The sequence below is a fragment of the Oncorhynchus mykiss genome, chromosome 3 (assembly GCF_057628025.1).
Source record: "Oncorhynchus mykiss isolate SJ-2025 chromosome 3, ASM5762802v1, whole genome shotgun sequence".
Classification (NCBI taxonomy): Eukaryota; Metazoa; Chordata; class Actinopteri; order Salmoniformes; family Salmonidae; genus Oncorhynchus; species Oncorhynchus mykiss.
The window spans coordinates 84801545-84862492 of record NC_143024.1 but is presented as its reverse complement, the minus strand read 5'-3'; the positions used below and the strand labels follow the sequence as shown (position 1 = coordinate 84862492).

Genomic DNA, 60948 nt, shown 5'->3' with positions numbered 1-60948 from the left:
ATTATTCTGCCCCTTTACTTTCAGTGCAACAAACTCTCTCCAGAAGTTCAGTGAGGATCTCTGAATGATCCAATGTTGACCTAAATGACTAATGATGATAAATACAATCCACCTGTGTGTAATCAAGTCTCTGTATAAATGCACCTGCACTGTGATAGTCTCAGAGGTCCGTCAAAAGCGCAGAGAGCATCATGAAGAACAAGGAACACACCAGGCAGGTCCGAGATACTGTTGTGAAGAAGTTTGGATACAAAAAGATTTCCCAAGCTTTAAACATCCCAAGGAGCACTGTGCAAGCGATAATATTGAAATGGAAGGAGTATCAGACCACTGCAAATCTACCAAGACCTGGCCGTCCCTCTAAACTTTCAGCTCATACAAGGAGAAGACTGATCAGAGATGCAGCCAAGAGGCCCATGATCACTCTGGATGAACTGCAGAGATCTACAGCTGAGGTGGGAGACTCTGTCCATAGGACAACAATCAGTCGTATATTGCACAAATCTGGCCTTTATGGAAGAGTGGCAAGAAGAAAGCCATTTCTTAAAGATATCCATAAAAAAGTGTCGTTTAAAGTTTGCCACAAGCCACCTGGGAGACACACCAAACATGTGGAAGAAGGTGCTCTGGTCAGATGAAACCAAAATTGAACTTTTTGGCAATAATGCAAAACGTTATGTTTGGCGTAAAAGCAACACAGCTGAACACACCATCCCCACTGTCAAACATGGTGGTGGCAGCATCATGGTTTGGGCCTGCTTTTCTTCAGCATGGACAGGGAAGATGGTTAAAATTGATGGGAAGATGGATGGAGCCAAATACAGGACCATTCTGGAAGAAAACCTGATGGAGTCTGCAAAAGACCTGAGACTGGGACGGAGATTTGTCTTCCAACAAGACAATGATCCAAAACATAAAGCAAAATCTACAATGGAATGGTTCAAAAATTAACATATCCAGGTGTTAGAATGGCCAAGTCAAAGTCCAGACCTGAATCCAATCGAGAATCTGTGGAAAGAACTGAAAACTGCTGTTCACAAATGCTCTCCATCCAACCTCACTGAGCTCGAGCTGTTTTGCAAGGAGGAATGGGAAAAAATGTCAGTCTCTCGATGTGCAGAACTGATAGAGACATATCCCAAGCGACTTACAGCTGTAATCGCAGCAAAAGGTGGCGCTACAAAGTATTAACTTAAGGGGGCTGAATAATTTTGCACGCCCAATTTTTCAGTTTTTGATTTGTTAAAAAAGTTTGAAATATCCAATAAATGTCGTTCCACTTCATGATTGTGTCCCACTTGTTGTTGATTCTTCACAAAAAAATACAGTTTTATATCTTTATGTTTGAAGCCTGAAATGTGGCAAAAGGTCGCAAAGTTCAAGGGGGCCGAATACTTTCGCAAGGCACTGTATCATTGGGCTATTTCTATGTTCTTCAATTTCCATGTCCTATTGCATATTTTCTAGAGGTAATGAGGCATAATTACAAAACCTTGTACTACAATAGTTTCATAGAGCGACAACTAAAGAAAATAATTGGTTGATTTATCAAACTAATACTGATGTAGCTGTATAGCCGCGGGAAGTAAGGGTGCAGAGGTTGCTACAGCACCCCCTGAAAAATCAAACAAATCTAAATTTATATTTTTTTCACAAAAGTAGTGCACTGGCCCTTTAATAGTCCTGTATTTGTAGACAGATACAACTGTCTGCAGTGCAGGCAAAACTATTTTTCCAGTCGTCCTCCCCCCCAGACTAAAATAATCGCAGCACCTCCACCTCCAAACTACTACCCTGTGTAGTTGGTGTGTGTGTTGGTGTGTGTGCTTACATGATGACTAGACCGGGCACGCCATAGCACACCTGTTGATTCTGTCCATCCACCCCAGACACGATCAGGACACGCAGGTTGAAATGTCCAAACAAGCTCTGAACCAGCTATGTTCATTTTGGGAAAGGTCGAAACACATGAAACATTCATGAACATAAATTAATATTGATGTAATTGGTGTGTGTGTGTGAGTCATAAAGGTGCTCTCACCCCCCTCAGCCCTCTATCTTGAGGAACCTGTCAGGGATCAACCAATTAATCATAGCTAAATAACTAATTTGGCCCATGTCAACACCTGCTTTCCCATGACTGTATTCTAGTAGGATGTCTTCCATTTCAGACCAACGATCCATCACTGTCAGCAGCTTTTCCAAATCACCTCACTGACTTCTGGGAGTCCAGTGGTTAACTACAGCTAGACATATTGCTTTGGCAGGCTGGGCACCTGTTTTGGCACCAAGGCACCCATATGTCTTTGGGTGGTGACACCCTGTTCCGATGGGAATGACTGACTGAATATGATAGGATTTACTGGACTGGAGGAGGATCCTTCTCCAGTTCCCAGTAATGACAAACGACACATGGCAGAATATTTGAGGTAAAACATTTGAGCAATGGACTGACAAAGGCCACAAAGTGTCCAGTAAGAAGTTAAAATACAGAAAAAAAAGTTAGATTTCAGTTAATTATAACATCCTGTCATAAAGAGCACATGTTCAACTTCATAAAAAAAACAAGTTTCCCAATCTCAATGGGTTATAATTAAATAGAAAATTAAAGGGGCACTGGGATATATATTTTTAGACCAGAGGAAAGAGTGCCTCCTACTGGCCCTCCAACATCCCTTCCAGCAGCATCTGGTCTCCCATCCAGAACCAATCCTGGTAAGCTTCTGAGGCAAGCCAGCAGTGGGATGCAGGGTGGTAGGCTGGGTGGTATGCTGGGTTGTATGCTGGGTGGTATGCTGGGTGGTTTGCAGGGTGGTATGCTGGGTGGTATGCAGGGTGGTATGCTGGGTGGTATGAAGGGTCGTATGCAGGGTGGTATGCAGGGTGGTATGCTGGGTGGTATGCAGGGTGGTATGCTGGGTGGTATGCAGGGTGGTATGCTGCTGCCTACAACAAAACTAGAGTTTTACAATGATGGTGAGAACTTGGTTTAAGTGGGTTAAAAAGTTCCTAAAAGTCACAGAGGGTGTAAGGAGGGACATGTATTTTAGCAAGTCTTTATTCATATTTAACATGTATTTAATTCTCCATGTGGTACTAATTGACACTTCCATTTAATATAACAGGCTTTTATAATGCAGTATTTATTGGTGTACAATTTCTACTTAACGTTAACTGCAGTGGGGTGAATCGGGATCTCACAGAGTGTTTCTTGGGAGTCTTAAACAAATGTACTTTGAAACAAAAGTATACACCTCACACACATGGTTATGGTTAACAAAAAAGAAGAGACCTGTACCATGTCAGATATAGAGAAGACATGTATTACATTGAGTTTGCATCCCAATATTACACTTTATTTACATCACAGAAAACTGAAATATAACAAAACTGTTTGACATAGAAACACCAAATTTGGGGTATTTATTTGTAAAAAAATAATCTAATAATGAAATAATTAATTCTGAATAACGTTACACCCATGAGGCCACTAGAGGGCGATTTGGTCATTTGACTGCAGGAAAGGACTACAATATCGAAGTGATGCAAAAGGCAGGCATTTCCTGGAACAACCCTTCTCACAATTACTTGGTACTGCAGTTCTCTGAATCATTTGTTTTGGGAAGGACTGGGTGGAATTAAATTTAGCTCAAGATTTAATTTGGTAATTGAATAGTGTTCCAACTAAAGAATGTCTTGTGGCAGGTCACCAAGTGAATGCTCCTGGATAAGGTATCATACCACATCAACTCAGGAAACAAAACCATAGGACTGATATCTGATAGGTACTTCCAATTGATGAAAGGGGGTACTTCCAATCCCTCAACAACAAAAACATTACTGGGCGAAGTTTAGACTAGTAACATACTGTACTTGATTGCTCTGATTCAGAGATTTAGAGTTGACTCGTGATCAATGCAACGTCTCGGGACTGTCCGGATATGTGATAGTGTGCACTAAATTGGAGCGTGCCACTATTAGGAGCAGATAAAGTTTATGTAATTCAAATGGAACTGAAAAACTGCACTTAAACAGAGTTTGCCTACATACAGTCAACAGTTTGGAACTATAAGAGTGTTTCATTCTGTCATGAGATAGGTGAGGATCATTAGTGTGGCCCTATGTGACAGCCTGGACTTTGACTACAATATCCACTATGAGCTACACATCAAAACAGACCAGAATATTCTGTAACTCCATACCTACCCTCAGACCTGTCATCACTCCACTTATATGTACAGCGAGATGGAGAATGGGGATTAATATGAAGGAGAATAAAATGGTGTGAAATACCTCTTTGAGTAAAACATCAACCACTCTCCCCCCTATCTCAGACTCCTCTTCTATATCTTACAATACCACCATTGCAAGGGATTTCTGAGGTCAATGTGTCTACCCTGGTCCTATTCCTGTTCTGAGGTCTATGGGTCTACCCTGGTCCTATTCCTGTTCTGAGGTCTATGGGTCTACACTGGTCCTATTCCTGTTCTGAGGTCTATGGGTCTACCCCAGTCCTAGTCCTGTTCTGAGGTCTATGGGTCTACCCCAGTCTTATTCATTTTCTTGGGTCTATGGGTCTACCCCGGTCTTATTCCTGTTCTGAGGACTACGGGTCTAACCCAGTCTTATTCCTGTTCTGAGGACTATGGGTCTACCCCAGTCTTATTCCTGTTCTGAGGACTACGGGTCTACCCCAGTCGTATTCCTGTTCTTAGGACTATGGGCCTACCCCAGTCTTATTCCTGTTCTTAGGACTATGGGTCTATCCCTGTCTTATTCCTATTCTTAGGACTATGGTTCTACCCCAGTCTTATTCTTGTTCTGACATCTATGGTTCTACCCCAGTCCTATTCCTGCTCTGGGGAACTCTTAATAAGATCGTCTTAGAAAGGTACTCCAATATGAAACCACAACCCTCCAAATCCCATCCATCAGCACCCCACTAACCCCATTCTGTAACCCACATCTCCAGGGATGGCCTCAAATGATCACCTCCTGTCTCCATCCCCTCTGTGGGTTATCAGGAGGGGATCCCATGGCTGTCCTTGTGCAGATGGAAAATACCGGTTCATTTTGAGCTCTAACGTCAGTGAGCTCCTCTGGTTGCAGAGGCTCTACGCCAATATAGTGTGGCTGTGTACACATATGAAGCAACCAATAGGATGATGTGAATGTCCGTTTCAGTACGTCATTGTAAATAAGAATGTGTTCTTAATTGACTCGCCTTGATAAATAAAATGTAAATAAAAGTATGTAGGAATTTGGAATCTAGAGTGCACTGTAAAAGGCTCTGTTGAAAGTCTAGTTGCTCACACAAAACACTCATTCATGGAGATCTTTATGTAAAATTGGTCCCCGAGAATGGATAATATTGCATATCTGACTACACCAAGTCCAATATTATCAACTACAGTAATTGAACAATTTCTGCAAAGAACATTAAATCGAGAAGGGACTGACTGGAGTCAATCAATGGAAAAGAAGGGAAGTTGATATACTTCACTGGCTGTGCATGTGTCTGTTTTGATTCTGGCCCACTTACATAATGTTAAGGTGGTTGTCTTTTCTATGTCCAAACCGTATCTGTCCATCACACATGACGATATGCCTAGTTAAACAAAATAAAAAAAGTAATGTTATTGCGAGAACAGGTCAAATAAGCCAAGAGGAACGACAGTACATCATTACTTTAACACATGAAGGTCAGTCAAGAACTTTGAAAGTTTCTTCAAGTGCAGTCGCAAACTTCAAGCACTATATTTTGATTTGTTTAACATTTTTATGGTTACTACATGATTCCATATGTGTTATTTCATAGTTTTGATGTCTATCCTATTATTCTATGATGTAGAAAATAGTAAAAAGAAAGAAAAACCCTTGAATGAGTAGGTGTGTCCAAAAGTTTGACTGCTACTGTATATGAGAAGCACATGAGACCTGTAATATAATTATCAAGACCAGGCCTTTCTTGAAGACTCTGAAAAGCATGAAATCAAAGTGAGTGGAACTCAGTAGGAAAGTTACTTAGTTAGGAAAAGCATTGTCAGTCAACTGTATAACTATAAGACAGCTGTTGTTATGTTCCTGGGGGCTGATTCTGACTTTCTTGGAAATCATTCATCAACATCTATGGGAGACTTAAGAAAATTGGAGTCAGAATACTGCCCCTAGTCAGTGAGTGAGTGCTTCCCATCAAAACAAGTAAACAAACAACTAGATCACCGAACAAAGAGACCATCAAATAGACAATCATCTAAATAGGCCACCAATAGGGCATTGAACAAAGTAGGCATCACGCAAACAAAGACACATGACTTCAGAACATAAATTGTCACACGCTTGTGGCCACCTTTTCTTCAAAAGTGATAAGGCATTGGTAAAATGTGACCGTGTTTTAGCTCCAAGAAAACAAGACTAATTAGCTGATGAGAGTTAGGTGGTAGGGTTATTTTTCAGCAAACCTGTCTAGACCTTGAATTAGTTTGGGCCCCTGAAGGAACTGGATTCAGATGCACTTGCTCAGTAAATGTGGCGTTCTGAGGAGGGGAACAATAGTAACATCCTACTGGGCACAGACGTCAGGTCATCGTCTAGTTTTGATTTACATTTGGTTTGAGTTTTCAACTATTGTGAATTCAACAAAGAATGTCCCCATGTCACAGGATTTAGGTTGAAAGTTAGGTGAAAAAAAGGTGATATCACAGATTGTTTTGGGTTGAAATGACCCATTTGTGGTCAAGGGGATAGTCAGCAGGTTCAGTCTGAAATGTCTTCCCCTGAACGTGCTCAAATCTATTTTCATGGAACAAAAAAAGTTCTAGAAGCCAAGGATTGACCATACCATAAGGTCCACAACTACTGTCATGAACACTATGTATTGGAACCCCTGCTACAACTATTCAATCATGTTGGACCAGTAACAACCAGGAGGGGAGCAAGAAAAATGACTTCTGAATGTACTGAAACATGGCTGAAGACTGTCGATGGTCCATACATGAATACACCACAACAGACCCTACACTGAATCAATCAGTCATGCACCAAGACGTGAAGTCCACACAATGTTCTGAAGCGTGGTGTCTGTTTGGTGAGAGGGGGATGGGGATAGGGTATGGACTTGAGGAAAAGGGAAATGCTATGCTACTGTATGTGACTTTTCCATTTGAGCTCTCCCCCACGACTGACCAATAATTAGGGTGGTGATCCTAATCAATGGTGACCTTCATGGTGGTGTTTTTACCTCCAATGCAGAGGAAGACTTAATGTGATCAGCAGCAGACCTCCCCGACCACAGTATCTCATCTGTCATTGATTTTCTGTTGGGTAAGACTCTCAAGCAACAACAATACAGTGTTTCAGTCTCCAATGACGTGCTGTTATCACACCACAAGAACACAAAGAAACATTATAATAATGAGGGGTGGTCTGAGGCCAAAACTGTCCCCCCAGACTATCTTCCACACCCTCCACTAAAATAGCAGGGGAGTTGAGAGGGGTAGTCGTTCGATGACAGGCACAAGAAATGGCACCCCTCACCCCCTGTCCAGTTCCCTGCCCCTCTCTCTCATCCACCCCTCCTCCTCCTTCTCTAATCAGTGCCATAGCTTTGGGGGATCCATATCCTCCGCGTTGGACCCCGTTCCCCACGTGTCACCGCACCAGCTGTCCTCGCCCTCCAGCAGACAGAATTAGTTAGATAAACGCAGGCCTAAGCGAAGGGGCCTGGTTACCCTCTGGACCAGACAGATAGGTCAGATGGGACGGCAGTGCTGTAGTCCTGCTGGCCCAGACAGAGGGACTGGGGCAGGGGTGAGAGAGAGAAGGACTGGGGGAGAGAGAGAAGGACTGGGGGAGAGAGAGAAGAACTGGGGGAGAGAGAGAAGAACTGGGGGAGAGAGAGAAGGACTGGGTGAGAGAGAGGAGGACTGGGGGAGAGAGAGGAGGACTGGGGGAGAGAGAGAAGGACTGGGGGAGAGAGAGGAGGACTGGGGGAGAGAGAGGATGACTGGGGGAGAGAGAGGAGGACTGGGGGAAAGAGAGGAGGACTGGGGCAGGGGTGAGAGAGAGGAGGACTGGGGGAGAGAGAGGAGGACTGGGGGAGAGAGAGGAGGACTGGGGGAGAGAGAGAAGGACTGGGGCAGGGGAAAGGGGAGAGAGAGGAGGACTGGGGGAGAGAGAGAAGGACTGGGGGAGAGAGAGAAGGACTGGGGCAGGGGAAAGGGGAGAGAGAGGAGGACTGGGGGAGAGAGAGAAGGACTGGGGGAGAGAGAGAAGGACTGGGGGAGAGAGAGAAGGACTGGGGGAGAGAGAGAAGGACTGGGGGAGAGAGAGGAGGACTGGGGGAGAGAGAGAAGGACTGGGGGAGAGAGAGGAGGACTGGGGGAGAGAGAGGAGGACTGGGGGAGAGAGAGGAGGACTGGGGGAGAGAGAGAAGGACTGGGCGAGAGAGAGGAGGACTGGGGCAGGGGAAAGGGGAGAGAGAGAAGGACTGGGAGAGAGAGAGAAGGACTGGGGCAGGGGAAAGGGGAGAGAGAGAAGGACTGTGGGAGAGAGAGGAGGACTGGGGGAGAGAGAGAAGGACTGGGGGAGAGAGAGGAGGACTGGGGCAAGGGTGAGAGAGAAGGACTGGGGGAGAGAGAGAAGGACTGGGGCAGGGGAAAGGGGAGAGAGGAGGACTGGTGGAGAGAGAGGAGGACTGGGGGAGAGAGAGGAGGACTGGGGGAGAGAGGGAAGGACTGGGGGAGAGAGAATGACTGGTGGAGAGAGAGGAGGACTGGGGGAGAGAGAGAAGGACTGGGGGAGAGAGAGGACTGGGGGAGAGAGAGGAGGACTGGGGGAGAGAGAGGAGGACTGGGGGAGAGAGAGAAGGACTGGGGGAGAGAGAGGAGGACTGGGGGAGAGAGAGGAGGACTGGGGCAAGGGTGAGAGAGAAGGACTGGGGGAGAGAGAGAAGGACTGGGGCAAGGGTGAGAGAGAGAAGGACTGGGGGAGAGAGAGAAGGACTGGGGCAGGGGAAAGGGGAGAGAGAGGAGGACTGGGGCAGGGGAAAGAGGAGAGAGAGAAGGACTGGGGCAGGGGAAAGAGGAGAGAGAGGAGGACTGGGGCAGGGGAAAGAGGAGAGAGAGAAGTACTGGGGCAGGGGAAAGAGGAGAGAGAGGAGGACTGGGGCAGGGGAAAGGGGACAGAGAGGAGGACTGGATGAGAGAGAGAAGGACTGGGGCAGAGGAAAGTGGAGAGAGAGGAGGACTGGATGAGAGAGAGAAGGACTGGGGCAGAGGAAAGGGGACAGAGAGGAGGACTGGGGGAGAGAGAGGAGGACTGGGGCAGGGGAAAGAGGAGAGAGAGGAGGACTGGGGCAGGGGAAAGAGGAGAGAGAGGAGGACTGGGGAGAGAGAGAAGGACTGGGGCAGGGGAAAGGGGAGAGAGAGGAGGACTGGGGCAGGGGAAAGGGGAGAGAGAGGAGGACTGGGGCAGGGGAAAGAGGAGAGAGAGGAGGACTGGGGCAGGGGAAAGAGGAGAGAGAGGAGGACTGGGGAGAGAGAGAAGGACTGGGGCAGGGGAAAGGGGAGAGAGAGGAGGACTGGGGCAGGGGAAAGGGGAGAGAGAGAAGGACTGGGGCAGGGGAAAGGGGAGAGAGAGGAGGACTGGGGCAGGGGAAAGGGGAGAGAGAGGAGGACTGGATGAGAGAGAGAAGGACTGGGGGAAAGGGGAGAGAGAGGAGGACTGGGGCAGGGGAAAGAGGAGAGAGAGGAGGACTGGGGCAGGGGAAAGAGGAGAGAGAGGAGGACTGGGGGAAAGGGGAGAGAGAGGAGGACTGGGGCAGGGAAAAGGGGAGAGAGAGACGGACTGGGAAAGGGGAGAGGGAGAAGGACTGGGAAAGGGGAGAGAGAGGAGGACTGGATGAGAGAGGAAATGAAGGGAGAAAGGGAAGAGGAGAAATGAGAGGAGAGTCGATACAGGGAGATAGACAGAGGAGAGAGAGATGTCCACCTAACGGAGGAACTCAACTTAACCTTGCGCAATACCCTAGATGCAGTTGCACCCCTAAAAACTAAAAACATTTCTCATAAGAAACTAGCTCCCTGGTACACAGAAAATACCCGAGCTCTGAAGCAAGCTTCCAGAAAATTGGAACGGAAATGGCGCCACACCAAACTGGAAGTCTTCCGACTAGCTTGGAAAGACAGTACTGTGCAGTACCGAAGAGCCCTTACTGCTGCTCGATCATCCTATTTTTCTAACTTAATTGAGGAAAATAAGAACAATCCGAAATTCCTTTTTGATACTGTCGCAAAGCTAACTAAAAAGCAGCATTCCCCAAGAGAGGATGACTTTCACTTTAGCAGTGATAAATTCATGAACTTCTTTGAGGAAAAGATTATGATTATTAGAAAGCAAATTACGGACTCTTCCTTAAATCTGCGTATTCCTTCAAAGCTCAGTTGTCCTGAGTCTGCACAACTCTGCCAGGACCTAGGATCAAGAGAGACACTCAAGTGTTTTAGTACTATATCTCTTGACACAATGATGAAAATAATCATGGCCTCTAAACCTTCAAGCTGCATACTGGACCCTATTCCAACTAAACTACTGAAAGAGCTGCTTCCTGTGCTTGGCCCTCCTATGTTGAACATAATAAACGGCTCTCTATCCACCGGATGTGTACCAAACTCACTAAAAGTGGCAGTAATAAAGCCTCTCTTGAAAAAGCCAAACCTTGACCCAGAAAATATAAAAAACTATCGGCCTATATCGAATCTTCCATTCCTCTCAAAAATTTTAGAAAAGGCTGTTGCGCAACAACTCACTGCCTTCCTGAAGACAAACAATGTATACGAAATGCTTCAGTCTGGTTTTAGACCCCATCATAGCACTGAGACGGCACTTGTGAAGGTGGTAAATTACATTTTAATGGCATCGGACCGAGGCTCTGCATCTGTCCTCGTGCTCCTAGACCTTAGTGCTGCTTTTGATACCATCGATCACCACATTCTTTTGGAGAGATTGGAAACCCAAATTGGTCTACACGGACAAGTTCTGGCCTGGTTTAGATCTTATCTGTCAGAAAGATATCAGTTTGTCTCTGTGAATGGTCTGTCCTCTGACAAATCAACTGTAAATTTCGGTGTTCCTCAAGGTTCCGTTTTAGGACCACTATTGTTTTCACTATATATTTTACCTCTTGGGGATGTTATTCGAAAACATAATGTTAACTTTCACTGCTATGCGGATGACACACAGCTGTACATTTCAATTAAACATGGTGAAGCCCCAAAATTGCCCTTGCTAGAAGAATGTGTTTCAGACATAAGGAAGTGGATGGCTGCAAACTTTCTACTTTTAAACTCGGACAAAACAGAGATGCTTGTTCTAGGTCCCAAGAAACAAAGAGATCTTCTGTTGAATCTGACAATTAATCTTAATGGTTGTACAGTCGTCTCAAATAAAACTGTGAAGGACCTCGGCGTTACTCTGGACCCTGATCTCTCTTTTGAAGAACATATCAAGACCATTTCAAGGACAGCTTTTTTCCATCTACGTAACATTGCAAAAATCAGGAACTTTCTGTCCAAAAATGATGCAGAAAAATTAATCCATGCTTTTGTCACTTCCAGGTTAGACTACTGCAATGCTCTACTTTCCGGCTACCCGGATAAAGCACTAAATTAACTTCAGTTAGTGCTAAATACGGCTGCTAGAATCCTGACTAGAACCAAAAAATTTGATCATATTACTCCAGTGCTAGCCTCTCTACACTGGCTTCCTGTCAAAGCAAGGGCTGATTTCAAGGTTTTACTGCTAACCTACAAAGCATTACATGGGCTTGCTCCTATCTATCTCTCTGATTTGGTCCTGCCGTACATACCTACACGTACGCTACGGTCACAAGACGCAGGCCTCCTAATTGTCCCTAGAATTTTTAAGCAAACAGCTGGAGGCAGGGCTTTCTCCTATAGAGCTCCATTTTTATGGAACGGTCTGCCTACCCATGTCAGAGACGCAAACTCGGTCTCAACCTTTAAGTCTCTACTGAAGACTCATCTCTTCAGTGGGTCATATGATTGAGTGTAGTCTGGCCCAGGAGTGGGAGGGTGAACGGAAAGGCTCTGGAGCAACGAACCACCCTTGCTGTCTCTGCCTGGCCGGTTCCCCTCTTTCCACTGGGATTCTCTGCCTCTAACCCTATTACAGGGGTTGAGTCACTGGCTTTACTGGGGCTCTCTCATGCCGTCCCTGGAGGGGGTGCGTCACCTGAGTGGGTTGAGTCACTGATGTGGTCATCCTGTTTGGGTTGGCGCCCCCCCCCCCCCTTAAGTTGTGCCGTGGCGGAGGTCTTTGTGGGCTATACTCAGCCTTGTCTCAGGATGGTAAGTTGGTGGTTGAAGATATCCCTCTAGTGGTGTGGGGGCTGTGCTTTGGCAAAGTGGGTGGGGTTATATCCTTCCTGTTTGGCCCTGTCCGGGGGTGTCCTCGGAGTGGGCCACAGTGTCTCCTGACCCCTCCTGTCTCAGCCTCCAGTATTTATGCTGCAGTAGTTTATGTGTCGGGGGGCTAGGGTCAGTTTGTTATATCTGGAGTACTTCTCCTGTCCTATTCGGTGTCCTGTGTGAATCTAAGTGTGCGTTCTCTAATTCTCTCCTTCTCTCTTTCTCTCTCTCGGAGGACCTGAGCCCTAGGACCATTCCCCAGGACTACCTGACATGATGACTCCTTGCTGTCCCCAGTCCACCTGGCTGTGCTGCTGCTCCAGTTTCAACTGTTCTGCCTTATTATTATTCAACCATGCTGATCATTTATGAACATTTGAACATCTTGGCCATGTTCTGTTATAATCTCCACCCGGCACAGCCAGAAGAGGACTGGCCATCCCACATATGCTCTCTCTGATTCTCTCTTTCTTTCTCTCTCTCGGAGGACCTGAGCCCTAGGACCATGCCCCAGGAATACCTGACATGATGACTCCTTGCTGTCCCCAGTCCACCTGACTGTGCTGCTGCTCCAGTTTCAACTATTCTGCCTTATTATTATTCGACCATGCTGGTCATTTATGAACATTTGAACATCTTGACCATGTTTTGTTATAATCTCCACCCGGCACAGCCAGAAGAGGACTGGCCACCCCACATAGCCTGGTTCCTCTCTAGGTTTCTTCCTAGGTTTTGGCCTTTCTAGGGAGTTTTTCCTAGCCACCGTGCTTCTTCACCTGCATTGCTTGCTGTTTGGGGTTTTAGGCTGGGTTTCTGTACAGCACTTTGAGATATCAGCTGATGTACGAAGGGCTATATAAAATAAATTTGATTTATTGATTGATTGATGTCCTAATACACGTGGACCTCTTTCTTGAGTCTGACAAAGGGAACAAACCTACAGTGATTAGCAGCCCTGTGGTTTCCAAATAAAGCACCCAAACCAACGATAGAAGGCTGGGGGAACCATTCCACCAACCTGTCCAGGGATTTAAGGCAGAAAACAACACTGGGTTAAATGACCAGGGCTTTGCTGCCTCATAGACCTACATCACGTTACTGCATCGTCACAACAACAGGTTGACCAGAAAAGAGATATGGAGATGTGTGTATATGATATATGAGTATCCTCTTGGGTATACCCATTTCAACCTTGAGAGCAGTTTATTTACAGCATACATACATTCAATGATGAGGATATCATTCAAATCTAGTGTTAGAGAATGTCTAGGGACATTTAGAGGAAGTTCCATAATACATTCATTCATTGTCACATTAGTTTGTGTTGTATTTGTAAGATGATTAGGAGTTCTACTTGGAAACAAGGTGATTCAATTGTTTATATATGGCACACATTCTTACAGATAAAAGTAAATCAAGTTACATTCAATGAAGGCAGTCATATGAGGTGCCCATATTGACTGCTTCCAGCGTGACAAGAAACATAAACTCAACATTCAACCATTTCAATGATTTTACAGAGTTACAGTTCATATAAGGAAATCAGTCAATTGAAATAGATTCATTAGGCCCTCATCTTTAGATCTCACATGACTGGGAATACAGATAATGCATCTGTTAGTCACAGATTCCTTAAAAAAAAAGATAGGGGCGTGGATCAGAAAACCAGTCTGTATCTGGTGTGACGACCATTTGCCTCATTCAGGGCGATCTCTCCTTCAGCGCGATCTCTCCTTAGAGTTGATCAGGCTGTTGATTGTGGCCTGTGGAATGTTGTCCCACTCCTCTTCAATGGATGTGTGAAGTTTCTGGATATTTGGTGGGAACACACTGTCATACACGTCATTCCAGAGCATCCCAAACATGCTTATTAATGGGTGACATGTCTGGTGAGTATGCAGGCCATGGAAGAACTGGGAGACATGGGGCAGTGATTTATCATGTTGAAACATGGGGTGATGGCGGTGGATGAATGGCACAACAGTCAGCATGCCAATTGCACACTCCCTCAAAACTTAAGACATCTGTGACATTGTGTTGTGTTAAAAAACTGCACATTTTACAGTGTAATGATCATGCTATTCAAACAACTTATTGATATGCCACACCTGTCAGGTGGATGGATAACCTTGGCAAAGGAGACATGCTCACTAACAGGGATGTAAACACATTTTTTAACAAATTTGGAGAGAAATAAGCTTTTTGTGCACATGGAAAACTTCTGGGATCTTTTATTTTAGCTCTCGAAACATGGTACAAACACTTTATATGTTGCGTTTATATTTTTGTTCAGTATAATATCAAATCTAATATAACTAGCCTGATGTAGATTTAATTTAATCCAAGTGTTTTTAAGAGACACATTTGTACAGAGAGAACAACAGCTATGGCATGAAGTGAGAGGTGGATAACATGCTCAGTATGCATTAACACCAGAGGAGGCTGGTGGGAGGAGATGTGTGTATATGATATACGAGTGTCCTCTTGGGTATACCCATTTCAGTATGGATGTCCTCTCTGTTGTGGTCAACCCTGGAGAGGAGATGTGTGTATATGATATACGAGAAGTCCTCTTGGGTATACCCATTTCAGTATGGATGTCCTCTCTGTTGTGGTCAACCCTGGAGAGGAGATGTGTGTATATGATATACAAGTGTCCTCTTGGGTAAACCCATTTCAGTATGGATGTCCTCTCTGTTGTGGTCAACCCTGGAGAGGAGATGTGTGTATATGATATACGAGTGTCCTCTTGGGTATACCCATTTCAGTATGGATGTCCTCTCTGTTGTGGTCAACCCTGGAGAGGAGATGTGTGTATATGATATACGAGTGTCCTCTTGGGTATACCCATTTCAGTATGGATGTCCTCTCTGTTGTGGTCAACCCTGGAGAGGAGATGTGTGTATATGATATATGAGAAGTCCTCTTGGGTATACCCATTTCAGTATGGATGTCCTCTCTGTTGTGGTCAACCCTGGAGAGGAGATGTGTGTATATGATATATGAGAAGTCCTCTTGGGTATACCCATTTCAGTATGGATGTCCTCTCTGTTGTGGTCAACCCTGGAGAGGAGATGTGTGTATATGATATATGAGAAGTCCTCTTGGGTATACCCATTTCAGTATGGATGTCCTCTCTGTTGTGGTCAACCCTGGAGAGGAGATGTGGAACATGTAGAAAACAGTAGAAATAAAGAAAAACCCTTGAATGAGTCGGTGTGTCCAACGCTTTGACTGCTACTGTACGTATGTTAATGCTTGGCTAGAACAAAAGCCTGCATCCATAACAGCTCACTCAATGTTCTCCAAAATTACCTCTGATTGCTCATTTGTGTCCCTCCTCCTTGTGACCTTGTGTCACGGCCGGTCCATCAAAGCAATTTCTATCAGGGGATCCATGTCAGTGTGCTGGAGCTCTGGCCGGTTCAAAGGTTGAAAAGGTTCCCCTTGCAGGGGATCAGCTGGGCTCTGGTGTAACCCAGGGATGGGCCTGTTTGGGGGGGAAATGATTAACGGTGGTCTGGTGATGACGGAGGCTGGGCGCCCTGACCTTTCCGTCCTGGCTGTATTTGCGGCATCGGTAAGCACCAGGCTTTAACAGCACCATGGATCCTGGTAGTGCCCAGACAGCTGCAGCGTTACCCCCCCGGCTGGGCTTATCGACTGGGCTGGTAGCCCAGGGATGAGGATACATGGGGGTCAGCGATGGGATGGGGGGGTTGAGGGGGTGTAGAGTAGCATGGGGGAAAGGGGATGGTGTGGGGAGGGGAGGGAATTAAGGGCTGGAACGAGGACGCATTGAGCTGGGCGAAGAGATGGGGTGGGGACGGGGAATTGAGGGGTTGGGAAGAGGGTCAAGGGCTGGGGCCAGGAATGGGGCTGGAGCCAAGCGCTGGGGCTAGGATTGATATGAATTGTGTCAATATAATGTCAACATAAGCATCCTGGCATTGGCAGTGAATGAAATGAATGAAACATGACAGAACATCAATTAGTGAGTGTGGTAGTCGGGTTGACTTTAATTCCACACAGTGATTATCAGCATTACAGTCTAATTCACAGCTGAATCTCAGCACACACACACACACACCACGTAACCTCTCCGATACGCTCCCACAGCACACACACACCACGTTACCTCTCCGATACGCTCCATCACACACACCACGTAACCTCTCCGATACGCTCCATCACACACACACACCACGTTACCTCACCGATACGCTCCATCACACACACCACTTTACTTCTCCGATACGCTCCATCACACACCACGTTACTTCTCCGATACGCTCCATCACACACACCACGTTACCTCTCCGATACGCTCCATCACACACACCACGTTACCTCACCGATACGCTCCATCACGCACCACGTTACCTCACCGATACGCTCCATCACACACACCACGTTACCTCACCGATACGCTCCATCACACACACCACGTTACTTCTCCGATACGCTCCATCACACACCACGTTACTTCTCCGATACGCTCCATCACACACACCACGTTACCTCTCCGATACGCTCCATCACACACACCACGTTACCTCACCGATACGCTCCATCACGCACCACGTTACCTCACCGATACGCTCCATCACACACACCACGTTACCTCACCGATACGCTCCATCACACACACCACGTTACCTCTCTGATACGCTCCATCACACACCACGTAACCTCTCCGATACGCTCCATCACACACACCACGTTACCTCACCGATACGCTCCATCACACACACCACGTTACCTCACCGATACGCTCCATCACACACACCACGTTACCTCTCTGATACGCTCCATCACGCACCACGTTACCTCACCGATACGCTCCATCACGCACCACGTTACCTCACCGATACGCTCCATCACACACACCACGTTACCTCTCCGATACGCTCCATCACACACCACGTTACCTCTCCGATACGCTCCATCACGCACACCACCACGTTACCTCTCTGATACGCTCCATCACACACACCACGTTACCTCTCCGATACGCTCCATCACACACCACGTAACCTCACCGATACGCTCCATCACACACACCACGTTACCTCTCCGATACGCTCCATCACACACACCACGTTACCTCACCGATACGCTCCATCACACACACCACGTTACCTCTCCGATACGCTCCATCACACACACCACGTTACCTCTCCGATACGCTCCATCACACACACCACGTTACCTCTCCGATACGCTCCATCACACACACCACGTTACCTCTCCGATACGCTCCATCACACACCACGTTACCTCACCGATACGCTCCATCACACACACCACGTTACCTCTCCGATACGCTCCATCACACACACCACGTTACCTCTCCGATACGCTCCATCACACACACCACGTTACCTCTCCGATACGCTCGGTGAAGTAACGTGGTGTGTGATGGAGCGTATCGGTGAGGTGTGATGGAGCGTATCCACGTTACCTCACCGATACGCTCCATCACACACACCACGTTACTTCTCCATCACACACCACGTTACCTCACCGATACGCTCCATCACAAACACCACGTAACCTCACCGTTACGCTCCTATCTCATGATAAGCTGTAGTTCATACTATTTACCAAGAGAGTTTTCTTCGTAGCTGTGTATTTACCACCACAAACCGATGCACTAAGACGACACTCAATGATCTGTATAGGGCCATATGAAAACAAGAAAATGCTCATCCAGAGGCGGCACTCGTAGTGGCCGGGGACTTTAATGCAGGGAAACTTAAATCCATTTTACCTCATTTCTAGCAACATGTTAAATGTGCAACCAAAGGGAAAAAACTCTAGACCACCTTTACTCCACACACAGAGACATATACAAAGCTCTCCCTCGCCCTCCATTTGGCAAGCAAAAACTAAAGCAGGAAGCACCAGTGACCCGGTCTATAAAAAAGTAGTCAGATGAAGCAGATGCTAAACTACAGGACTACAGCACAGACTGGAACATGTTCTGGGATTCTTCCGATGGCATTGAGAGGTACACCACATCAGTCACTGGCTTCATCAATAAGTGCATCGATGACGTTGTCCCCACAGAGACCGTACGTACATACCCCAACCAGAAGCCATGGATTACAGGCAACATGCACACTGAGCTAAAGGGTAGAGGTGACGCTTTCAAGGAGCGGGATTCTAACCTGGAAGTTTATAAGAAATCCCGCTATGCCCTCTGACGAACCATCAAACAGGCAAAGCGTCAATACAGGACTAAGGTCGAATCATACTACACCGGCTCCAACACTCGTCGGATGTGACAGGGCTTGCAAACTATTACAGACTACAAAGGGAAGCACAGCCGCAAACTGCCCAGTGACACAAGCCTACCAGACAAGCTAAATGACTTCTATGCTTGCTTCGAGGCAAGTAACACTGAAACATGCATGAGAGCATCAGCTGTTCCAGACGACTGTGTGATCACATTCTCCATAGCCATTGTGAATAAGACGTTTAAACAGGTCAACATTCACAAGGCCACAAGGCCAGATGGATTACCAGGACTATTACTCCGAGCATGCGCTGACCAACTGACAAGTGTCTTCCAATTTGCATACCGCCCCAACAGATCCACAGATGATGCAATCTCGACTGCACTCCACACTGTCCTTTCGCACCTGGACAAAAGGAACACCTATGTGAGAATGCTATTCATTGACTACAACTCAGCGTTCAACAAAAAATTGTCAAAGACTCCACCCACCCTAGTCATAGACTGTTATCTCTGCTATTGCACGGCAAGCAGTACCGGAGCGCCAAGTCTAGGTCCAAGAGGCTTCTCAACAGCTTCTACCCCCAAGCCATAAGACTCCTGAACAGCTAATCAAATGGCGACCCAGACTATTTGCATTGCCCCCTCCCCCCCTTTATTCTGCTGCTATTCTTTGACTCTGTACCGATACCCCCTGTATATAGCCTCCACATTGACTCTGTACCGGTATCCCCTGTATATAGCCTCCACATTGACTCTGTACCGGTACCCCCTGTATATAACCTCCACATTGACTCTGTACCGGTACCCCCTGTTTATAGCCTCGCTATTGTTATTCTACTGCTGCTCTTTAATTATTTGTTACTTTTATTTCTTACTTATCACACATTTTTCTTAAAACTGCATTGTTGGTTAAGGTCTTGTAAGTAATCATTTCACTGTAAGGTCTACACCTGTTGTATTCAGCACATGTGACAAATCAAATTTGATCACACACCACATTACCTCCCCGATACGCTCCCACGGTCAATCAGGGATACTGTTGGCCATAATCAACACACACACACACACACACACCTCCTGTTGATTAACATCACAAGTAGTTTACAAATATAGCACTTGAGTCACACAAGGGGATCCCATTCCTTCCCTTCTTGACAGTGACCAGGAAAACCTGCTATCATCATCATCATCATATGAGAGAGCGAGAGAGAGAGAGAGAGAGAGAGAGAGGCAGGGAATGTGAGAGAGGATGATCGAGATGGATGGATAGGGAGAGACAGGGTAGGACATAGAGAGATTCTCTGAAAGCTATCTCAGCGGATGACAGTGCTCTATAACATTTAACTCACGGCATACTTTCCATCTTAGCATCACGTCAAAGAGCCATAATGTCATGGGGTACACAACAGTACAAGTGTGTGTGTAGGTAGTAAATCATACAACATTAGAAGAAAGACTAAACTGTTTAAATGATTAAACTGTTTAAATGACTGTACTGTTGCAATCTGGGCTCAAAACGAATAAAAAATGTCTCATGACAGGATTGTTCTTTGTGAAGACAACACAAACTAACAAAAATGGAGGAAGGTCTGTGAACTGGAATTCTGGAACAATCCTGGGAGATGTGTTGTTCCTGGCTTTCCTCTCTGTGAAAAATGGGATACAGAGTTAGTGGAGGGATGAACGGATGTTGGGATTAGATTGAGGGAGGGATGGAGAGGGGTCTACAGGGAGAGAGAGGGTCTACAGGGAGAGAGAGGGGTCTACAGGGATAGAGAGGGGTCTACAGGGATAGAGAGGGGTCTACAAGGAGAGAGAGGGGTCTACAGGGAGAGAGAGGGGTCTACAGAGATAGAGAGGGGTCTACAGGGATAGAGAGGTGTCTACAGGGAGAGAGAGGGGTCTACAGGGAGAGAGAGGGGTCTACAGGGAGAGAGAGGGGTCTACAGGGATAGAGAGGGGTCTACAGGGATAGAGAGGGTCTACAGGGATAGAGAGGGGTCTACAGGGAGAGAGAGGGGTCTACAGGGAGAGAGAGGGGTCTACAGGGAGAGAGAGGGGTCTACAGGGAGAGAGAGGGGTCTACAGGGAGAGAGAGGGGTCTACAGACACGGAAATTAGCGTAGTTAGTAGTTGTGTGTGGTTAGTGAACTACAATGCAATGCCTTACAAGGCCAAAGGGCAGTTGGTGTGGCAGAGTGACAGTGTGTGTGTGTGTATGTCGAGAGAGAGAGAGGGTTTTATCTCTGTAGGGCCATTGTATTTATAGCCCATTTCAACCCCCCCCCCCCTCCTCACCCCCCAACCCCCTCCTCACTCGCTCCACAATTAGTTGTCTATGGGTGGGGTAATCCAATCAGGAGTGACTACAGCTCGCCCTCTGTTCACCGGTCTCAGTCTGAGCAGACTCCTCACAGACACACACCCTCCACAGACAGAAAGGTAGGACTCAGCACTGTCCACTCCTCTACCCATCCATCCCTTCTTCACTCCTCTTCTTTCTCCTTTTCTGGGACATAAACTTTTAATTCCACTCATCCTCTCACACGCCCATTCCCTCTCTCCACCTGAGCTCTTATCCCTCTCCTTAATCATGTTCTCTTTCTATCTTTCTATCTTTCCACCATTCATCCATCTGATTACCTCTTCTTCTCTACCACCTGAAACAATCACCCTCCACTCAGCTCAAACAATAACTCCCAACCTCCTCCTAAATCTCCACAACTCTCTCTCTCTGATTACGGTTATTCAGGCCTTGAACACTATGATTGAACTTCGGCTTTGATGCGTGACATTTGACCTAATTTCTCCCCTGACTAACTCAACTTTAGCTTGATAGATTTATTTTGTTAAAGAAATGTGCCACTGTCACTTTGAATTAGAGGTAATCAGTTGAGCTTCAGTCAGTATCAACTACTTCTCTATGATACAGATTACATGCATGATCAAACTAGGTATCTTAAAGATGCGTTTCTGTGTCCTCGAAAAGCCTGACCCCACTGTCCTGCATTCACTGTGCCTTGGAGAGGAAATTATTTTGGATGTAGAGGACTTTGTTTTAAATGCTATTATTCAGCAAGGCAAGGTAAGGTAATAATTTCAGCAGATTTACATTGTCACAATGTAGATACAAGATCCATCAGTCAATGTATGCATGTGTGTGTGAATGTGTGCGTGTGCGTGGCAGAGCCTGTCTATGCTATGCTGTAATATCTAATGCAAGAGGATAAGTGTAGGTGTTATCAGTGTGCCTGGATACTGTGCTGACAGACATGGCTGACAGACAGACAGGGCAGACAGACAGGGCAGACAGACAGGGTCTAATATGTTCTGTGCCTATCTGCCAATTATCTATACCCTATAGTTATGGTTAGGAGTGGGTAGTGGTATGGGCGAAGGGGGGTACATTTGGGGAAACAGTTCCACCCCTTTAGACTAAGAGACAGCTGGAGGATGGATGGGTGAGGAGGGAGGGTTATGGTGTTGAGGGGAGGAGAGAGGATGGATGGGTGAGGAGGGAGGGTTATGGTGTTGAGAGGATGGATGGGTGAGGAGGGAGGGTTATGGTGTTGAGGGGAGGAGAGAGGGTGGATGGGTGAGGAGGGAGGGTTATGGTGTTGAGGGGAGGAGAGAGGATGGATGGGTGAGGAGGGAGGGTTATGGTGTTGAGGGGAGGAGAGAGGGTGGATGGGTGAGGAGGGAGGGTTATGGTGTTGAGGGGAGGAGAGAGGATGGATGGGTGAGGAGGGAGGGTTATGGTATTGAAGGGAGGAGAGAGGATGGATGGGTGAGGAGGGAGGGTTATGGTGTTGAGAGGATGGATGGGTGAGGAGGGAGGGTTATGGTGTTGAGGGGAGGAGAGAGGATGGATGGTAAGGAGGGAGGGTTATGGTGTTGAGGGGAGGAGAGAGGATGGATGGGTGAGGAGGGAGGGTTATGGTGTTGAGGGGAGGAGAGAGGATGGATGGGTGAGGAGGGAGGGTTATGGTGTTGAGAGGATGGATGGGTGAGGAGGGAGGGTTATGGTGTTGAGGGGAGGAGAGAGGGTGGATGGGTGAGGAGGGAGGGTTATGGTGTTGAGGGGAGGAGAGAGGATGGATGGGTGAGGAGGGAGGGTTATGGTATTGAAGGGAGGAGAGAGGATGGATGGGTGAGGAGGGAGGGTTATGGTGTTGAGAGGATGGATGGGTGAGGAGGGAGGGTTATGGTGTTGAGGGGAGGAGAGAGGATGGATGGGTAAGGAGGGAGGGTTATAGTGTTGAGGGGAGGAGAGAGGATGGATGGGTGAGGAGGGAGGGTTATGGTGTTGAGGGGAGGAGAGAGGATGGATGGGTGAGGAGGGAGGGTTATGGTGTTGAGAGGATGGATGGGTGAGGAGGGAGGGTTATGGTGTTGAGGGGAGGAGAGAGGGTGGATGGGTGAGGAGGGAGGGTTATGGTGTTGAGGGGAGGAGAGAGGATGGATGGGTGAGGATGGAGGGTTATGGTGTTGAAGGGAGGAGAGAGGATGGATGGGTGAGGAGGGAGGGTTGTGGTGTTGAGGGGAGGAGAGGGGATGGATGGGTGAGGAGGGAGGGTTGTGGTATTGAGGGGAGGAGAGGGGATGGATGGGTGAGGAGGGAGGGTTGTGGTGTTGAGGGGAGGAGAGAGGATGGATGGGTGAGGAGGGAGGGTTGTGGTGTTGAGAGGATGGATGTGGGATCTTTGTCTTGCTCAGTAAATATATTAAACTTATCTCAAGTCAATGTAATTACAGGTTTAATTATGATAGTGAAAAACAAAAGACATTTTAACTTAAGGTGATAGCGTAATGAGAGTTTAACTGCTCAGGTTTGTGAAAGTCATAAGAAATCTTCATAATTGAGTGTGTTTGTGTGCGCGTGTGTGAGATTCAGATGGGTTCTCCAGCATTGCATAACACAATTACGGCAAACCCACACATGTGACAACAGCACAGACAGCACTCAATCCCATCACAGACATATGATCCAATCATTAACAGAAAAATACTTGATTCAATCATCCACTCAGAAAATCATTGCCTCACTAGACAAAACCTGCATTTCATCATACCCCAGAGCCAAGGGTCGAACCATGACACAGCATGTACTTCCCAGGAGTTCAGCACACTTGTACTTACATTGTATGACACTTGTATTACAAGTAGAAGCAAAGTACTGTACATGTCTGACAAAAGTTAAGAAATACCCTCTATTCCTCCACATTGAGGTGTTCATTCTGCGCACGCGTGTGTGTGTGTGTGTGTGTGTGTGTGTGTGTGTGTATTAGTCAGGTGGTTGGTGTCTGTCATTAGCTTCGCTGGTATGGGTGACATCGAAGAGAACACAGAGCCCCGTCTCCAACAGCTGTCCACTGTTTAAATAGCTGCAGATTTTATTAGGGCTCAGTTTCTCTTTTATTTTAGGACCAAGATGAACCCTGAGTTAAGTGAGTTAGAGAGAGAGACAGCCAGACAACGAGAGAGAACAAGAGAGAACGAGAGAACGAGAGAGCGAGAGAGTGAGAGAGGATGGATGGATGGATGGATGAGGGGAAGTAGAGGAGAGGAAGAGCAACAGCGATGGAGAGACTGGGAAAAGGGATTAGAGGGAGAGTCATTATTACCGGTAGATAGGATAGTAAATCTATTCCTCTTTAAACATGAAGACAGAGAACAGAAAATTCCTCTGACTTTCTGTTTCAATCTAATTTGGACCAATACCAAGACCCTTCTCTAGCCCTTTAACATATGCAGTCTTAGTTTCGATTCTTGTTTGGACCTCTATTCTTGAGTAAGAAGTGGTATATCTGAGGATCTCATACACAAAGGCTGTAATACATGAAGAACATACCATGATATTACAGGGGATTTAGTCCAGAGAAAGGGGGACCGAACGAGGTAATGAGGAAATGCAAACAGAAAGATAGACAGTATCGGGTTAGAAAAACAAGGGAAAGCAAATACAGAGAGAGAGGGGGTTGGGGACAGGGAGAGAGGGGGGGTTGGGGACAGAGAGAGAGGGGGTTGGGGACAGGGAGAGAGGGGGTTGGGGACAGGGAGAGAGGGAAGAAGAGATCTAGCGAGAGATGAGAGGGTGAATAAGAATACGAGGGAAAGAGAGAAGGAATTTAGGAAAGTGAGGGGGGACATTCTCAAGTTCTCCTGTTTTTCCTTTGCCTCCTTATATGGTCAAACCATGACGGTGGAATCAGTGGGCAAGAGGGGAGTAGGTCAGAACTCAGAAAGAAAGAGAGAGAGAAGAATGAGAGCAAGAGGAAAGTGGTGAGAAGTGTAGAGGAGAGAGGTATGCAGCGTCGTGTGCTTGGGACACTGGGGACTTCCAGAGGCAGCCGGCCACACACGCGTACAAACACACATACACACACACACAGGTCAGCAGAGTGACAGGCCAAACACAGAGAGGGATAACCAGAGGTTTATCAGGGGCTGGACTGCTGGCAGCTGCAAAGCGTGAGTAGACATTCTTCCAGTGTGCCGTGTCACACACACTGTGGGAATCTGAGCTGTGTTGTGGTGCGTTGTGATGCTGACAGCCGGAGGTGAGGTGATGGATGACTGACTGCATGGTGACATAGTGAGTGTTGGTATGCGCAGGGGCGAAGGTCCCCTGTCTCTCTCTAAGTACGATTGATAGATAGAGCTATTAATAATGTTCCTCTCATCTGTCACCCTGCAGCTGTCACACCAACAGACAAAAGACTGACACACAGAGGTCAAAGACTAAACCCTCTAGAGAGACATACTGTACACAAAAGTACAACTTGATCCTACAACTGTCGGTAATATAACACTGGCTCAAAAGATGACAGGCAGATGTGTATTGGGATTTCCTCAATGTCTTGTCAGTGATCTCTATTGTGCTATATTGCAGTGCCTCCACTTTGCTTGAATTTGAAATGCCCTTTGTGGATATTATATTCATTGCAGTGACAGGCAAGTGAATTGAGATCCAGTTCTCATTTACTATAACAGACTGATTGTGAGAAGGATGTATCCTCGCTGTTCCTACTCAATGTCAGGAAGCGGATATCTCTGTATAAAACACTGACACAGAGAAGGCCAACAGACACACTTGGCTTTTACAAGCTGGCTTCTGTTCATCTCGTTGGACTCTTAAAAACCTACTTACATAAGTATGCAGGTCATGGATCAAGGTTCTTGACCATAACTTGAATGAGCCATTTATCCCCCTAGAGTCGATGCCCGTGGAAATTCAATTAGCATAATTAAAATATCCCATAGAAATCAATTAGCATAATTAAAATGTCCCATAAAACCCCATAAAAATCTGACAGTTTAAACTAGAGATATCTGTTAAACCAGAGATATCTGTTAAACCAGAGATATCTGTTAAACTAGAGATATCTGTTAAACCAGAGATATCTGTTAAACCAGAGATATCTGTTAAACCAGAGATATCTGTTAAACCAGAGATATCTGTTAAACCAGAGATATCTGTTAAACCAGAGATATGTTAAACCAGAGATATCTGTTAAACCAGAGATCTGTTAAACCAGAGATATCTGTTAAACCAGAGATATCTGTTAAACCAGAGATATGTTAAACCAGAGATCTGTTAAACCAGTGATATCTGTTAAACCAGAGATATCTGTTAAACCAGAGATATCTGTTAAACCAGAGATATCTGTTAAACCAGAGATATCTGTTAAACCAGAGATATCTGTTAAACCAGAGATATTGTCTTTGCATTGGATGCATCTCAATTCACCTCATCCTCTGATGTTGCACTTCCGCATCTAAAGCGGTGTTCATCAGACCATGAGACATCCCGAAAATCAGTCTTCTTACAAAATTGTCCGTAGTGTCCTAACGTCGCCTCTATGGAAAGATGAGACTCTCACAACATAAGAGTCTTGGTACTCGTCTGAAGTTGGTACAGCCGATCTGCCAACTTCTGTCTGTAGCGTCCCAACAGTTTGGGCTACACACAAATATAGAACACATGCAGTACTAGTCAAAAGTTTGGACAGTATTTTCTACATTATATAATAATAGTGAAGACATCACAACTATAAAATATTACATATGGAATCACGTAGTAACCAAAAAAGTGTTAAACAAATCAAAATATATTTTACATTTGAGATTTTTCAAAGTAACCACCCTTTGCCTTGATGACAGTTTGGCACACTCTTGGCATTCTCTCAAATCAGCTTCACTTGGAATGGTTTTCCAACAGGCTTCAAGGAGTTCCCACATATACTGAGCACTTGTTGGCTGCTTTTCCTTCACTCTGCGGTCCAACTCAATTGGGTTGAGGTTGGCTGATTGTCGAGGCCATGTCATCTGATGCAGCACTCCATTACTCTCCTTCTTGGTCAAATAGCCCTTACACAGCCTGGAGGTGTGTTGGGTCCTTGTCCTGAGAACAACAAATGATAGTCCCACTAAGCGCAAACCAGATGGGATGGTGTATCGCTGCAGAATGCTGTGGTAGCCATGCTGGTTAAGTGTGTCTTGAATTGTAAATAAATCACAGACAGTGTCACCAGCAAAGCACCCCTACACCATCACACCTCCTCCTTCACGATGGGAACCACACATGCAGAGATCATCTGTTCACCTACTCTGCGTTTCACAAAGACACAGCGGTTGGAACTAAAAATCTCAAATTTGGACTCATCAGCCCAAACAAGTCTCTTCTTCTTATTGGTGTCCTTTAGTAGTGGTTTCTTTGCAGCAATTCAACCATGAATGCCTGATTCACACAGTCTCCTCTGAACAGGTGATGTTGAGATGTGTCTGTTACTGTTTTGCTCTAGGTTTCCTACAGGCCTCACAATACTTGTCTGAAGGTCCCCCGGTACCAGTTGAAAATAATTATGGAAGTATATATGGAGATGGTTTAGTGCCAAAAATAAGGAGGAAATAATATATACAGTGCCTTGCGAAAGTATTCGGCCCCCTTAAACTTTGCGACCTTTTGCCACATTTCAGGCTTCAAACATAAAGATATAAAACTGTATTTTTTGTGAAGAATCAACAACAAGTGGGACACAATCATGAAGTGGAACGACATTTATTGGATATTTCAAACTTTTTTAACAAATCAAAAACTGAAAAATTGGGCGTGCAAAATTATTCAGCCCCCTTAAGTTACTACTTTGTAGCGCCACCTTTTGCTGCGATTACAGCTGTAAGTCGCTTGGGGTATGTCTCTATCAGTTTTGCACATCGAGAGACTGAATTTTTTTCCCATTCCTCCTTGCAAAACAGCTGGAGCTCAGTGAGGTTGGATGGAGAGCATTTGTGAACAGCAGTTTTCAGTTCTTTCCACAGATTCTCGATTGGATTCAGGTCTGGACTTTGACTTGGCCATTCTAACACCTGGATATGTTTATTTTTGTACCATTCCATTGTAGATTTTGCTTTATGTTTTGGATCATTGTCTTGTTGGAAGACAAATCTCCATCCCAGTCTCAGGTCTTTTGCAGACTCCATCAGGTTTTCTTCCAGAATGGTCCTGTATTTGGCTCCATCCATCTTCCCATCAATTTTAACCATCTTCCCTGTCCCTGCTGAAGAAAAGCAGGCCCAAACCATGATGCTGCCACCACCATGTTTGACAGGGTGGATGGTGTGTTCAGGGTGATGAGCTGTGTTGCTTTTACGCCAAACATAACGTTTTGCATTATTGCCAAAAAGTTCAATTTTGGTTTCATCTGACCAGAGCACCTTCTTCCACATGTTTGGTGTGTCTCCCAGGTGGCTTGTGGCAAACTTTAAACTACACTTTTTATGGATATCTTTAAGAAATGGCTTTCTTCTTGCCACTCTTCCATAAAGGCCAGATTTGTGCAATATACGGCTGATTGTTGTCCTATGGACAGAGTCTCCCACCTCAGCTGTAGATCTCTGCAGTTCATCCAGAGTGATCATGGGCCTCTTGGCTGCATCTCTGATCAGTCTTCTCCTTGTATGAGCTGAAAGTTTAGAGGGACGGCCAGGTCTTGGTAGATTTGCAGTGGTCTGATACTCCTTCCATTTCAATATTATCGCTTGCACAGTGCTCCTTGGGATGTTTAAAGCTTGGGAAATCTTTTTGTATCCAAATCCGGCTTTAAACTTCTTCACAACAGTATCTCGGACCTGCCTGGTGTGTTCCTTGTTCTCCATGATGCTCTCTGCGCTTTTAACGGACCTCTGAGACTATCACAGTGCAGGTGCATTTATACGGAGACTTGATTACACACAGGTGGATTGTATTTATCATCATTAGTCATTTAGGTCAACATTGGATCATTCAGAGATCCTCACTGAACTTCTGGAGAGAGTTTGCTGCACTGAAAGTAAAGGGGCTGAATAATTTTGCACGCCCAATTTTTCAGTTTTTGATTTGTTAAAAAAAGTTTGAAATATCCAATAAATGTCGTTCCACTTCATGATTGTGTCCCACTTGTTGTTGATTCTTCACAAAAAAATACAGTTTTATATCTTTATGTTTGAAGCCTGAAATGTGGCAAAAGGTCGCAAAGTTCAAGGGGGGCGAATACTTTCGCAAGGCACTGTATATATCCTGATCTTTATTCTCTCTCTCAGATATAGGACAGACACTTCAGAACAAACTCTCTTTAGATGTTTTGGGGGACTGTCTGTTGTTCCATGTAGGACTGTCTGTTGTTCCATGTAGGACTGTCTGTTGTTCCATGTAGGACTGTCTGTTGTTCCATGTAGGACTGTCTGTTGTTCCATGTAGGACTGTCTGTTGTTCCATGTAGTAAATATGTTATTCAATGTGTTCCTATGGGTAGTAAGGCCCACTGATTTTTTATCAGATATTTTTATTGAAAAAGTAAGGCCCCCCTGGCTTAGACATAGCTGTTATGGGTTATACAGTAGTAGGACAAATAATATTTTCAAACTCTCTCTCTCCCCTTGCCTCAGTTGGGATTCCCGGTGCAAAGATGACAGAGCGCTATGACTGCCACTACTGTAAGGAATCCCTGTTCGGGAAGAAATACGTCCTGAGAGAGGAAAACCCATACTGTGTCAAATGCTACGAGAGCCTGTACTCAAACACCTGTGAGGACTGCAAGAAACCCATCGGCTGCAACACCAGGGTAGGAACACACACACACACACACACACACGTACACCAGGGTAGGAACACACACACACACACACACACACACGTACACCAGGGTAGGAACACACACACACACGTACACCAGGGTAGGAACACACACACACACACACGTACACCAGGGTAGGAACACACACACACACACGTACACCAGGGTAGGAACACACACACACACGTACACCAGGGTAGGAACACACACACACACGTATGCATTGCATGACACATACAAATAGGGATGAACCACTAGCACTGTCTCTCATTGTGTTTACCTTCCATCCAAGAACATTGTCAAAGCATGCTGTCTGATATAAAGACTGAAATTGTCCCTCTGATGCCTCCATAGGACCTTTCCTACAAGGACCGCCACTGGCACGAGGAGTGTTTCCAGTGCTTCCAGTGTAAACGCTCTCTGGTGGACAAGCCCTTCTCCACCAAGGATGACCAGCTGCTCTGCACTGAGTGCTACTCCAATGAGTACTCCTCCAAGTGCCACGAGTGCAAGAAGACCATCATGCCTGGTGAGAACCTACATTCATCTAATCTACATATAGTAAACACACACACACAGGCATTTGCATGCACATGGGCATGCACACACGGACGTGCACACAGGCATGTACACAGACTAATCTTGGACTATCACAACGTACACAAACCTTCATAATGGTTGCAAACACAATTTAGATCTGCCCTTATAAAAACAAAATTAAATACCAACAAACACAGCTTCCCATGAATCTTCAGGAAGTTATTTACAGACCTGACATTTTGAGTTGATCTGTTTGAGTAGTAGCAGTAGTACCAGTAAAAATAGAAGTAGTAGTACCAGTAGTAGTAGTAGTAGTACCAGCACCAGCAGTGGTAGTAATACCAGTAGTAGTCGTACCCGTAGTAGTAGGTGTAGTAGTAGTAGTAGTAGTACCAGTACCAGCAGTAGTAGCAGTGTCAGTAGTAGTAGTGCCAGTAGTAGTAGTAGTAGTAGTGCCAGTAGTAGTAGTAGTAATAGTAGTGCCAGTAGTAGTAGTAGTAGTAGTAGTAGTGCCAGTAGTAGTAGTGGTGCCAGTAGTACCAGCAGTACCAGTAGTAATACCAGTAGTAGTAGTACCAGCAGTAGTAGTAGTGCCAGTAGTAGTAGCAGTAGTAGTAGTAGTGCCAGTAGTAGTAGTAACAGTAGTAGTAGTAGTGCCAGTAGTAGTAGTAGTAGTGCCAGTAGTAGTGCCAGTAGTAGTAGTAGTGCCAGTAGTAGTAGTAACAGTAGTAGTAGTAGTAGTGCCAGTAGTAGTAGTAGTAGTGCCAGTAGTAGTGCCAGTAGTAGTAGTACCAGTAGTAGTAACAGAATTAGTAGTACCAGTATTAGTAGTAGTAGTGCCAGTAGGCGTAGTAGTACCAGTAGTAGTAGTATTAGTAGTACCAGTAGCAGTAGTAGTAGTGCCAGTAGTACCAATAGGCATAGTAGTACCAGTACCAGTAGTAGTAGTAGTACCAGTACCAGTATTAGTAGTAGTACCAGTAGTAGTAGTAGTAGTACCAGTAGTACCAGTAGTAGTAGTAGTACCAGAATTAGAAGTACCAGTACCATTATTAGTAGTAGTAGAGCCAGTAGGCGTAGTAGTACCAGTAGTAGTAGTACCAGTACCAGTAGTAGTAGTAGTGCCAGTAGGCGTAGTAGTACCAGTACCAGTAATAGTTGTAGTAGTAGTAGTAGTACCAGTAGCAGTACCAGGATTAGTAGTACCAGTACAAGTATTAGTAGTAGTAGTGCCAGCAGTAGTAGTAGTAGTACCAGTAGTAGTAATAGTAGTAGTAGTAGTAGTAGTAGTACCAGTACCAGTAGTAGTAGTAGTAGTGCCAGTAGTAGTAGTGCCAGTAGTAGTAACAGTAGTACCAATACCAGTAGTAGTCGTAGTAGTACCAGTAGTAGTCATAGTACCAGTATTAGTAATACCAATACCAGTAGTAGTCATAGTAGTAGTGCCAGTACCAGTAGTAGTAGTAGTAGTACCAGTAGTAGTAGCATAAATCGTAGTACCAGTAGTCGTAGTAGTAGTAGTACCAGTAGTAGTAGTACCAGTAGTAGTAGTAGTACCAATACCAGTAGTAGTAGTAGTACCAATACCAGTAGTAGTAGTACCAGTACCAGTAGTAGTAATACCAATACCAGTAGTAGTCATAGTAGTACCAGTAGTAGTCGTGCCAGTACCAGTAGTAGTACTGGTAGTACCAGTAGTAGTAGCAGAAATTGTAGTACCAGTAGTCGTAGTACCAGTAGTAGTACCAATACCAGTAGTAGTACCAATACCAGTAGTAGTAGTGTCAGTACCAGTAGTAGTAGTACCAGTAGTAGTAGTAGTGCCAGTAGTAGTAGTACCAGTAGTACCAGTAGTAGTACCAGTAGTAGTAGTAGTAGTAGTACCAATGGTAGTAGTAGTGGTGGTAGTAGAACGTTTTGGATGATTTTAACTAATCTATGTCTTTAAATATCATAATTTCCATAATTCCTTGGGATGGTGCTTCTCTCAGACAAACAGACAGACAGTCAGTGTAACTCTACTCTGGTGAGGTCTGGGGTGCAGCAGAGCAGAAACACTGAATGTACTGTAGATACTGAATACATTTGCTCCAGACTTCCTTGAACACAACAATGCCCCTCTGTACCCACTGTGTTTGTATACAAAGACCGAGAGATTGAAAAACAGATTCTATCTCAAGGCCATCAGACTGCTAAACAGCAATCACTAACTCAGAGAAGCTGCTACCTACATTGAGACCCAATCACTGGACACTTTAATAAATGGATCACTAGTCACTTTAATGAATACAGCTGCACAGTATTGTCTCTTATCGATGGTGATTCTGATATCGTTTAGGGCCTTTAGGACTTGTTAGATATTACTGCACTATCGGAACTAGAAGCATAAGCATTTTGCTATACTCACATTAACATCTGTAAAACATGTGTATGTGACCAATAAAATTTGAATTTAATTAATTTTTTAAAACCCAGGAAGTATTTTAGAGAGCAGCTCTGAGGGGGCAGACAGTGAGGGACTGTGTGTAACCCAAGGACTGAGTAGCATATGTGTCCTCTTTCGCACTCTCCATTCTCTATACTTCTTAATTCCTTTACCTACCCATCCATCCCTCCACTTTCCCCTCCCTCCCTCTCTCTCCCTCCCCTTCATTCAGGCTCCAGGAAGATGGAGCATAAGGGTAACAGCTGGCATGAGACCTGCTTCACCTGCCAGCGTTGCCAGCAGCCCATCGGCACCAAGAGCTTCATCCCCAAGGAGAACCACAACTTCTGTGTGCCCTGCTACGAGAAACAGTTTGCCATGCAGTGTGTGCACTGCAAGAAGGTAGGTTTAAGGTCATAATATTAAGTGTAAATACTGTAGTATCTCTTCCTCACTTTTTCTGTCCTCTAAAGTGGCGTATACATCAGAGAGATAGAAAACAGGGCTCTTTCTACAACTACTGAAAGACTGGCTGTGAATCTGGCAAGCTAGAATAGAGCAAGAACGATTAGTACTTTATATGTCCACAAATGTCCTCAGTATCCATTCACGTGGCAATTTATTGAATGGATCGCTTAACCGCTAAAATCTGGTATCTGTTGGTGCCTGGTGTGTAGCACTTGGTTGGTGTGTATGTGCTTATTTGTGTGCAGTCACATTTGACCTAACTCTCTCTCTATAATAGCCCATCACTACTGGCGGGGTGACCTATCGCGACCAACCCTGGCATAAGGACTGCTTCCTGTGCACCGGCTGCAAGCAGCAGCTGTCTGGCCAACGCTTCACCTCCCGTGACGACTTTGCCTACTGCCTCAACTGTTTCTGCAACCTGTATGCCAAGAAGTGTGCTTCCTGCACCACCCCCATCAGTGGTAAACTATCTATCCATCTGGGTGTGTTGCAGATACACATTTTCTGCTCACGCACTGATGATCAGATCTTTACAACATGTGGAACAGTGCTTAGTGTATCAGGAACTAAAGGGAACATGACAGAACGATCCGATCATCTGTGCAGACCCGCGAGGAAATTGTATACCCGTCTCTAACAGAATGAGTCAGTCAGCCAGTTAGATAGCCACTTTTAAATCAGTCCTAACTTGTAAATCAGGAAGTCAGTCACTTACTCACCCCATCACTCTGTACACTGTGGCCCTGTTTGAATCCTTACTAAAGTTCTCCACCTTTCCTCCTTCCCCAATCACTCATCTGTGGAAATGGAGAAAGCAAGATACAGTATAACTGCTCTATGGTTTCCTTCATTTATGTTTTAGGATGCAGAGACATCCTTCACCTTTTGATAACAGCATGTGTTCATCTCTCCCTTTTCTCTTAGGTCTGGGTGGCAGTAAGTACATCTCGTTTGAAGAGCGCCAGTGGCACAACGACTGCTTCAACTGTAAGAAGTGCTCTGTCTCCCTGGTGGGCCGGGGTTTCCTCACCGAGCGTGACGACATCCTGTGCCCCGAGTGTGGCAAAGACATCTGACATCTGGCAGGCAGCGAGTGGCCGACACGTCTGATTGGAAATTAACGAAACAACCAGGAAGTAACAACGACCTATCAGAGCACAACTGAGTATCATTGTATATATATATATATATATATATATATATATATACAGTTGAAGTCTGAAGTTTACATACATCTTAGCCTAATACATTTAAACTCAGTTTTTTACAATTCCTGACATTTATATCCTAGTAAAGATTCCCTGTCTTAGGTCAGTTAGGTTCACCACTTTATTTAAAAAATGTGAAATGTCAGACTAATAGTAGAGAAAATGATTCATTTCAGATTTTATTTCATTCATCACATTCCCATTGGGTCAGAAGTTCACATACACTCAATTAGTATTTGGTAGCATTGCCTTTAAATTGTTTAACTTGGGTCAAACGTTTCGGGTAGCCTTCCACAAGCTTCCCACAGTAAGTTGGGTTAATTTTGGCCCATTCCTCCTGACAGAGCTGGTGTAACTGAGTCAGGTTTGTAGGCCTCCTTGCTCTCACACGCTTTTTCAGTTCTGCCCACAAATTCAGTTCTGCCACTCCAATATCTTGACTTTGTTGTCCTTAAGCCATTTTACCACAATTTTGGAAGTATTCTTGGGAACATTGTACATTTGGAAGACCCATTTGCGACCAAGCTTTAACTTCCTGACTGATGTCTTGAGATATATATATCAATATATCCACATAATTTCCCTACCTCATGATGCCATCTATTTTGGGAAGGACACCAGTCCCTCCCTCCTGCAGCAAAGCTGCCACCCCCATGCTTCACGGTTGGGATGGTGTTCTTCGGTTTGCAAGCCTCCCCCTTTTCCTCAAAACATAACAATGGTCATTATGGCCAAGCAGGTATATTTTTGTTTCATCAGACCAGAAGACATTTCTCCAAAAATGACGATCTTTGTCCCCATGTGCAGTTGCAAACCGTAGTCTGGCATTTTTACGGCAGTTTTGGAGCAGTGGCTTCTTCCTTGCTGAGCGGCCTTTCAGGTTATGTCGATATAGGACTCGTTTTAATGTGGATATAGATACTTTTGTACCTGTTTCCTCCAGCATCTTCACAAGGTCCTTTGCTGTTGTTCTTGGATTGATTTGCACTTTTCACACCAAAGTACGTTCATCTCTAGGAGAAAGAACGCGCCTCCTTCCTGAGCAGTATGACGACTGCGTGGTCCCATGGTGTTTATACTTGCGTACTATTGTTTGTACAGATGAACGTGGTACCTTCAGGCATTTGGAAATGTCTCCCAAGGATGAACCAGACTTGTGGTCTAAAAAGATTCTGAGGTGTTGGCTGATTTCCCCATGATGTCAAGCAAAGAGGCACTGAGTTTGAAGGTAGGCCTTGAAATACATCCACAGGTACACCTCCAATTGACTCAAATGATGTCAATTAGCCTATCAGAATCTTCTAAAGCCATGACATCATTTTCTGGAATTTTCCAAGCTGTTTAAGACACAGTTAACTTCATGTCTGTAAACTTCTGACCCACTGGAATTGTAATACAGTGAATTGTAAGTGAAATAATCTGTCAACTGTTGGAAAAATGTATTGTGTCATGCACAAAGTAGATGTCCTAACCGACTTGCCAAAACTATAGTTTGTTGTCAAGAAATTTGTGGAGAGGTTGAAAAATGAGTTTTAATGACTCCAACCTAAGTGGATGTAAACTTCCGACTTCAACTGTGTGTATATATATATATGACATATGAACACAAGATACTGGTCGCGTTCCCCTTCTCAGACGTCGCATGCATCAACCAATGATTGGGTGCCACGTCATCGACTGGGCAGTCCGGCATCAGATTGCCTTAACATCATGTGGTTTGCTAATACGTAAAATACCTATCTGGGCGTTGCAAGATCTTGCATGCATCAGCAACACCTGGGCAGAGGAACACACTCGTTATTAGGCTACTAACCCCATATACACTATATGAGTTCAAAAATATACATGACAATGTTTTTTGGAGTGCAACAGCAAATGTTGCTTTCTGCATGCCCTGGCTTAATACATCACATAGTTAGAGGTTTTACACATCAATGTCTGTCATAATTATAAAGAGTCATATATTCAGAGTTTATGTATTGAAAGGAATATTTCCCCTGAACTACACAATTATTGCAGTCATTGTGTAATTTGGGTGCCAAATACCTTTAAGATTTTAAAGGCTATCTACTGGTGTGTATGAGGGAGCATAAGTCCCAAAGTTGCGAAAATGTGAACTAACTCAAACAGGTTTACTGGGCATTTACACTGGTGCAAAGTTTGTAATGTTATTCAGATGGGAATAACACAAAAGCTACAACTAAAAGAAAGAAAAACATTAACCAAAGTGTAAATAATGACAGTTTGGTTTTTAAACGCTGTTTATTATCACCCCCAACACGTATACACTTGACTGACACTGGTGCAAATGCTTGGTAACGATGAGCCATGCCTATTAAGGTGAGAGCCAACAGACATGTCTCTTATCAGTCACAAGGGCTCTGACAGGAAGTCAGTGTCTGAAGTCCAAATAAAGACGTATAAAAATGCACCAACTGCTGTACACCGTGTGTGACTAAGGAAGTGACATGAAGTTAAGTGTTTCCTCTAGGGTTTTCTTTAGCTGCGGTGGCAGTTAGAGGATGGAGTCCAACAAGGGGCAGTTGATGGGCACTTCCCTCTATACATCTACATTATAGGAACGTAGAGGCGGCTAAATACATTTTGGGAAAATCTTTTACAATGCCTTTGAGTTGGTACAAGTTGCCCCTAACTGCTGGTCCTGGGTCAGGTATGCTTTGATGCCTTAATGGTAAAGAGTAGAATTCAAGGTTGGCTAATCTGATCCTAGACCAGGAGCAAAGTCTTTCTCAGGCGCTTGCAAATCATGCAGGACTGAGTCTCTGGCACCATCTGGTGGTTCACTTCCATTTAATTCAAATGCACCCCCACTCAAGGCAAGGCACACTAGTTAAACATCCCATTACAAATGCAAGTGCCACAGTACCAATACAATAAAGCTGGAATCCTTAAATTGTGAAACAGCAACAAAGAAGTTCCTGCAAACAACAAAACACTGCCCCCCCGCCCAACATCATTGTACTGCAATGAGTTTTACAATTACGATGCACCTCACCAACAATAACGGGGGTGGGGCGGCCAGTGGCAATGTTCCTCCTACTGAGGATTTCATCTAAATCAGTATCAAAACCCAGAGAAATCCATTACCCATCATGCCCCACTGTGGATATGGTACGGCCACACAGACGTATGAAGATGCATAACAACTTAGCATTGTAGACCCAAAGTTCTATCAAGTTAAACACCATCAACCTCAACTTGAGCTCTAACAGCCCTGGAAGGGTGAACTCTAACTGTTCTAAGAGGATTTCAGGTAGGTCACATCACAGAATTATAATGCATAGAGCAGAATTGAGGGTTAAACTGCTTATTCCACAAAATACTTATGAACGTAGAAATATTGTGGTGCCATGTCTGCATTAAGAGTCAGTAAAGTCCCAGGAGCAGAGTACTCACTGTAAGGACACTTGAGGGTCAGGTAAAGGGTCAGAGAGTAGTTCTGGGGTCAGTTAGGTGAATGAGGACGGATGTCACCACCCGTTCTGTTGATTGTCCCGACTCTGGCAGAGAATGCCCCAGTGTGAGGTGGCTCATCACTGCTCTACAGTGGAGTGGTGGGTCTCTGGGTACGGTCCAGGGTCAAGGCCAGGTCACTTTCTGGATCTTTTTCTTTTCTTTGAGTTCACCCTGAGGAGACAGAGACGATCACTGACAACATTCACAGATCTGGTTCGCTAATAACATCAACATTCCCAAACCTCTCCAAGTCAGTCAAATAGCCCATGAAAGCAGTCACCAACCCTGGTTCTGGAGAGCTTCTGAATGTGAAAACATTTGGTCCAGTGCAACTATAAAAAACCTGTTTCATCTAAATCAGATTGGATTATAATATATTATTTATAAACCGGGTGGTTTGAACACTAAATGCTGATTGGATGAAAGCAGTGGTAAAGCAGATTGTATACCACGGGTATACAAAAATGCATTTGTACTGTTCTAATTACATTGGTAACCAGTTTCTAATAGCAATAAGGCACCTTGGGGGTTTGTGGTATTTGGCCAATATCCAGACACTCCACATTACATCGTGCCTAAGAACAGCCCTTAGCCAAGGTATATTGGCCATATACCACACCTCCTCGGGCCTTATTGCGTAAGTATACCATTAGCTGAATCCATTGTTTTGGTTGGAACTAAATCCTGCAGCTATCCAGGACCACGGTTGGTGACCAGAAAATCATCTTTAGAAAAATATTTTGCATAGACCAGTAGATACTGAGGTTCCATACCGAGCTGTCTGCCTCCCGTTTGAGATTAACTGACTTGGAGGAGGAGGGGGGGCTCCCCAGACCCTTATTCCCAGTGGGACTCCTATGGGGGCCTCCTGGGCTGTGGGAGGACGAGGGGGTAGGGGTGGTGCTGGACAGCTTGCGTATGGGGCTGAAGAGGTTCATGGAGGGAGGGTGCTTGAATTTGTCGGTCACGCCAGACCCCGAGGTCTGACCCTCTGGCTTTTTCAGTCTGACGGGGCCACTTTTAGAGGAGCTGCCATCGAACACAATCAGAGGCCTCTTACTGTTGTGGTCGTCAGTGAAGCTGTAAGGCAAAACAGGACACTGACTGAGGCTACAGTAGGAGTAAGGCAATTCCACAGTAAGGCAATTCCACAGTAAGGCAATTCCACAGTAAGGCAATTCCACAGTAAGGCAATTCCACAGTAAGGCAATTCCACAGTAAGGCAATTCCACAGTAAGGCAATTCCACAGTAAGGCAATTCCACAGTGACTCCGATTTTTTAACTTCAAAATGTATGCTCATCAAAAAAAAAACATTGATTTCAAAGTTAAACAAATCATACAACTCTGTGCACAAGACTACTTTAAACAATGTACACAGTAAAAAAATATAAAAAACTATCACCATTAGATTTACTCTGTTAAACTTTATCTGCACAGTTCCACCTGTAAATGGGGTTTTGCGAAGAGTTGTATGGTTTGTTATCCTTGGAAATCACATTGTTTTGTTTGGTATCTGTGGCCATCAAACTGCAGAGAGACATTCTTTAATATCAGGCTGATTTCCTCAACAACTAAGAGTTGGTCCAGTAGCTACCATGTTGTAGCAGCGTGAAGCACACCCATGTTGTAGCAGCGTGAAGCACACCCATGTTGTAGCAGCGTGAAGCACACCCATGTTGTAGCAGCGTGAAGCACACCCATGTTGTAGCAGCGTGAAGCACACCCATGTTGTAGCAGCGTGAAGCACACCCATGTTGTAGCAGCGTGAAGCACACCCATGTTGTAGCAGCGTGAAGCACACCCATGTTGTAGCAGCGTGAAGCACACCCATGTTGTAGCAGCGTGAAGCACACCCATGTTGTAGCAGCGTGAAGCACACCCATGTTGTAGCAGCGTGAAGCACACCCATGTTGTAGCAGCGTGAAGCACACCCATGTTGTAGCAGCGTGAAGCACACCCATGTTGTAGCAGCGTGAAGCACACCCATGTTGTAGCAGCGTGAAGCACACCCATGTTGTAGCAGCGTGAAGCACACCCATGCACAAATTCTCAGAGCAAAGTCTTGCATCACGCTCATTTCAATATGTATGGTTTTCAAATCTCCTTGTTCGAATGCTGAGTTTACCTTTAAATAAAGTCTGACAATACAAAAATACCACTGAGTCAATGTAACAGAGTTAAAGGAGTATTGTTTTTTTTTTTAAACAACCAAATCTCTATTTTTTATGTAAATGGCATGCTTTAGATAGGTCCAGACACCTTGGTGATTTCACGTTTTAGAGAAACATATCCTCTCCCCACCTACGAGACTGTCCGCTGGCTGTGCTCTGTCGCGCTCGAGTCTGCTCCATCCTCTTTCCCCAGCGGTTGTTTGGCAGCGCTCTCTGCGGGAGGGGGATGACGTGCCGGAGGTAGAGAGCCGTGAGCTGGTCGCGGCTCCCTTCGTCTCCACTGGTTATCTTTTTCTGTCCAGGACAAGGGTCAAAACAAGTGTTAGCTAGAGCCTCAATAAAACCACCAGTTGACATTCATGAACTAGACAAACGTTTTGCTACAGTGTGCTCTGGAGCAATAAGGCACCTCAGGGGTTTGTGGCATATGGTCAATATACCACAGCTAAGGGCTGTTCTTATGCACAAGGCAGAGTGCCTGGATAAAGCCCTTAGCCGTGGTATATTGGCCATACACCACAAACCCTTATTACTATTATAAACTGGTTACCAACATAATTAGAGCAGTAAAAATAAATGTTGTGTCATACCCATGGTATACGTCTTATATACCACAGCTGCCAGCAGTCAGGGCTCGAAACACCGAGTTTATAATAATGAATACACCCCAGGTACTCCCTTATTTCACCTGACGCATGCGCAAAAAAAAAAAAAAACTAAAACACGCCTGACTCTAAACAAACCACGATTCACACATTTTTATAAGCTGGTTTAATAATATTTTCCTGACGATATTTCCAACATGCTGGGTTTGCATGGCCTCTTTAGTGTTCGGACGCTGGTATAAATAACTAGCTAAATCAGCGGACCATTTTGGCTACAATACAAGCTGGCTGACGTTAACTACCGGTGGCTAGCTAGCTGACAGGCTAGCTGGGACCTAGCTGAATAGCGCAAAATCAACACTCTCCTTGTTGAAATTCAGCTGATTCGTCTCTTACCTCATTCAGAACCAACTGGATAAACTCCTGAGACAGGAGCTCGGGGTGTAGTAAGAGATCTGCGTTAGAAGCGCCTCTATCCTGAGATGTGTCTTTCCCTTCACGTCCCATGTTGGTGGAGCGCGCCATCTTTGCCCTCTCGCCCCAGCATCCTCTACGACTGGTTGTGACGTATTTCATCTGTCCCATCAACCAGATACATCATCAAAGTAGGGCTCAAATGGGCTACGTCTCAATCAATTATAATGGCTTCCTCTCCTTATGTCTATGTATCATTCACTTTAAGTAAGCCAGTGATACACTTAATGTACATACTTTATTTTCATGTTGCATAAAAAGGATCTGTAGGGATGTTTTCTCTGTCAGTTCTTGCAGCTCAGTGTGCTGAGAAAATGAAGCAACCTTTGCATGTCCCTTAGATCTAAAGCCTGTTTTGTGATATATTTAGGTCTTGCCTAAGGTTATTATGAGATAGGGTAAGGCAACCTTATGCTAGATCTGTGTCTAAAGGTCACTTCTACCTGGGCATCGATGTGTACATAGTACACATCTTTCTTTGTTCATTCAAGCAGTAGAATTGAGATAATCACACCGTACGCAAAGTGTATGTGTTGACATGGTGTGCCCTAGATTTGAACTTCTCTCAGTAAACTGTTTAACCACGGTACATATGGAGATGCATTACCTACAACACAGACTGTGTGTTCTGCTGTGGAAGATATGGGTCTTCCACACATAAATGCACTCCGCATCCGACAACCAATAGAGGTCTTTAGTATCCCAGCAACACAACCATTGTATTGACATTGTAGAGGCAGGGGATGGCTGTACGTGGTTTGTGTTCGACAACATGCTCTACCTTTGTCAACCAGCATGGCCCAACATATATTTTAGTTCCAGTATTAGGTTTAAGGTACAATGCTAGCCTATTACAGTGTATGTAGACAACTTACAACGGTTAGAACTGTGTTTAACATCATTTGTTATCTTTAATTTCTACTCAGTCTATAGGCTACATATGCATAGTTGATGACGTCAACACACCTGTTAATTGGATTGTTAGTTCATTCAGTTAATCAATTATTCATTCACAGAAACACTTTTATACTGATCAACATTTCTTTACAATTTTATCCAACGTTTTCATTTACATACAGTATAATTAGACATATACAACAACCATCTGGGTAAACGATCACCAACAGTACTCAGCCAATTATACAAACACCATGGAAACGGTTAATTAGAAAACACTGTTCCCAGTTGTACATCATTTCTCTTCAGGTCTTTTTTTTAGGAGAAGGGAAATAAAGACAGTCACACAAAGACTTTCGAGTGGCTCTGTTCATGGCTGTCCAGTGTCCACGGCACTTTAGACAAAACACAAGAATGTACTGTCCTCGCCACTATTGCGCCAATGCAAATAATTTGTTAAAAGACAGCAACGTTTCAGCAGCAAGCCGTCTATACTGCTGAAATGTTGATGTCTTAACAAATCGTATAGAGTATAGCATGTCCTTTACACCAGTGGAGCACCCTGTAGCTTCAAGACCAGAGTTGGTGACCACTGCTTTCCACGGTTACCATGGCGTGTCCTCAGAGTGACCGTTAGTTCCAAGCTGACTGGGTCTCACTGCACACGTAGATGTTACTGTCACACAGCCGACTGGGTCTCACTGCACACGTAGATGTTACTGTCACACAGCCGACTGGGTCTCACTGCACACGTAGATGTTACTGGGTCTCACCCTCCTGTGGCTCCGGCCCGGCACCCTGGGACACAGCCTACAGCTCTTGGGCATGAACTCCAGACAGGCCTCCCGGAACTTCCTGATCCTCCAGCAGTAGATGACTGGGTTAAACACGGTCTTCAGATAGCTGAGCCACAGAGCCCCCACACTGACCGGATAGAAGGCAGGGCTGAAGTAGAACCTCCGGCTGAACACAGCCAGCAAACTGACCACTGTGTGGGGCAGCCAGCACACAGAGAAGCCGATGAAGAGGATGAGGATGGTGGTGAAGGCCCGCGTCTTGAAGCTCATGTCCACATTGACCTGCGGGGGACGTTGCAGGCCAGTCAGTCCCAGCTTGCTGACCTGGTTGAGGACCGGGAGGCTGGCCTGGTCGGAGGTGTGGTTGTGGATGCGCAGGGCGTTGCGTCGGACCGTGTTAAGGATGCACAGGTAGGAGTAGAGCATGATGCCGAACGGCACAAAGAATACAGCCACTGCCAGCAGCACCGTGTAGCAGCGGTCGGCCAGCGACTCACTGTAGCCCAGCACGCACTGTGGTGCCCAGGCCCCCCCAATGCCCGTCACACCCGCCGCGCCCGCCCGCCAGCCGATCACAGATGGGAGCGCCACGCAGAGGGACAGCGCCCAGGAAGCGCCGATGAGCAGCTTGGCACGGTGTGGCGTCAGCTTGTCCTGCCGCTGAACGATAATGAGGAAACGGTCTACGCTGATGATGAGGAGGATGGACACGCCCTCCAGGACAAAGAGCCAATAGAGCATGACAGAAGCACGGCAGAACCCGCCCCCGAAGCGCCAGTCGGCGGTAGCCACGGTGACGGCGGTGAAGGGCATGCAGAGCAACGAGAGCATGATGTCAGAGAACGCCAGCGTAGCGAGGAGCAGGTTGATGGCAGAACGCATGGCGGGCTTCTGGTAGACGATCAGACACACGATGGCGTTGCCCAGGAAACCGATGGCGATCATGAAGATCATGATAGCGGCCAGCGTCACACGCAGGGTGACAGGCATGAGGGGACTAGTAGTCCCAACCCCTGGCGGCGGAGGCGGGGGTGGTGAAATCACCACCCCTTCCTCTTCTTCCAGCTCCATCAGGGGGGCACACCTAGCCAGCAGGCTGCCGTTGCAAAACGCCATAGCGATGGTTATCAGGCTAACAGTCAGTTCCACCCTGGATACACATCATTTTTCTTTAGTCTAAAGTTGTGTTGTCAAAGCTTCCTTGGTCAGTCACACGTCCTGGTCTCCTCATTCATGGCCAGGTCTGAAACAGAAGCAACATGCAACATGTCAAATACATGCTGGAACAAAACCTGCATCCTAGAAACATTTGAGTGCAACATAGTTCCTTAAGAACAAAACAGACGGGACAGAAGGATTGCATATCCACTGATCATCGACATCCAGAAGGTAATCTACTGCCGCCAACGTTCGTTATGGTGTTTTGTCCATGTGAATTACTAGTAGTACTACGGGCTGTGGACAAGTAACTGAAGTCCATACTTGTAGCGTTAAGAGTTGTTGTTGTTTTCTACACCGGGGAAGCCCACACAAACAGGAGGGAAGCTAGTGTTTGGCTGGGAGCGAGGCTCATCAGCTTGTCACAGACACTGGGGTCTATGCTCTGGTTATTATCTGCTCAAAGTGTGAATTAGAATCAGAGGAGAGATGGATCACATTTAGTGGAGGAGTTTAGGGGGAATGACTTGCCTGTGCCTCTGACGCTTATAGACTGTTATATAACCCAGAGAGGTTGGGCGGCGCACTTCCACACCCAGGCAGTCACCCGTTTTATCAGCGAGGGGGGCAGGACCGAGTTTGGGAAGCGCTGCATCACATACACACAGACCTTGTTGGCGAGGAAAACTCTCATCTGCTGGGGCAGCTCCACTATAGAATGTAATCCAGATGAAAGTGAATAGCTCACTCACAGGACACAGCTGTTGCCATGGTTGCAACCCCTTCTCTCGCTCCGGGGGTGGGGTGGAGGGATGGGGAATACTGTGGCTTTAAGCACCATCATGATGCACCTAGTGGTTCCTTTAACCCTGTAAATGAGCCATTCTCAACACAGTGCTTCCCCAGCTACACAGCTGTGAAAGGCAGGTGACGACCTGGAAGAGGACCACTGTCTCAACATTATGGATCTCATCAACCAATCAATATGGAGGTTGTGTGTGTGGGTGCTTTTGTGCTTTAAGCTTTTGAAAATTGATATTTCTGCCTCAAGCTTTACAAAGGAAAATTCTAGATGAATGATCCCTGTTGTGGATTCATATACAAGACCTTGCGTCAAAAGTGTTACTGATCGTTGCTGAGGCAACCAGGTCATCACATCCATGGTAACGAGGCAACCCCCCCCTTCACCCCCATCCCCATCTCTCTGCTCCCTGCAAACGTCTGTGACATTACATTGTCTGTCTGTGAGTGGGGCTGTTGCGACCCACATATCAAACCGGCACTTCCACACTCACTAACTAGTCCATTTCCTCCAGTGTTGTAGTAAAATGACTGTGGTATAAATACATGAGATAGGAACCCGAAGAGCCTGTTCTGAAGAAACATAGCTATGCTGCCCCCCCCATTTCCCCATCCCTCCATCTCTCATTGGATGAAATTCACCCACTTCTGTGCACGCACATAGTCCCGATGGAGAGAAGAAACGAGGCAATGTTACAGACAGATGAAAGAGAGAGGGAAAGATGGAGAGAGCGAGAGAGGGAGGGGGTGAGAGAGAGACAGCAGTGCATTCTCACAGTTGATTATGCTCCTCAAGAGCCCTTTATCTGTTCAGAGATGAAAAGGTGGTACTTTAGATTTGTATATTTATTTATTTTTATTTAACCTTTATTTATACAGGGAATCCAAATTGAGACCAGGGTCTCTTTTTCAATAGTGCCCTGTGTTACAACAATCAACAATCGCATCAGCTTAAATGGATAAAGTTGCATACAGAGCAGAAATTCTATATAGAGTCAAATGAATTATATTTTACAAGTTCACTCCACAATGAACAGGTCCTGTATTAAAGTCTTAAAGTGACATAAACCAGGACGTCAAGCTCTAATGCATCCCACTGGGCACACACTGGTTGAATCAACGTTGTTTCCACATCATTTCAATGACATTACGTTGAACCAATGTGGAATAGATATTGAATTGATGTGCCCAGTGAGGGATACTTCCTTCCTTCCTTCCTTCCTTTGAGTAATCACTGATATAAAGTGCATGGATAGGTGTAAAGTTTCTAATGGAAATGATGCCATAAAGAACCGTTGTGTTGAAACGCCTGATGTTTATTAACAGTGAGAATGGCAGAATGGTGAACTTAACTAAACGACGGAGAGTTTTGACTGTGTGATATTAGATTGCTTCTTGTGTAAATATTTTCTGTCTGGTTAGCAAGAACATATACATCTGAATGGAATTAGTAGAGGTATTTGTATAAACATATATTAACTATTTGATTATATGTTATAAAGACATAACATAATAAACACGTGTAATAACATTATCTGTGGGATTAATCAGAGGGAGATTATCTATTGTAAATGACAAAGTCGTACTTCCTGTACTCAAAATCCTTGATATCAATCCACTTGTGTTAGATCAGTGATTACTTCAAGGCAGGGAGGAAGGAATGATGGATGGATTTAAAGGAAATTGAATCTTGATTTGTGCATTTCATTTGTACATGTGTACTCAACACAGGGCCTGGATTGGCACAGAGTAGGCTTATGACCAGGAGGATGTCACACAGAGATGACAAGGCCACTGGCTGACTGTCTGGCTGACTAACTGGCTGATTGACTGACTGGCTGATTGACTGACTGACTGACTGGCTGATTGACTGACTGACTGACTGGCTGATTGACTGACTGCCAAACAGACACGCTGGCTGGCTGGCTGACTAACTGTCTGACTGGCTTTCTGACTGTCTGGCTGGCTAGCTAACTGACTGACAGACACGCTGGCTGGCTGGCTGACTGGCTGACTGCCAAACAGACACGCTGGCTGGCTGGCTGATTAACTGTCTGACTGGCTTTCTGACTGTCTGGCTGACTGGCTGACTGGCTGGCTGGCTGACTGACAGACAGACACGCTGGCTGGCTGGCTGACTAACTGTCTGACTGGCTTTCTGACTGTCTGGCTGACTGGCTGACTGACAGACAGACATGCTGGCTGGATGACTGACTGGCTGACTGACTGTCTTGCCAGGTCACAGTTGTAAATGAGAACTTGTCCTCAACTGGCCTACCTGGTTCAATAAAGGTGAAATAAAAAATAAAATAAAAATATGATACAGATCAGGATTTTGCTCTATATGCTGCTAGCCTGCACTCCTTCCAGGACCCCAGGAAGAAAAGCTACGGCTTTATGCAACAGCTAATGGGGATCCAAATAAACTACATCAACAGTCTGAATCTGAGCATCTCAGTACTAGCTACACAATCAATGTGTAGTAAATCTATGGCTGTGTTTTTAGACATCCACTGATTGGTGGAGGATACTCACATTGATTCACTCTATCCAATGAGATAACAGAATACTGTTTGGTGTACTTAGACCACTTCAATGCACTCTAGCCAATGAGAATGCAGATTACAATTCAGGTAATAGAGGGAGAATAGCCCTCTTCTTCATCAGGTCAATATATGGTTGTTGGGATACACAGACCTGCAATGATTTGAGAGTAGCAGTGTATGTGCTTATGGAGAATTAGTATGTGTTTGAGTCACCAGAAATATCATTATTGATACATGGAACCGTTTGTTGCATCCTTTGTGCTGTGAAAACGTCTCACTGATAGGGTCAACAGAGAACATCAATGTCCATTAGAAGACAGTATATCCAGTCAGACATTGTCTGTTCACCTCCCCATAACCATATTAATTCATTCAGGCCTGGTCAAATGCATTCTGATCGACATTTCATATTTAAACACCACGCTATCATATGCCCACCGATTTTTTTCTCCCTCATTAATTCTGAATACCTTTATAGCTGATTAAGGATTGTGTTTTGTAAATTGTCTAATTCGACTCAATTGTGTAATGTAACGAGATTATTTTGTCATACATTTAGCAAAAATATAGTCTACACAATGATCAAATTGTTCTCCATTCTCGTCAAGTAGAGTAGCACAATGCGCATTGTTTCGAGCGCCATAATTATAATCGAGAAATGGTGCAAAATGACGGATCAAACAGCCTACCTTTGATCACTGCGACTCACAATGCCGTTGATGTTGAGTCTCGGGTGGCTTGTCCTGTTATCATTACAAGACGTATAGGAAGACGCACTGTCCACGGCAAACACACATTCCATCGCCTCCTTCCATCCAGGATCCACCCAAACCAAACCACTTTGCTTTTCTCAATCGGGAATCAAGACATGTGCTGTGCAGTCGCCTGCTGACGCGCAAGGCGCGGACCGGTCCGCTGGTTTAAAAGTGTTGATTTGAAGAGGAAAATCGATTTTTCGATTAGAATTCTTAATTTAGTTAGCAAGCACACCTAATATTGAAAAAACATATTGAGACGAAATCGATACATTTCGACAATAAAGCAAATAATTCCAAAGAATATAGCCTGTGTCATTAAATAACCCTCATTTGCTAACCATCTGAAACTGAATAAAGTGAGAATGAAACTGATCTTCCCACAATGTTCTAGCTCTACCTAGGCAAAAGTCAAAAGATATAGGCCTCAGTCTGTATGGATAAGCAACTAGATTGGGCCTAAACACATCTTAACAATCACCTCTACAATATATTCAATGTATTCAGTAGCACTATAGCCTAGCCTACATGACGTCAATAATAGCCTGTTCTTTAGACATGCTACTTAGGCTACCATGTGTAGAACATGTTCATGTGTATTTCAACCATATGGAGATTGGTACCTTGCCTGTGTCACATACACACATTATGTTCTTCTACCTTCATGTGGACCAAAATCCTATTTTCCCTCACCCTAACCTTAACCCCAAACCTAACCACTAACCTCTTACCCTAACCCTAATTCTAACCCTAACCTTAACCCTAAACCTAACCACTAACCTCTTACCCTAACCCTAATTCTAACCCTAACCTTAACCCTAAACCTAACCACTAACCTCTTACCCTAACCCTAGTTCTAACCCTAACCTTAACCCTACACCTAACCACTAACCTCTTACCCTAACCCTAATTCTAACCCTAACCTTAATTGTAACCCTAAACTTAAAATAGCCTTTGTCCTAATGGGAAAAATCCCCACGAGGGAGAATTTTCCTTTTCATGCAATCCTTTTGGGGATTTTAGGTCCCCACAAGGATAGAAGAACCAACACACATACACACACACACACACACACACACACACACACACACACACACAGAGAGAGAGATATACATTCATACTGTGGGATACTCAGACAGACAGAGAAGAGAACTGTAACAATAATAATGTAATTGACATGTAGCAAGACTGTATTACTTCCAGTAGATGGCAGCATTGTCATAGTGTTTACTATATTTGCAGATTCACTCAGGAGCCTCTCACAGTGCAAATGTGCACATGTAAGAGGAAGGACATGTGCAAATACACACACACACACACACACACACACACACACACACACACACACACACACACACACACACACACACACACACACACACAATCCAAATGTTCATATTGCAACAGCTCCTCAGACAGTAATTTTGTATTGTAGATATGTCATGGCAGAGTAGTCGTGTAACAAGGTGTTGCATGATGCACTGTTTTATTAGTGTGATGTAACTGCCTTCATCTTGTTTGGACCCCAGGAAGAGTAGCTGCTGCCTTGGCAACAGCTAATGGAGATCCTTAATAAATGCAAATACAGTAGGCATCCCATTATGTATTTTGCATAAAGGTTGTTATATCACCATCTCCCTGTTCATGGAGAAATCTACAGTATGTCGTCTTGAGATGTAGTTGAGAGATGTAGATACTTTGATGACATACCACTGATCTATGGTATTTCTGAATGACAATCTAGTGTTACTCTGTTTACATGCTCCTGACCTGACACAGTGATGTCAGCTAGTTGACCATGTCTCTCTCCTCTCTCTCTCTCTCTCTCTCTCTCTCTCTCTCTCAATTCAATTCCAGTTTTTCTCAATTGCTAAAACACAATTTCTGAAACCTTGCTCCATTTCCTGAAAACATTAAACACAAAACCTCATCTTCAAGCACTATTTACATAACCTCTGACTCCTCTTGCAAAATGAAACATTCGCCTCAAAACAGTTTTACGTGTGTTCAAAGTCAAACACTGCTCTCAAATCATAAACAAAGTGATCAAAATGATATACACTCTCAAGCAGTCAGTAAACAATACACCGAAAAATATAAAACACATTGTTCAAAACCTACAATTCTCAGGGAGAAGTACATTTTTAATCTAAAAAAATATTCATATTTTTCCGTCATTGTCTTTTGATGAACGAAAACATGTTCTATCATAGTAGCTCAAAATTGATCAGAAATTACTACTCTGCTTTGCTCTTTGCAATTTAGTTTTTTGTTCTTCCTCCTACTTGTACCCCTATTTTTACAGTACTGTACCCTGCATCTCACAAACTTGTCCTTTGTCTCTGTGATACTGGAATTCTTGTTCTTTGTTGATATGAACCTGCAACCAGTCAAAATCTATTGAGCAGTCAGTGCTGTTATTAAATGGAAAGCACAATGTTCAGGGCCATACAATTTGTCCATTGTACAGTATATAGTTTTCAATGCACTGTACTACCATATCCATTCACAGACTTCTCCTTCCCACCTTCAACAACCTGTTTGCTCTCTGAACTGGCTTATATTGGTTGTCGCATCATTTGAAACAGGTTAAATCAATGTTGAGTGGTTGTGTTCAATCAATGACATATGTTCTCTATTTGTATTTGATTGTTGCCACTTGTGTTTACCAGTATGGATGACATGTGCATTAGAGTGCAGAATGTGTTTTGAGAATGAGAATGTGTTTAGAGTTTTGCTGAAAAGTCTAAGTGAGATCTGCAAATTGTGTTTTACCATGTGAAATTGTATTTATTTATTTATTTTATTTCACCTTTATTTAACCAGGTAGGCAAGTTGAGAACAAGTTCTCATTTACAATTGCGACCTGGCCAAGATAAAGCAAAGCAGTTTGACACATACAACGACTCAGAGTTACACATGGAGTAAAACAAACATACAGTCAATAATACAGTATAAACAAGTCTATATACGATGTGAGCAAATGTGGTGAGATAAGGGAGGTAAAGGCAAAAAGGCCATGGTGGCAAAGTAGATACAATATAGCAAGTAAAACACTGGAATGGTAGATTTGCAATGGGAGAATGTGCAAAGTAGAAATAAAAATAATGGGGGTGCAAAGGAGCAAAATAAATAAATAAATAAAATACAGTAGGGAAAGAGGTAGTTGTTTGGGCTAAATTATAGGTGGGCTATGTACAGGTGCAGTAATCTGTGAGCTGCTCTGACAGTTGGTGCTTAAAGCTAGTGAGGGAGATAAGTGTTTCCAGTTTCAGAGATTTTTGTAGTTCGTTCCAGTCATTGGCAGCAGAGAACTGGAAGGAGAGGCGGCCAAAGAAAGAATTGGTTTTGGGGGTGACTAGAGAGATATACCTGCTGGAGCGTGTGCTACAGGTGGGAGATGCAATGGTGACCAGCGAGCTGAGATAAGGGGGGACTTTACCTAGCAGGGTCTTGTAGATGACATGGGGCCAGTGGGTTTGGCGACGAGTATGAAGCGAGGGCCAGCCAACGAGAACGTACAGGTCGCAATGGTGGGTAGTATATGGGGCTTTGGTGACAAAACGGATTGCACTGTGATAGACTGCATCCAATTTGTTGAGTAGGGTATTGGAGGCTATTTTGTAAATGACATCGCCAAAGTCGAGGATTGGTAGGATGGTCAGTTTTACAAGGGTATGTTTGGAAGCATGAGTGAAGGATGCTTTGTTGCGAAATAGGAAGCCAATTCTAGATTTAACTTTGGATTGGAGATGTTTGATATGGGTCTGGAAGGAGAGTTTACAGTCTAACCAGACACCTAAGTATTTGTAGTTGTCCACGTATTCTAAGTCGGAGCCGTCCAGAGTAGTAATGTTGGACAGGCGGGTAGGTACAGGTAGCGATCGGTTGAAGAGCATGCATTTAGTTTTACTTGTATTTAAGAGCAATTGGAGGCCACGGAAGGAGAGTTGTATGGCATTGAAGCTTGCCTGGAGGGTTGTTAACACAGTGTCCAAAGAAGGGCCAGAAGTATACAGAATGGTGTCGCCTGCGTAGAGGTGGATCAGAGACTCACCAGCAGCAAGAGCGACCTCATTGATGTATACAGAGAAGAGAGTCGGTCCAAGAATTGAACCCTGTGGCACCCCCATAGAGACTGCCAGAGGTCCGGACAGCAGACCCTCCGATTTGACACACTGAACTCTATCAGAGAAGTAGTTGGTGAACCAGGCGAGGCAATCATTTGAGAAACCAAGGCTGTCGAGTCTGCCGATGAGGATGTGACGATTGACAGAGTCGAAAGCCTTGGCCAGATCAATGAATACGGCTGCACAGTAATGTTTCTTATCGATGGCGGTTAAGATATCATTTAGGACCTTGAGCGTTGCTGAGGTGCACCCATGACCAGCTCTGAAACCAAATTGCATAGCAGAGAAGGTATGGTGAGATTCGAAATGGTCGGTAATCTGTTTGTTGACTTGGCTTTCGAAGACCGTAGAAAGGCATGGTAGGATAGATATAGGTCTGTAGCAGTTTGGGTCAAGAGTGTCACCCCCTTTGAAGAGGGGGATGACCGCAGCTGCTTTCCAATCTTTGGGAATCTCAGACGACACGAAAGAGAGGTTGAACAGGCTAGTAATAGGGGTGGCAACAATTTTGGCAGATAATTTTAGAAAGAAAGGGTCCAGATTGTCTAGCCCGGCTGATTTGTAGGGGTCCAGATTTTGCAGCTCATTCAGAACATCAGCTGAGCAGATTTGGGAGAAGGAGAAATGGGGAAGGCTTGGGCGAGTTGTTGTGGGGGGTGCAGTGCTGTTGACCGGGGTAGGAGTAGCCAGGCAAGCATGGCCAGCCGTAGAAAAATGCTTATTGAAATTCTCAGTTATGGTGGATTTATCAGTGGTGACAGTTAAAATGGTTTAAGGTATTGACAACAGACTGCATAATTAGCTAAATGAGTCCAGGCAACTGAGAACTTTGTTCAGCCAATGGGTTTTAGTGTTTTAGCGATTGAGAAAAACTGTAAATTAAAAGAGTTGTATTGGCAATGGAAACGTGTTTACATTGCCATAGCAAGTGAAATAGATAATAAACAAATGGGAAATAAACAATCAGAAATGAACAGTCAACATTACACTCACAAAGGTTTCAAAAGAATAGATACTCTCTCTCTCTGACTCTCTCTCATTTAATTCAATTAAAAGAGCTTTATTGGCATGGGAAACATATGTTTACATGGCCAAAGCAAGTGAAATATACAATGAACAAAATGGAAATAAACAATCTAAAGTTAACAGTAAACATTACAATAACAGAAGTTTGAAATAATATAGACATTTCAGATGTTATATTATTGGCTATGTACAGCATTGTAACAATGTGCAAATAAATAAACAAATAAGGTTGTATTTACAACGGTGTTTGTACACCACTGGTTGCCTTTTTCTTGTGTCAACAGGTCACAAATATTGCTGCTGTGTTGGCACACTGTGGTATTTCACCTAATAGATATAGGAGGTTATCAAGATTGGATTTGTTTTCAAATTCTTTGTGGATCTGTGTAATCTGAGGGAAATACCTTGTCTCTAATATGGTCATATATTTGGCAGGAGGCTAGGAAGTGCAGCTCGCTTTCCACCTCATTGTGTGGGTAGTGGGCAATGGCGGCCTCTCATGATAGCAAGCAGTACATAGTCAAAGCTTTTCTTCATATGGGTTTCGTCACAGTGGTCAGGTATTCTGTTACTGTGTATTCTCTGATTAGAGACAGACATTCCAGTTTGTTCAGTTTTTTCCAATGTGTAAATTAATTATATTTTTGTTTTGTCATGATTTGGTTGGGTCTAATTGTGTTGCTGTCCTGGGGCTCTGTGGGGTCTGTTTGTGTTTGTGAACAGAGTCCCAGTACCAACGGGCTGATCTCTCTCTGGTTCATCTCTCTGTAGGTGAGGCCTTAGTTATGGAGACTTTGAGAATCGCTTCCTTTTAGGTGGTTGTAGAATTTATTTGCTCATTTCTGAATTTTAATGATTAGTGGGAATCATCCTAATTCTGCTCTGCATGCATTATTTGGGGTTTTACGTTATACATGGATGGTGTGTTTGCAGAATTCTGCATGCAGTCTCAATTTGGTATTTGTCCCATTTTGTGAATTCTTGGTTGGTACCCTAGACCTCACAACCATAAAGGGCAACGTGTTCTATGACTGAAGTATTTTATAGCTAGATCCTAAATGGGATGTCAAATTTGATGTTCATTTTGATGGCGTAGAAGGTCCTTCTTGCCTTATCTCTCAGATCGTTCACAGCTTTGTGGAAGTTCAAATCAAATCAAACTTTATTTGCCACATGTGCCAAATACAGTGTAGACTTTACCGTTAAATGCTTACTTACAAGCCCTTAACCAACAGTGTAGACTTTACCGTGAAATGCTTACTTACAAGCCCTTAACCAACAGTGTAGACTTTACCGTGAAATGCTTACTTACAAGCCCTTAACCAACAGTGTAGACTTTACCGTGAAATGCTTACTTACAAGCCCTTAACCAACAGTGTAGACTTTACCGTGAAATGCTTACTTACAAGCCCTTAACCAACAGTGTAGACTTTACCTTGAAATGCTTACTTACAAGCCCTTAACCAACAGTGTAGACTTTACCGTGAAATGCTTACTTACAAGCCCTTAACCAACAGTGTAGACTTTACCTTGAAATGCTTACTTACAAGCCCTTAACCAACAGTGTAGACTTTACCGTGAAATGCTTACTTACAAGCCCTTAACCAACAGTGTAGACTTTACCGTGAAATGCTTACTTACAAGCCCTTAACCAACAGTGTAGACTTTACCGTGAAATGCTTACTTACAAGCCCTTAACCAACAGTGTAGACTTTACCGTGAAATGCTTACTTACAAGCCCTTAACCAACAGTGTAGACTTTACCTTGAAATGCTTACTTACAAGCCCTTAACCAACAGTGTAGACTTTACCGTGAAATGCTTACTTACAAGCCCTTAACCAACAGTGTAGACTTTACCTTGAAATGCTTACTTACAAGCCCTTAACCAACAGTGTAGACTTTACCTTGAAATGCTTACTTACAAGCCCTTAACCAACAGTGTAGACATTACCGTGAAATGCTTACTTACAAGCCCTTAACCAACAGTGTAGACTTTACCGTGAAATGCTTACTTACAAGCCCTTAACCAACAGTGTGGACTTTACCGTGAAATGCTTACTTACAAGCCCTTAACCAACAGTGTAGACTTTACCGTGAAATGCTTACTTACAAGCCCTTAACCAACAGTGTAGACTTTACCGTGAAATGCTTGCTTACAAGCCCTTAACCAACAGTGTAGACTTTACCGTGAAATGCTTACTTACAAGCCCTTAACCAACAGTGCAGTTCAAGAAGTAGAAAATATTTACGAAGTAGGCTAAAATAAAAGTATTAATGAAAAGTAATAAGCAATAAGAATAAAATAACGAGGCTATATACAGGGGGCACCGGTACTGAGTCAATGTGCAGGGGTACAGGCTAGTTGAGGTAATCTGTACATGTAGGTGGGGGCGAAGTGTATATGCATAGGTAACAAACAAACAGCGAGTATCAGCAATGTACAAGGGGGGGGGGTCAATGTTAATTGTCCGGTGGAGATTTGTATTAATTGTTTAGCAGTCTAATGGCTTGGGGTAGAAGCTGTTGAGGAGCCTTTTGCCATGCGGTAACAGAGAAAACAGTCTATGACTTGGGTGACTGGAGTCTCTGACAATTTTATGGGCTTTCTTCTGACACCGCCTATAATATAGGTCCTGGATGGCAGGAAGCGTGGCCCCAGTGATGTACTGGGCCGTTCGCACTACCCTCTATAGCGCCTTATGGTCAAATGCCGAGCAGTTGCCATACCAGGCGGTGATGCAACTGGTCAGGATGCTCTCGATGGTGCAGCTGTAAAACCTTTTGAGCATCTGGGGGCCCATGCCAAATCTTTTCAGTCTCCTTAGGGGGAAAAGGTTTGGTCGTGCCCTCTTCACGACTGTCTTGGTATGTTTGGACCATGATAGTTCATTAGTGACCAAGGAAACCCTCGACCCGCTCCACTACAGCCCCGTCGATGTTAATGGGGGCCTGTTCAGCCCGCCTTTTCCTGTAGTCCACAATCAGCTCCATTGTTTTGCTCACATTGGGGGAGAGGTTGTTGTCCTGGTGCCACACTGCCAGTTCTCTAACCTCCTCCCTATATGCCATCTCATCGTTGTCGGTAATCAGGCCTACCACTGTTGTGTCTTCAGCAAACTTAATGATGGTGTTATGTCCTGTTTGGCCACACAGTCGTGGGTGAACAGGGAATATAGGAGCAGCCTAAGTACACACCCCTGAGGGGCCCCAATGTTAAGGATCAGCGTGCAGATGTGTTGTTGCCTACCCTTACCACCTGGGAGCGGCCAGTCAGGAAGTCTAGGATCCAGTTGCAGAGGGAGGTGTATAGTCCCAGAGTCCTTAGCTCAGTGATGAGCTTCGTGGGCACTACAGTGTTGAACGCTGAGCTGTAGTCGATGAACAGCATTCTCACATAGGTGTTCCTTTTGTCCAGGTGAGAAAGGGTGGTGTGGAGTGCGATTGAGATTGTATCATCTGTGGATCTGTTGGGGCGGTATGCGAATTGGCGTGGGTCTAGAGTGTCCAGGAGGATGCTGTTGATGTGAGCCATGAACAGCCTTTCAAAGCACTTCCTGGCTACCGACGTGAGTGCCACGGGGTGGTAATCATTTAGGCAGGTTACCTTCGCTTCCTTGTGCATAGTGTCTATGGTGGTCTGTTTGAAACATGTAGGTATTACAGACTCAGTCAGGGAGAGGTTGAAAATGTCAGTGAAGACACTAGACAGTTGGTCATCATGCTTTGAGTACACGTCCTGGTAATCTATCTGGCCCAGCTGCTTTGTGAACGTTGACCTGTTTAAAGCTTTTGTTCACATCGGCTAACGAGAGTGTTATCACACAGTCATCCAGAACAGCTGGTGCTCTCGTACATGCTTCAGTGTTGCTTGCCTCGAAGCGAGCATAAAAGGCATTTAGCTCGTCTGGAGGCTCACGTCACTGGGCAGCTCGTGTCTGGGCTTCCCTTTGTAGTCCGTAATAGTTTTCAAACTCTGTCACATCCGACGAGCGTCAGAGCCGGTATAGTAGGATTCAATCTTAATCCTGCATTTACGCTTTGCTTGTTTGATGGTTCTTATAAGTGTTTCTACGTGTTTCTAAGTGTTTCTTATAAGTGTCCGGATTAGTCTCCCACTTCTTGAAAGCGGCAGCTCTAGCCTTTAGCTCGATGCGCATGTTGCCTGTAATCCATGGCTTCTAGTTGGGATATGTACATACAGTCACTGTGGGGACGACGCCATCGATGCACTTATTGATGAAGCCGATGACAGAGGTGGTGTATTCGTCAATGCAACTGGATGAATTCCGGAACATATTCCAGTATGTGCTAGCAAAACAGTCCTGTAATGTAGCATCCGCTTCATCTGACCACTTCCGTATTGAGCGAGTCACTGGTAATTCCTGCTTCAGTTTTTGCTTGTAAGCAGGAATCAGGAGGATAGAATTGTGGTCAGATTTGCCAAATGGAGGGCGGGGGAGAGCTTTGTACGCATCTCTGTGTGTGGAGTACAGGAGGTCTAGGATTTCCCCCCCCCCCCCCCTGGTTGCACATGTAACATGCTAGTAAACATTTGGTAAAACTGATTTAAGTTGGCCTGCATTAAAGTCCCAGGCCACTAGGAGCGCCACTTCTGGGTGAGCATTTTCTTCTTTGCTTATGGCCTTATAGAGTTGGTTGAGAGCGGTCATAGTGCCAGCTTCGCTTTGTGGTGGTAAATAGACGGCTACTAATAATACAGATGAGAACTCTCTTGGTAGATAGTGTGGTCGACACCTTATCATAAGGTAATCTACCTCAAGACTTTGTTAATATTAGACATCACGCACCAGCTGTTATTGACAAAAAGACACACACCCTCACTCCTCGTCTTACCAGAGATAGCGTATCTGTTCTGCCGGTGCATGGAAAATCCCGCCAGCTCTATATTGTCCGTTTCTTCGTTCAGCCACGTCTCGGTGAAACATAAGATGTTACAGTTTTTAATGTCCCATTGGTAGGATAATCTTAATAATAGGTGATCAATTTAGGTGATCAATTTTCTAACGATTGCACATTAGCAAGGACAATGGAAGGCATTGGGAGTTTACTCGCTAACCTCTGGCTTCTCAGAAGGATCCCCGATCTGCATCCCCTTTTCTGGCGACTTTTCTTCATGCAAAGGCGTGGATCTTGTTCCAGTGAAAGCAGGATATCCTTCTCGTCAGACTCATTAAAGGAAAAAGTTTCTTCCAGTCCGAGTAATCGTATTTCTGATGTCCAGAAGTAATTTTTGGTCATAAGAGACGGTAGCAGCAACAAGTTATCTGTGGTGCTGATGTTTAGTCTGAGGTATGTATAATTTTTTTGTGCGCTCTAGGGCAACAATGTCTTGGTGTAATTTGTATTTGTGGTCCTGGCAACTGGACCTTTTTCGGAACACCATTATTTCTGTCTTACTGAGATGAACTGTCAGGGCCCAGATCTGACTGAATCTGTACAGAATAACTAGGTTCTGCTGTAGAACCTCCTTGGGTGGGAACAGAAGCACCAGATCATCAGAAAACAGTATACATTTGACTTCAAGTTCTTGTAGGGTGAGGCCGGGTGCTGCAGACTATTCTCACGCCCTTGCCAATTTGTTGATATGAATGTTGAAGAGGGTGGGTCTCAAGCTGCATCCCTGTCACCATCCAGCCATGAGGAAAATAAATCAGTGTGGTTTTTTTTGCCACTTTTAATAATCTGCTCACTTGTTGTTTGTGTACATGGGTTTTATAATGTCATATGTTTTAACACAACACCGCTTTCCATCAATTTTTATAGCAAGACCCTCATGCTAAATTGAGTCAAATGCTTTTTTGAAATCAACAAAGCATGAGAAGACTTTGCTTTTGGTACGTTTGTTTGTCAATTGGGGTGTGCAGGGTGAATACGTGGTCTGTCATTTGGTATTTGGTAAAAAGCCAATTTGGCATTTGCTCAGTACATTGTTTTCACTGAGGAAATATACTGTATGTGTCGGAGGGTAATGATAATGCAGAGGATTTTCCCGAGGTTGCTGTTGACGCAAATCCCACGGTAGTTATTAAAACTTTTTTGGGATAGGGGGCAGTATTCGGAAGTTTGGATGACTGAGGTGCCCAAAGTAAACTGCCTGTTGCTCAGGCCCAGAAGCTAGGATGTGCATATCATTGGATTTGGATAGAAAACACTCTGAAGTTTCCAAAACTGTTAAAATAATGTCTGTGAGTATAACAGAACTTATATGGCATGCGAAAACCTGAGGAAAATCCATCCAGGAAGTGGGACATTTTTGATGTGTGTAGTTTTCAATTGCCTGCCTTTACAGTATGTAATGGGTCAAGATTGCAGTTCCTATTGCTTCCACTAGATGTCAACAGTCTTTAGACATTGTTTCAGGCTTGTTTTCGGAAAAATGAGGAAGAATGAGACCATTTTGTAAGTGGACTATACAATGAACCAGAGCTGGTTTGAGCGCATGACCAATTGCGCGCCGTTCGTTGTTATTCCTTTCTATTGAATACGCTATTGTCCGGTTGAAATATGATCGATTATTTAGACAATATACAACCTGAGGATTAATTATAAACATCGTTTGGCATGTTTCAACCAACTTTACCGGTACTATTAGAATGTATTCGTCTGCCTGTTGTGACCGCCTTTGAGCCAGTGGATTACTGAACAAAACGCGCCAACAAAACTGAGTTTTGGGGACATAAAGAGAGACATTATCGAACAAAACAAACATGTATTGTGTAACAGGGACTCTTGTGAGTGCAACCAGATGAAGATCATCAAAGGTAAGTGATTCATTTTATCGCTATTTCTGACTTTTGTGACTCCTCTACTTAGCTTGAAAATATTTGTATGCTTTTGTAAGCTGGGCGCTGTCCTCAGATAATCGCATGGTATGCTTTTGCCGTAAAGCCTTTTTGAAATCTTACACAGCGGCTGGATTAACAAGAAGTTAAGCTTTATTTTGATGTTTGACACTTTGTATTTTCATGCATGTAAAATATTACTATATCTGTCATTTGAATTTGGCGCTCTGCAATTTCACAGGGTGTTGTCGAGGTGTGCAGCTAGCGGGACGCCTATCCCTAAATTAACCTCTCTAGGGTATGTGGGACGCTAGCATCCCATCTGGCCAACATCCAGTGAGGTTGCAGAGCGCCAAATTCAATTACAGAAATGCTCATTATAAAAATTCAGAAAACAAAACATATTTTACATAGGTTTAAAGATGAACTTCTTGTTAAACCAACCACAGTGGCATATTTATAAAATGCTTTTCGGCAAAAGCATACCTAGCCCAGAACATACCTAGCCCAGAACATAGCCCAGTTGACAAATTATTACAAACAGTAACCAGCCAAGCAGAAGCGTTACAAAACTCAGAAATAGAGATCAAATTAATCCCTTACCTTTGATGATCTTCATATGGTGGCAATCAGAAGACATTCATTTACTCAATAAATGTTCCTTTTGTTCGATGAAGTCTCTTTATATCCAGAAACCTCCGTTTTGTTAGCGTGTTTTCTTCAGTAATCCACAGGCTCAAACGCAGTCAAAACAATCAGACTAAAAAATCCAAATTGTATCCGTAAAGTTCATAGAAACATGTCAAACGATGTTTATATTCAATCCTCAGGTTGTTTTTTTAGCCTAAATGATCTATAATATTTCAAGTGGACAA

At 44.6% G+C, this 60948-nt stretch overlaps 3 protein-coding genes and 1 long non-coding RNA gene across 5 annotated transcripts; 1 reads left to right on the top strand and 3 right to left on the bottom strand.

Moving 5' to 3' along the window:
- Positions 1-14627: 14627 nt before the first annotated feature.
- Positions 14628-34277, bottom strand: LOC110520544 (uncharacterized). Its single transcript, XR_002472999.3, has 4 exons — positions 34105-34277; positions 33942-34019; positions 15744-15918; positions 14628-15580 (listed from the first exon to the last, which is right to left on the bottom strand). It is a non-coding gene; the product is annotated as an uncharacterized LOC110520544 (long non-coding RNA).
- Positions 20997-36861, top strand: fhl2a (four and a half LIM domains 2a). Of its 2 annotated transcripts, none has more exons than XM_036975112.2 (6): positions 20997-21114; positions 29599-29774; positions 30141-30315; positions 32984-33153; positions 33497-33683; positions 34147-36861. In XM_036975112.2, exons 2-6 carry the CDS (start codon positions 29619-29621, stop codon positions 34296-34298), a joined length of 840 nt encoding a protein of 279 aa, XP_036831007.1. In that variant the 5' UTR covers positions 20997-21114; positions 29599-29618; the 3' UTR covers positions 34299-36861. The 2 variants fall into 2 exon arrangements, with proteins under 2 accessions (XP_036831007.1, XP_036831006.2); XM_036975111.2 differs by lacking the exon at positions 20997-21114 and adding an exon at positions 24695-25143.
- tslig2 (tRNA splicing ligase complex subunit 2) lies at positions 36674-41271 on the bottom strand. The gene is made up of 4 exons (XM_021597932.3): positions 41082-41271; positions 40211-40374; positions 38681-38987; positions 36674-38078 (listed from the first exon to the last, which is right to left on the bottom strand). Exons 1-4 carry the CDS (start codon positions 41268-41270, stop codon positions 38031-38033), a joined length of 708 nt encoding a protein of 235 aa, XP_021453607.2. The 5' UTR covers position 41271; the 3' UTR covers positions 36674-38030.
- A 775-nt stretch (positions 41272-42046) lies between these two features.
- gpr45 (G protein-coupled receptor 45) lies at positions 42047-48469 on the bottom strand. Its single transcript, XM_021597930.3, has 2 exons — positions 48048-48469; positions 42047-44096 (listed from the first exon to the last, which is right to left on the bottom strand). Exon 2 carries the CDS (start codon positions 43967-43969, stop codon positions 42779-42781), a length of 1191 nt encoding a protein of 396 aa, XP_021453605.1. The 5' UTR covers positions 43970-44096; positions 48048-48469; the 3' UTR covers positions 42047-42778.
- Positions 48470-60948: the final 12479 nt, after the last annotated feature.

Coding starts and splice junctions, on each gene's coding strand:
- fhl2a (XM_036975112.2), top strand. CDS start 29,619: ATGACAGAGCGCTATGACTGCCACTACTGTAAGGAATCCCTGTTCGGG. Junction 29,775..30,140: donor CCATCGGCTGCAACACCAGG/GTAGGAACACAC, acceptor ATGCCTCCATAG/GACCTTTCCTACAAGGACCG. Junction 33,154..33,496: donor AGTGTGTGCACTGCAAGAAG/GTAGGTTTAAGG, acceptor TCTCTATAATAG/CCCATCACTACTGGCGGGGT.
- gpr45 (XM_021597930.3), bottom strand. CDS start 43,969: ATGGCGTTTTGCAACGGCAGCCTGCTGGCTAGGTGTGCCCCCCTGATG.
- tslig2 (XM_021597932.3), bottom strand. CDS start 41,270: ATGGGACAGATGAAATACGTCACAACCAGTCGTAGAGGATGCTGGGGC. Junction 40,375..41,081: donor TCCAGTTGGTTCTGAATGAG/GTAAGAGACGAA, acceptor TGTCCTGGACAG/AAAAAGATAACCAGTGGAGA. Junction 38,079..38,680: donor AACGGGAGGCAGACAGCTCG/GTATGGAACCTC, acceptor CTGTCTCCTCAG/GGTGAACTCAAAGAAAAGAA.